The sequence below is a fragment of the Cupressus sempervirens genome, chromosome 11 (assembly GCF_028749045.1).
Source record: "Cupressus sempervirens isolate cs-2001-9-10 chromosome 11, ASM2874904v1, whole genome shotgun sequence".
In the NCBI taxonomy this organism is placed as follows: domain Eukaryota; kingdom Viridiplantae; phylum Streptophyta; class Pinopsida; order Cupressales; family Cupressaceae; genus Cupressus; species Cupressus sempervirens.
Genome location: NC_143128.1, coordinates 791,610,273 through 791,682,361, shown reverse-complemented (window position 1 = coordinate 791,682,361; position 72,089 = coordinate 791,610,273).

Genomic DNA, 72,089 nt, shown 5'->3' with positions numbered 1-72,089 from the left:
TAAGTTTATGAGGGCACAAACTCTTATGTTGATTATATGTTACTCAACACTTATTGATTACTGATGCTCGGCACATATAGGAATTTTATCTTGCTCGGCACCTATAGTGACTCGGCACATATATTGAATCAAAATCTATTAGTCACTCGATAGTTGAACTTTGTTCAGCGCTGTCTATTTTCTCAGCATCCAAATGACTCAACACTTATTGAATTTCTAGCTCAGCATATACTGCAACTTGGCAACTATATTATACTCAGCATCTACTAAGAAGATTTCTTAAGTGTGTTGACACTCAATTGTCAAAACCAATCTGAGACCAACAATCTCCCCTTTTGACATGAGTGTCAAAAACACTTAACTATACATGATTAATCTAATCTCTTTTTGAGTATAATATACATCTATTTGGCATATATACAAAACTTTCAAAAATTATTCAAAATTTTGTGAAGATACCTCAAAAATTGTAACTCCCCCTGAGTTGATGTGCCTTTGCTATAACTAAAACTTCTCATGTTGTATTTGTCTCATGTTGAATGTTGATTATAATCTATCTACTCTATTTTATCTTCCCTACTTTTGTTTTACTCCCCTTTCACACATCTTCCCTTGTAGTTTCAATTTCCTTTTCACTCAAATTTTATCTTCCTATCTCCCCCTTTGTTTTATCTCCCCCTTTTTATTATAATTATCTCATCAAAATTTTATCTCCCCCTTTTTTGATACTTATGTCAAAGGGTTCTATACATTAACTAAATACTTAGCCAAAAATAATTTATTTACCTCCATAACTATCTTGAGAGCAACATCCTAGTTGTCCAGTGTCATTTCCAGTGATTTAAGTTGGATGGTTGTCTCTACTACGAGGTGAACTAGGCCTTCCAGTGTAGAAAGATTGGGGTCTTTCTTAATCACACTTTTAGCATAGGCCAGTTCTTTCTACAAAATTTCCATGTGTGGGGTGATGGTAGATTAAATTTGTATTAACTTGGCCTTGGTATTTGCCTCATCTATTGTTAGTACAGCTAGTTCCTTATGAGTGTGATGTGTAGTTTGAAAATGCTTCTCACTCTAAGTTGGATCCTTAGGTAGTTGTATGCTTGATATCTTAAGTTTCCTCTCCAAGCCCATTATCTGTTGGCTAGTTTCTTGTGTGAAAATTGATGGATCACACAATTTTGAGTACAATGAGAATATATTCTCAAGTACTGCTTTTACCTTTTCAATATTCTTGGCTAGTTCAACTTGAGATAGTGTTATTTCACCTAATATTCTTTCATTCACCTTCATTTGAAACTTCTTTTCAGACCATTCTAACAATTTTGCATTAGTATCAAGGTCTTCATTCTGTACTTGGTCCACTATACTAGATAGTTGCTCCATGATTGGCTTGGTTTCATTAGGTACCTACAAGCTGAATGCATCTAAAAAGATTTCTTTTATTTCAATCAAAGCTTGCTTTTGTTTATACTCATTTCTAAGTATCTCTTGCTTCTTCTTCCTCTCAATTGCCTCTTGCACTTCATTGATCTAATCAATGTTCATATTTTCATAGTCATATTTGAGAATGACCATGTACTCATCTAGTGTAGGGTCTCCATAGCGAAGTACTCTTGAAACTCTTGTTGAGCTTGAGCCTGGTGTAGCTATTTGCAGTGGCATGGAAATAGTGCTTGGCTTCTGAGGCATTGTTGGAGTCCGTGTTGTAGGCAAGTTTACCAGTGTTTGTATTGCCTCTTACTCCTTTTCCTTAGGGGTCTCCTACTATGTTCTTCCTTGATCAATTATAGTGATTTTTGGGGGTGTACCTTGTTCTTGTGCTATGGAGATAGATATATCTATCTATCTTGTTGGCTCCCTTGTAGGCTCTGTCTCCTCTATCCCTTGTGTCTTTTAAACTGTGGAGTCAACCTTTTTTTATGTGTCTTGTGTAGCTTGCTCTAGGGGTTATTCACTTGTGGTTGTTGGGATATGAGAAGGTGGTTCTTGTGGATTCACCTTAACCCTTGTGATATCAGCTACAACCTTTTTTCAATTCTTCCACACTCACCAAGACTGGATTAGTACACAACTGAGCTTGTAGGGTAGTATGGTGAAGAATCTTTTTGAGATCCTCTATAGTCAATGGATTTACATTCTGACTAGAATTTTCAGAAATATATTGAATAGTTACTATATCTTCAGGTGTGGGAGTTACATGTGGAGGACTTGGTGGTGGCAATTGTGTATCTTGCACACTTTATTCTTGTTGTTGCTCCTCAGAATTTTCCATGTCATCTTTTTGCATATCCTTCTCCATTGTAACATTTTACTTTTCTTTTTCTCCTTCTTCCTCCTTATCATTGTCTTCTTCCTCTTCATTATTGTTTCTTCCCTCAAGGGATCTACTTCTCCTTCTTTCATAGTTGTGAGGCCATAAATTAGCTTCCACATTTGTAAGGACTTCTTGACAACATCTTCAATTTTATTTTGTAGAATACTAAAGGCTCTATACTTGGGTGCAAATTTTCTCCCATGATTCTTATTTGCCTTACTTATTTTCCCTTTAGTAAGTTTAGGCATTACTCAAGCCAATTTTGACTCTCTTATTTCTTTCTCCATATTGAGGCAATAATGCCATTTATTTTCTACAATAGAATATAACTCCTTAGGCATTGTATTGTCAAGTTCAAGTGGAGTGTTCTTGAACTTGGTCATCATAGTGTAGACTGATTCTTCTACTCTGTTTTATTCTTCTCTAGTCAACTTATTAAAATAAATACTTATTAAAATAGTTAAGTTTGCATTATCTCTAATTTTATCATGTAATTTTTCCAAATCAAACTTAGGGGTGTGACTTGCCACTCTAAATTGTTCATTGTCATCAGATTCTATTCTTTCTTCATCTGATTCATGGGGTGCAACACATTTTCTCCTCAGTTTCTTCTAGGTTGGACCTCCTTGTTTAGTGGCCTTCCTCTTTTCCTACTCCTTAGCCTTCTTTTATGTGGCTCTTGTGTTGGCCCTTGTGGTAAGCTTTGTTGGGCTAGGCTTTGCAACTTTCTTTGGCTTGGCAGCTAGTTTGGTGGTGGCTTTTCTTTTCTTTTTCTAAGGCATGGCAGGTGCTTCTTTGTCTTGTTCTTCCTCCTTAGCACCTTCTACCTCTTCTACATCTTCTCTCATGCCTTGAGTTAATGCAAGTGGTCCTTGATCCTGCTCTTCTTCATCTTCACCTTCCTCTTCATCATCTTCCTCACCTTTTATAGTACCTTCACCAAATCTAGCCTTAGGCTTCTTCACCAATTTGTCCTTTTTCTTCAAGGTTGAAGTAGATTTCAATTCCATATCCACCTATGATATTACAACATCATAAGTGCCAAAAGGTTGAGCACTTTTGGAAATGTCTTCTACTAGCAATGTTGTTGTTTTTTTTATGCCTCATCAATATTGATCGCATAACCAAGTGGCCTTAGCCATCTCACCCTTGGTTCTACTGCTTGGATGTATGTTAAATCAATATCTACTAAGAAACAAATGTCATTGATGTGTTGTTCAACAATTGAGACAAGTATTCTTAGTCTCTGTTTCATTGACTTCTTGAAGTCTTAAAAGTAGCTGGTCATTATAGTCTCAAAATTTGCCCCCATTTGTTCTATGTATTCATTCACCTGTATTGTTATTGACTTGTTTGTTTTCTAGCTTACCTTTCCAAAAGAAGGGAATTAATTATGTACATAAAAGAATAAACATATCAAAATTGCTCCAAATTTGCATTGGACTCCCTTGGATCTTCTTATGGCTCCCAAATTCTTCATGATTTGTTGGAGTTGCAGTTTAGCTAGATCATAAGTATGATCCTTCTTAACAATTTTGTATCCCACATCTACTATAATACAAGGTACATTTTTGAGTCGGCTTGACTAGTAAAATTTATGATATATGACTCTAATAGAAAATTCTACAAGAGGATCTTTGATTGTATCTATTCTCATCCCTCTCTTGTTCCATTTTGCACTAGTGTTCTTCTCTATGGCCTCTTTAGAATCAATCCTTAGGGTTTTAGGTTGTTCTAGGTTAGGTACCCAGTTACTCTATGTATAATTCTTTTGGATAGTTTAATGGGTCCATCCTCCAACCATAGACATCCATCATGGATTCTGCTTAGCACAATTCTTACCCATTCTATCTTAAATATAGTAGGGAACTCTAGGACATAGGTTAAGCCCTTCCTCTCAACAATTTGAAACTCTTCTTTCAATACTTCATTTTCACATAATTAATTGTCTACTTTGCTAATCTCCATATCACCAATAGCACCTATCTTGCAATTATAACATCTCCTAACATCTTGTACCATTACAACTTTGGGTAAAATCACGGGTAAAGCTCTGGTAGGGTCATTCTTATAAGCTACCTTAGTAATTGGTCTAAAATCTAGCTACTTAACTTCATTACTGACTAATTGAACCTCAAACAACTCTTTATCCTGGGGTTTCTTAGAGCTAGATTTCATTTCTTCAAACTAGGGTTTCAAAATGTAAAAATTGCTTAACTACATAGCTCGGCACCAGTATAAATACCTTGAATGGATGAAATGATGTTGAATCTTGGTTGAAAACTTCATAAAAGCTTTAATCTCTACTTGGGAACTATGTCTGCACTCTTCTTGCTCTTGCTCTTTGTTTGTGATGATGAAAAATGATCAAAAACTTCAACCTTATACCCTTCATTTCATAGCATTTAATGCTTAGTGCATATACAATTTTCCACTCATCTCTTTATACAATTTTGTTTCATTTGGCCTCCATTTATTTTCAAATCACTTGGCATATACTACAGTTTCCCTTACTCATCTTCCATTACTAACTCAGCCTCTACTAACTTTGGCAGACAACTCAGCAACTGAAGGCAACTTTCCTCACTTGGCAACAATGTGAAAATTTTGAATTTAACTTTGCATCTTTATTCATGTTGATCTATCCTTTTTAGTTTTAATTTACTCTTGGAACTAATGTATGATAAATCATTCAAATATTAGTTCCGCATATCTTATTTTTCTTAGTTGGATGAAGTGTGACCACTTGACCCTTTATGTGAAGTGATCCCTACATTTGGTGTGTTGCATCCATCTTTTCTTTTCCATGTTATATTCATTTCTCCTCTGACATGCTCAACATCTACTTTCCCTTTTCCTTTGTTAAACTCTAAGTTGGGTGCCCTTGACCTTGTTGGGCAATTTCTACTAATGTGTCCAGTCTTCAAACAACTAAAGCACAAAGTTTGGCTCAACCACCTACTATAGCTTCCACTAAAATGTGTTCTTATGCAATTTTTAGGGATGTGTACATACTCTTGACAGTAGTGACAACTCTACCTAGTTTTGTAGTCCCAATTGTAATGATTTCCATGAATTTTTGACTTTACTAGTTGATTTGATGTCCACATAGGCTTAGATCTAAATTCAAGAGCTCTATGTCCATACTTCTTGCAATTGTAGCAATGACCTTCAAATCTTGGTGTCCTAGTGGTTCTAGTCCTACAGTCATGTGCCTGATGTCCTTGCTTGTTGCACTTGTGATAGTGACCCATGTTTTTAGGATTGTCATGCTGGTTGGCATTCTTGCTCTTGCACACATTAGAGTTATGTCCCTTTTTACCACAAAAATGAAAAGTGGGTTTAGTGTTCTTACCTTTGTTGTTTCTTTCTTCTAAAGTCTTAGATGACTCTCCTTTTTTAGTGCTGATGTACTCTAGTTGTGAAGTGTCATTATTGAATCTTGGTGATTTTAGTAGCTATTCAAAGTACTTAATAGCTTCATTAGGTTTGTTGAAGCTCTCTGCAATTTCCTTCTCTCTTCTCAAGTCATTTTGCAATTTTTCATTTTGCATCTTTAGTGTGGAGATCTCAATTTCTTTGACATTCAGCTCATGATGGGCATTCATCATTTGGCTTAGGGTGTCTAGCTACATATTAGAGATTCTTGCAAGCTCAATTGACTTCTCCTCTAATCTATTGGCTATGTTTCTCTTCTCATCTTCTATCATAGCTTTTTCTTCAATAGCTCTCTTCTTATGTTCAGTCACTTCACAAAGTATCATGGCTTGTGATTCTTGCTCAATCTTGAGAGTTCTGATCTCTTTTTCTTGAGCTCTATTTTTCTCTAGCAGGTCTACAATTTCTGCATCAAATTACTTAGAATATCCATTGGAAAACACTTTTGAGGTGTCAATCTCCTTGTATTGTGTATCATTTTTAGCTATGGAAATTTCTTTTCTTCTCATTATGGATTTCCTCAATTCTTCCCTAGCTTCTTCGAGAGAATGTAGAATGAGATGTATCTCAATCTCTTGATTCTCTATAATCTTCCCAAGCTTTTAGACCTCCATTTCTAGATCTTTTCTTCAAGTTGGAAGGCTTCTCCTTAGAAGAACTTGGCTCTGACACCAATTGTTAGAATTTACAAGTGGGAAGAATACTTCTGAGATGGAGGGTGAATTAGAAGTACCAAAATTTTAAGCTATAAAACCTTTAACTAAAATTAATACATGCATCTAACATCTCTAATTAACATGAAAGTTAAAGGCATGCATGAAAATAGACAACAAAATATTTGATCACCTAGAAACCCTCCAAAATGAGAAGGTAAAACTAGGGTGGGGATGACACGCACAACTTATCACTACAACAATATGTAACTTTTCAAGGTTACAAAGTTTTTCCATTAGCAATGGTCTACCCTATGAAAGGCCTAACATGTTAAAGGCTCTAAAACCATATAAAAAGTGACCTGTCTAAAGGATTTAAAAACATTCACCTGGAATGTCACCTTGTTAGAGGATTTACAATATGGTTGTTAAACCAACCTATCTTCATAGGATTTTCATTCTCCTAATACGATGGCTAGAAAGTATAGTAGAATGTGTTGACCTGATAACTTACAATCTTCAATTGCTGATTTTAGATCCTTGTTCTATTCAATCTAATCTGATCCTTTTTTATCTGATATGATTCTATTTAAAGTACTAATACTATGTTCTTGTAACTAATGCTGCAATGTTGTCCTTCTTCTAAGGTTTTTCACCCTTTTCTCTTCCCTTCAAACTTTGCTAGCATTCTCTTCACATTCCATATACACACTGAATTATGGAATTTTGACCTCCTTAAAAAGGTTTTGTGACTTAGGGTTATGTACGAATCTATGATTGAGATTTATCCATCTTTCCCACTCAATTCTTTCTATTTTTCTGATTGGTTGAATGTTGATTTCATAAGGAATTAAAAAGATTTGATCTTATCTTTTAGATCCTTCAAGATTCATCTTTTTTTGGCTCAAAAATGGCTTACATCTGAGTTTGTAAGGGCACAAACTCTTATGTTGATTTTGTGTTACTCGGCACTTACTGATTATTGATGCTCAACACATATAGGAATTTTGTCTTGCTTGGCACCTATAGTGACTCAACACATATATTGACTCGGCATCTATTAGTCACTTGGCAGTTGAACTTTGCTCGACATTGTCTATCTACTCGGCATCTAAATGACTTGACATTTGTTGAATTTTTGGCTCGGCACATACTATAACTCAGCAACTATATTATACTCAGCATCTACTAAGAAAATTTCTTAAGTGTGTTGACACTTAATTGTCAAAACCAATCTGAGACCAACAAATTGTAATCACATCGATTCCCATTTTTCAGGCTGTATAAGGTCATTTAGTGCCTCAAATTTGACTCTGATACATTTCTAGGAAGTCTTCAAGCAACTTAAATTGGTAATAACTTTCAAATGGTGAAATATTTTGACCAGATTCCTTTTACAAAGTGCTTGAAATTTAATTGCAACCTCCCCCAAGGTCACACCCTCTCGTTCTTCATAACTATGTCTCAATTACAAAATAACCTATTTTCTATATTTGCACATTTCCCAAAGTGTCTCAAAATACTAACTCAAAAAAGTAACAATGGACATTTGACCATTTTTTTCTTGTCACATGAAACCATGTAGTCCCTCAAATTTGACTATGAAGGGTTTCTAAGAGGTCATCCAACAAATTAAAATTTCAATAACTTTCAAATGGCAGAACATTTTCACCTAATTCATTTTCTTAAGTGCTTAAAATTTTAACTATAATTGTCCCATAAAGTCGCACCCTCAAGATCTTTATAATTATAGCTTGCCAACAAAATGACTCATTTCCTACATTTACACATTTTTTGAGGTGTGCCAATATACTAGCTTCAATAAGTAAAAATAAAATTTGAGAATTGTAATCTCTATTTTTTCCAAATGGGTATCAAAAAATGCAAACACATTGTCCCTAAATTTTTGGGGTCATATGCGGTCATTTAGTGTCTCAACTCTAACTACAAAGGGTTTTTAGGAGGTTTTTTGACAATTTAAAATTGTACTAACTTTCAAATGATGAAATATTTTGACCTACTTTTTTTGCGGTGCTTAAAATTTTAATTACAAATGTTTTTTAATGTTACACCCTCTAGTTCTTCATAATTATGACTTGCCAATAAAATAACTCATTTTTGTATATGCACATTTCTTGAGATGTTCCAAAATATTAAGAAAAACAGTAAAAATAGAAATCTTAGAGTTGGTGTCTCTATTTTTCCCAAATAGGTATCCAAATATGTCTTTTAGTGTCTCAAATTTGACTTTGAAGGGGTTTTAAGAGGTCTTCGGGTAACTTAAAATTGTAATAACTTTCAAAGAGTGAAATATTTTGACCTAGGTCCTTTTGTAGAGTGCTTGAAATTTTAATTACAACATTACCCTCAAGTTTCACCTTATATTTCTTTATAATTATGGTCTGCCAATAAAATAGCCTAGTTTTTGCATTTGCACATTTCCCAAGGGGTGCCAAAATACTGACCTAGAATAGTAAAAATAGAAATTTGAGATCCGTGATCTCTCTTTTTCCCAAATGGGTATTCAAAAACTCAAATACATCATCCCCCATATTTTAGGGTCATATGTGGCCATATAGTGCCTCAAGTCTAACTTAAAAGAATTTCTAGGAAATCTTTGGGCAACTTAAAAGTGTAATAACTTTTAAATGATGAAAGATGTTGACCTATTTCCTATTATGAAGTGCTTAAAATTTTAATTACAACCTTCTTTAAAGTAACGCCCTCCAATTCTTCATTATTTTTGCTTAACAACAAAATAACTAATTTTTTACATTTGCACATTTCTCAAGGTGTACAAAAATACTGACCAAAAAAAGTAACAACGAAAATCTTAGAGTTGGAATCAATATTTTGACCTCATTATTTTTTAAGATTATTTGAAATTTTAATTACATCCTTCCCATAAATTCACACCTTCTATTTCTTCATAATTATGCCCCGTCAACAAAATAATCGATTTTTTGCATTTGCACATTTTTTGAGTGTGGCAAAAAACCAACCAATAAAAGTAAAAATAAAAATCTTAGAGTTAGAATATTTATTTTTCTCTAATGGGTATCCACAAATGGAAACATGTCATCATCCATTTTTATGAGTCGTATGGGGCATTTAGTGACTCAAATCTGACTTCAAAGGGTTTTAAGGAGTTCTTTGAGAAACTTAAAACTATAATAAATTGTAAATGGTGAAACATTTTGACCTTGTCCATTTTCTAGAGTGCTTGAAATTATTATTACAATTTTTCCTTAAACTCACAACCTCCAGTTCTTCATATTTATAGTTCAGCAACAAAATAACTCATTTTCTAGATTTGCACATTTCTTGAGGTGTACCAATATATAGACCCAAAAAAAGTAACAATGGGAATATGAGAGTTGGAATATCTAGCTTGTTTTATTGGGTATCTAGAAATACAAACACATCTCAGTTTTCTACATCATACAAGGTTGGTTATTGTTTTAAATATAATTTTGAAATGTTTATAAGAGGTCTTTGAACAACTTAAAACTACAATAACTTTCAAATGCTGAAATATTTTGACCTGATTCCTTTTCTTGAGTGGTTAAATTTGTAATTACAACCTTCCTCTAAAGTCATGCCCTTTAGTTCTTCATAATTATGGCTCACCAACAAAATAACCAATTTTCTACTTCTACACATTTTTCGACGTGTGCTAAAATACTAACCTAAAAAGGTAATAATAGAAATTTAAGAGTTAAAATCTCTAATTTCCCCTAATGGGAATCCAAAAGTGAAAATATATCATTTTCCATTTTTTGGATCATACAAGATCATTTAGTGCCTCAAATCTAATTCTAAAGGGTTTCTAGAAGGTATTTGTGCAATTCAAAACTGCAACAACTTTCAAATGAAGAAATACTTTAACCTATCCTTTTTAGGAGTGCTTTAAGTTTTAAATAAAAAATCTTCACCTATAGTCACACTTTTTAGTTCATCATAATTATGGTTCTCAAATAAAATAACTTATTTTGTTTATTTGCATGTTTCTCGAGTTATTGCAAAATAGTGACCCAAAAAGTAATGGTAGAAATGTGAGAGTTGGAATCTTTATTTTGTCAAATGGATATCCGAAAATACAAACAAATTAGTCCTCATTTATCAGGGTCATGTGAATTCATATAGTACCTCAAATTTGAATCTAAAGGATTTCTATGAGGCATTTAGACAACTCAAAACTATAATAACTTTCACACAGTGAAACATTTTGACTTAATACACTTTTTAGAGTGCTTTAAATTTCAATGGAAACCTTCCCCTAAATTTACAACCTCTAATGATTTGTAATTATGGCTCCCCAACAAAATAACCTATGTTGTACATTTACATATTTCTTGAGGTGGGCCAAAATATTGACCAAGAAAACTAATAATAGAAATTTTAAAGTTAAAGTCTCTATTATACCCAAATGGGCAGAAATGTAAAGACATCACCCACCATTTATTGGGGTCGTGTGAGGTATTTTAGTGCCTCAAATCTAACTTTGGAGGGCATTTTTAGGAGGCATTTAGGCAACTTAAAATTATAATAAATTTTCAAAAATTGAATCATTTTGAACAGATTCCTTTTTCAGAGTGCTTGAAATTTTAATTACAACCTTTCTCTAGAGTTACACCCTTCGATACTTGATAATTATGGCTCTCCAACAAAATAATCCATTTTCTACTTTTACATTTACCAATGTGTCTAAAAGTATTGATCTTGAAAAGTAATAATGAAAATTTGAGAGGTGAGATCTCCATTTTCCCAAATAGGTATCCCAAAATACAAATGTGTCACCATTTTTGTGTGGTGTATGAGATCATTTAGTGTCTTGAATCTTACTCCAAATGGTATCTAAGAGGAATTCAAACAACTTAAAAATGCAATAACTTTCAATTTGTGAAATATTCTGACCTCATTCCTTTTCTACAGTGTTTGAAAATTTAATGACATACTTCCTCGAAAGTCACATTCTCTAGTTTTTCATAATTATGGCTTGCTAATAAAATAACTCATTTTCTACATTAACATGTTTCTTGTGTGGTTAATCCTTCCTCTACCACTCTCGATCTTACTCTTAAGATTGGTAATTTTGCTTCCATGATAGGGGATATGGAGGAATAATTTTACTTGGTTCTTGTGGTTTTTTTGGTTTTTTGTTTTGCACTATTTTTGTGAGCAGGTATCTGCATGGAGTTTTTTAGCACTCTAGACAATAGCTAGATTATGACTAGCTTTCCTTTGTAGCAATTTTCTGTTAATTTTTGGTGACATTCTGTATAGATTATAATTGTAAATACTTGTACATTCTAGCTAAACATTTATTCTCCTCATATTCTTCTAACTTTGTAATTTGGAAGTCTCATTCCTAGATCGTTATAACCAAGTCTATGTAACTTCCATCTTCTTTCTTCCTTTCTTATCTCTTTTCTTCTTCTTGATGGGGTAATGATTGGAGTTTTTCTTTTTTATTCTTTTCTCTAGGAGCTTTGTATCTTAGAATTAGTTAAAAATATAAAAAATATTAAATTTATATATAAATATACTAAGTGGTTGTGCCATTATTTTTATAAAAAAACCTGTTCCCTGAGTTGTGCCAAAATACTGACTCAGAAACATAAGAATAGAAGTCTAAGAGTTATAAAATCTATTTTTTCCAAATAGTTATCTAAAAATCAACACACTTCATCCCCCATTTTTAAAGGTTGTATGAGGTCATTAAGTATCTCAAATTTCTTTGATGAGTTTTTGTGAGGTCTTTGGGCAACTTAAAACTACAATACCTTTCAAGCAATGAAATATGTTGACCTGGTTATGTTTTTGGAGTTATTGAAATTATAATTAAAACCTTTCCCTAAATTCACACCCTCCATTTATTCATAATTATGAGTAGCCAACAAAATAATATATTTGCTACATGTACACATTTCCCAAGCTATGCCAAAATACTAACCCAAAAAAAAAAAAAAAAAAATCAGAGGACTAGAGTCTTTATTTCACCCAAATAGGTATCCAAAAATGTAAATCCATCGTCCCCCATGTTTAGGGTCATGTGAGGTTTTTTAGTGCCTCAAATCTAACTTCAAAGGGTTTTAGTCTTTGGACAACTTAAAACTACAATAACTTTCAAAACATGAAATATTTTGACCTAATTCTTGTAATCACCCAAAAATGGTCCTCTAGACTATGAGGCCCCTTTCTAGAAATTTCACATAATTTATTCATCACTTATCTGTGATCAATTCATCATTTTCCTATTTATTCAATTATAACCTATGGCTTGACCACTTTATCCTAAGTTTTTATTTAATTGAAAGAACTTGCTCCCTCTTAATTAAATAAAATCCCCAAAATCTCACTTATCCCAGTTGTTAACATGAAAAGCATTATTCCTATTTTAAAAATAAAATAAAAGGCATTTTTGTCTCACATGAGGTCTAGACTTCCCAAGTTTGGTAGAATCTTTATTCTCATCCACATGCATTTTGTCTCTTAAACATCACAGTTGGTCTTGCTTAGGAAATATTCTTGTGCACATGGATCACTCAAGGCTCATTCTCCACCCTCAATTTTGCCTCTTAATCTCTACCATCCATTTTTCTTTAAAAAGGACACTTTCTCCCCACTCTTTCATTCCATTCTAGTTTATGATAACATTAGACTGAAGGTTTTCTTAAATCTTTTGGAACATTTGGAGCATTTGGAGCATTTTTGCACTCTTAGCTTAGTCTTTATTTAGCTTGCATCATGGCATACTTCATATCTTAGTTTCCTTTATACTCTAGCATAGATCATGTAGCTTAATTAGGTGGTATTGTAACACTTCATACTTGTTAGATTACTTTTTAATTTCTTTTAGCATAGCTTGCATTTGCATTGCACTTCCTTGATTATTGGATATTGTCCTTTTTGTATCCATTCTTTGAATCTTTTATTCTATGGTGCACCTTGCAAGGGATTTCTTTAGCAAGGTTTATTTTAGAGCCACCATCTCATAGCTCTTGCATTTCATAGATAGGAAGTTGTAAGTCATCATTCAAAGTGCCTAATCAATTGGATCCCTTGGATAGAATGTTACAATATTTAGAATAACTAAGAGGAAGGGGGGGTAAACCAGTTATCCTCAAGTCTAGATGTACTAAATCAACTTTTAACCATTTCAAATAACTTATTCAAACTCATAAACTCACTTAGCCAATATAGCAACTAATGTGAAATTCAACTTATTCATCCAACACTTAGTTCTCTATTTAGTATATGTCGAATAATAGAAATATAACAATAAATAACACACAAAATGAAAACAACATTCACACAAGTATAACACCAGGATTTAATGTGGAAACCTAATTTGGGAAATACCATCAAGTAACATGCTACCACTTTTTCACTCTTTTGAGCTGATCTTAGTTAAGAGCCAACCTTGTTAAAGGTTACAAAATACACTATTAGGTGTGACCCTATTAAAGGATTTAATCACCCTGTTAGAATTGGCCTTGTTAGAGGACTTTAGATAATTCCATTAGAATGCCACATTGATTAAAAGACTTATAATATGACTATTAGGTCAACCTTAATTAAAGGGTTTTACTACCATAATGGTTAGAAATTAATAGCTAGGTTTGAACTGATAAAATATAACTCACTTTGCGAATTCAAATCTCCATTCGACTCATTTTTGGTTCATTGACTAGACTTCATCATATACTCCATCTCTGATCTACTTGGAAACCCTTCAAGCAATTACTCTTGATCAACTTCTCACTTTTCTTCTACTACTTTATTCTTTATATGTTCTTCATAAGTTTGCTAATCAACAACAACATAAGACATCTCTTGTCCCTCCTTAAATAGGTAGCTTTGATCTATTGTTTCCTAAACATCATTGTAGATCTTAGTGTATCACCTAGTTTAGTAGAGTAAAATGAACACTAACTATTAAGGAAAGCATTAACAATACTAAAATGAGTAAACACTTAAGATAGGATCGATTTTTTATCACCACAAATGGAGGCAAACCAAGAATGGTAAGCTTCAAATGGTATAACACAATGATGTAATAGATATGTCCCTAATTTAAGGTATGTATGCTGACAAGTATAGCTCAAGCTTAGATGGATGGATGGAGTGAATGAGGAAAGGTTTCAACAATGGAGTCATGGAGTGATTTTGCCATTATAATGGTATTTTGGTAGTTTATGAGCTCTCAAAATAGCATTATAACTTTGCATGGAGGATGGATTAATTTTAGTGAAGGGAGAGGATTCAATTTATAGGCCAAGGGCTTGAGGGATGGAGGGTTAATATGAAAGGAGAGATGAAAGCTTTAGGGAGGGCTAGGATGCACTTAAAGGGGAACACATGGATTGTGCTTGTTTAGCACCAATCAGGGAGGTGACACTTTTCAAAGGGTGAGTGGGTGGAGAAAAGGGCATGGATGAGTCAAAAAAGGAGGCTTAAGGCTTTAAATGGCCCTCATAAGTGCTTGTAAGAGCTTTTAAGAGCATGTAAGAGCATTGAAGGCTTTGTGGTTGGGATAAAGTTTTATGATTGGGATATTTTGAGGGAGGAGACTTTGGTTTGGCTTAGGAAAGTCTTAAGCTTACTTAGGAAATGTGACAAGGTTAGGGGGGGGGATTAGGCTTGGGTTAGGATTAGTTTAAGGATGTTAGAGATGTGCAAGTGGATGGCATTCATGAGGGTGGGTGAGTTAGTGGCTAAGCTAGGTTAGTATGGGTGGATGGGGTGGATTAGGCTAAATGTAGGATTTAGGATAGTTTAGGGGCTATTAGATTTGAGGGTTTTATTTATTAAAGTGATTTTAATAAATTTGGAATTTGGAATTAGATAGGAGAATAGGATTAATTGACAAATAGTGGGTTATTTGATTTATCAATTAGGACTATAGATGATTAATTAAATTAATCAACTAGGGGATGGTAAAGGATTAAATAAATAGAAATTTAATTAATGATGCCTTTAGAGATAGCTAAATAGGATTACCGAAGCGGTGTAATCAGATTTAGGTGTCTACACTTAGGGTTTGCTCAGATCCTTTAAATTTGTCCATCATTTTGTCCTTCTACTTCTTCCTTCAAACTTATGAAAACTTCTCATTAAATCCTAATCTTAGATCACTTAACAAACTCAATTCATGCATTAAATACTCTAGTTCATCAATTCTTATCATTTTTGCATTTTGACCAATTCATAAATTCAACTATGTTGGCCTCAAATCTTGATTCTTTCTCAAACTATTAATTTTTTGACACTCGATCATCACTATGTTATTTAGCTCAGCAATCACTGGGTAGCTAGGTTTCTACTATTTTGTCTCACTCAACTTATACTTGCTCACTTGGCCTTCACTAAGCCTATTCACTTCTTTAGTTTTACTTTTTATTTTGCTCGGTCATTACTATCACTTAGCTAAATATTATTTTTCCAAACCATCTCTTAAGTTTCTTAATCTTTTGCTTCAACTTCTTCATTAACCTAGTAAAACTATCACTCAAACAATCTTAGTGTTTTACTCTCCTTCTTGTCTTTCATCAATCATTTCTTCTATACTTCAACTCATCTTTCTTCTTTGCTCAATATAATAATCAAACAATATATTACCTTGTCAAACACTAACTGATCAAGTGCCCATTGTAATTCTATCATACGTAACAACTCTACTAACTTACCTTGTTATCTCTCTTTTTCAAGTCCTCTTCATCAATTAACTAATATGGCACTCTACATTGTTAGTAAATTTCTTACCAATAAGGTTTGACATCAATGACAATATAACAATTATTCCAATTATATTCTCCAACATAGAATATCTTAGAGAAGTGTGACACTTTTTTGACACCCACCATGGGGCTCAACATCATTGTTTAGCTCCATTTTTCTTGTTTTTATCACCTTTTACAAAGTCTACTTTGAAGACACACGTGTTTAAAGCATGCAAGGTTCTTTCCAACTTGAAATGGTGTTAATGTAAATGAAAAATACAGATTTGTCAACAAGAAAGTAAAGCGAGCATGTGTAAATGAAATGCTGAAAATGAAAGATTCTGAAAATAAAGTCAATTTACTTTAGGGCATTCAAGGGTGTGTGACTTCATTTTAAGCACCAAATCCAAATGTGTTCTAGCCTAGGCATACATGTCAATTTTAAGCACTAATTCCAAATGTGTTAGCCTAAACATTCATGTCAATTTTAAACACTAAGTCCAAATTTTTTCTATGCTAAGATTGATCCACTCAAATGAAAGTGATTAAGCCATACAAGTTCATTAACTTTTGAGTCTAAGTGATAAAAATCACTTCAAATTCTCTTAGTGATGAAAATCACTATTGGTTTTGCTTTTAAGATTTTTCAAAGTTAATTCTCAAGAGCAATAAAAAATTAAGAAAAACTTGCAAGAAAATATGGTTAGGTGTTTAAAATGCTCCAATCTGCAAGAAAAAATAAACTTGATTAACTTTACAAGAAAAACACCAAAATGAAGGCTTTATTACGAGAAAAAATTATTTTAACTTTTTTTGTTATTTTTTGTATATGTAAATATGCTTAGAATGACCCAATTCTAACGAAACCACAAAAAGTCAAAATTTGATTTATACTTTTTTTTTTTTTAAAACAATCTCAGATGACAGAATGCGCAAATGACAAAACAACGTAGACGACAAAATAAAAGGTCACCAAAAAAGAACAGACAAAAAAATAGGTCACCAAAAAGTGCAAATGACAAAATAGGGTATCCCGAAAAAGTGCAGATGACAGAATAATGTCGTCAAAAAATCGTAGATGAAAATCTTGGAGGTGGAGATGACAGTTTAGTGCACCCACAACACAAACGATAATCTACGAAGTGGAGATGACAAAAACAAAATTTGAAGATGAAAAAATAGCATTTTTTTTAAAAAAATTAGGGAAAATGTGGAGATGCCAATATATACAAATGTCAATATGCACAGATGCTGATATGCAGAGACGACAGAATGCAGACGATGCTGTGGCCAACAGAGATGACAATGTGATATTTTGCAACTGAATAAGGTTTGTTTGTAAATTTTTGGAATGAAATTAGGGATGTGGGTCCCACCGAGCTTGCCAAAATGTGTGCTAGAAAATGTGACCTATTGGGAGCATGAATCAACAAACAAACATTAGTTAAAAACCTCCAATATGCATCAAAGATTCAACAAAATGAAAGACCATTAACTAACTAATGCTTGCTTGAGTTTTGCAACTCTAAGCAGCCAACAAAACCAATCTTCCATCCACCTCTACAGCTCAACAAAGGCACGCATAAGAGGCCTTGTTGGTGTGTTAAGATGGGGAGTATGTTTGGTGTGCTCTCCCAAACACAACAAAATGATGAATCTCTTGAATGAATGTGCAAATGAGAATGAGGATGCAATATGATCCTAAACTATATGAAATGAAGAATACTTCAAAAAATGGCTATGGATAAATCCATACTTAAAGCATTCAATGGTGAAAATATGAAATACAGCAAAGAAACTAACTAGATATGTAAGCTAAACTAAGATGTGAATGAAATAGAGATAAGAAAATGCATATAAACTAGACCAATAATGCAAATACAAAGCTAAACCAACTACCAAATGGTTAGTATTCACCTAGAAATCTCTATGAAAAAATCAAACTATAATGAAAACCCTAGCATGAAAACTCAAGACTCAAAATGGCATGGTAAGAATGCAATAATGGGAGATGCCAAATGCTTGAGACAAGGCCTCTATTTATAGGCTCAAGAGAGGGCTTGGTGAGGTGGCATCCATGTAGATGCCACATAAGGTGACATGTAAGCCATGCAAATGGTCAAGAATTCAAAGTTAGCTCACACGTGTGTGAAAAAACTTGAGAAGAAGAGTGGGAGACAAGAGTGCAAAGAGGAGTGTGTAGGCATGCCATCTCACACATGTGTGAGCACACTCTTAGGCTAATGAGGTGGATTAGGAAGAAGATTAAAAATTATTAGGTGGGATTAGAGAAGAAGTAGGCTTAAGAGGATGAAAATGATGGTTATAAGCTAGGCTCTAGGTTAGGCTTAAGATTAAATTAAATGAGATTTAATTTAATCATGGGTTTAGAGGAATTAATGGGATGTGAGGGTTTAAATAAATAAAATTTATTTAAAAATGGAATGATAGAGGATCATGTGTTAAATTAATTTAACACATTAAGGCTAGAAGTATTTAAATTGGATTTAAATACTTAAGAGAATGAACTCATTTAATTAATTAATTTAATTAAATAAGTAGAAGAATGTGAGAAATATAATTAATTATGATGTCACAGGCAATATTAAAATTAATTAATATAGTGTTTAGGGATGATTTTAAGTGTCTAAAGGTGTGTCTTTCACCATTAGTCAAGAAGATAGAAACTAACATTTGGATAGCTTCTTTGCAATCAAACATGAAAAAATAGAAAGGGAGAAGAAAGCCTACCAAGATGAAAAAGTAAGACTAGAACAAAGAGAGACTTGAACAAGCAAGACAAGTTCCCACTAGGACGAATGATCATACACTAATAGAATTTTGGAAAATAAATGACTACGTGACTAAATCTTTTAGTCACAAGACTAAAAGTGATCAAATTAGTAATGTTTTGTAATTTATAAGTCACTAAATAAATGACTAATTTGGTCATTGGGTAAAATCAAAAGTTTAGACAAAGACAAGTAACTAAATAAATGACTAAAAAATTGGTCACTAATAATCATTCATCCAAACAAATGACTATATGAATGATCAATTAAAAATTTATAATATTAATACATTCTAATGAGTGTTATTTATTTTTTGAATTTCACAAGTATAAATGACTATTATTTTCATATTTTTCTTTTTCTTTCGAATTTTATCATAATTCATAGAAATTAAGCCCCCCAATCCCATCAAAACCCTACCAAAGTAGGCCATTTGGCCACTTAGGTTTCTTGGTGTGTAAGGAGTACCTATTGAACTCAATAATGAATTCAAAAAGACACAAACTAATGGTAAACTCAAATATTTAGTTTGCATGTTATCTTGTCTAGTAGATACTTATTCGTATCCATTTTAATTTAGTTGAATAAATATTGAGTTTTTGGGTATTAGAGTTTATATTAGTTTTATAATACATATTTTTATATTCTTATTAGTTTTACAAACGCTAATGCATTTATTATAATTATCTTCTAAAATAATTTACTTATTGATTTTACAAATTAGAAAATAATTTTACAATCGACAATACTTCTTTATTTCAATTTATAATTTTAAAAAATATATCTTTTTTATGGTTTGTTTGGAAATTGACATGACAAAAATAAAATACTTAATTATTTTTAATGGAAATGACTTAATGATATTGTAGATAGTTAAAATTGTCTCAATGCTTACAAACAAAAAAATAATTAATTCAATAATTAATTATGTATTTTTAATCTATTTTAATTGTAAAATTTCCTCAAGCACTTTTATAATTACACACTTTTTAATTATTTAATTATTCTAATATCTTTTTAAAATTGAATATTTGTGCTTCCGTTATTCTCTTCTAATATTAATTAGGTCTAATCTACTAATTTTGTTATTTCTCTTAGATATGGAGTATGTTGATGATGGATCTTATAGTGTATCCAAATGATTAACTATTACTCAATCTAACTAAAAATATATACAAATAGATCGCATTATAGACATTTTTTATTTGAGTCTATCGAAACAAGGTTCACTATTTGTGATATTTTTTCAATTTGTTGTTGCTTCTTTTATGTACAACTCCTATATTATTAATCATCCTAAAGGGAAAAGGATGAAAGTCCAAGAGTTGTGCTTGGTAAGTTACCTTTTGAGTGTGCCATTGGACATAGTTCTACCTTTATTATCCTTGGATGCTTCTAGTGACTCAAACTCTAGTTGCCTTTTGAATCGACTTTTTGATTATTTATAACACCATTTTGTTTATGGCTTTATCTTAAGGGTTGTAAATTCATGAGTAGGTTATTTTATGAGGACATGGACATGATTTTTGGAGGAAGTACAAATGTTTAATGGACTAAAATTATGGAAGGTGGTTTTACAACCTTTGATGGATATTTTCAAATGATGTTATTGCTAAGAGGCATGTATTTAGCATGTCCACAAAAAATGTAGCAAAAAATGGTGTAGAATATGAGTCATTTCTCTTAGATTTATCATGGATGAAATTTCCTAGCAAGTGTTACAGGCTATTACAACCTTATGATGATCAAGGATTAGTTGTTTCCACTACTTACATTAATAAAATTGAAGCTCAACATTCACATTTATAGGTTATAATTCTTATTCAAATATCTGTGTACTTGTAAATTTATGGAACACAATTGTGTGAAAGGTGGAAAGAAATAGTGTATGAATGTTAGTGTTGCATAATCTTAATAACCTTTGTAAGATGTTGCACATTCTATCTGTAAGCTATAGGAAATGACATGTTTTTGTGCAAAATATCTCACATGAATTCTTGATTCTCCAAGTAAGGATTGGTGCAAGAAAGGAAGAGTATTGTTAGAAATTCTTTTAGAATAATTGAGAGAGGGGGGGTGAATCAATTATTCAAGGTCCAAATTTACAATTCAAACTTTTCATCAAGTAAAGTGTGCCCATTCAACCATTCATTCATCCAAGCTTAAAACATTCCTATTCAAAAAGTTACTGTAAATCAACATGCAAGCATAACACATAAAAAGATCAACACATAACACAATGATATATGTGGAAACCCAATTTGGAGAAAACCACCAGTAACATGCTACTCAATTCTCACTCTTCTAAAGTGATGCCCTATGAAAGGCCTATCCTATTAAAGGCTACAACACACTATTAGATGTGACTTGGTTAAAGAATTTAACCACCCTATTTGAAGTGGGCCTGGTTAGAGGACTTTAGAACATTCACTTGGAATGCCACCTTGTTAAAGGATTTACAAATGGCTATTAAACCAACCTAAGTCCATAGGATTTCCTTTTACCCTAACTAATATAATTTCTAGAGAGTAACAATAAGGGGTTTTGACCTTATTACAATGTACAACTTAACTTGCAAATTTTAGATCACTTCTCATTTCATAACATTGCCTGGCTTTCAATCTTTGTAACTTTGATAGCTTGCCCTCCTTTCAAGCTATGCCTCCTTGAGTCTCCATGCTCAATGTACCAATTCAATCATCTCTCTCTAACCACTTATTGAAGTAGATTCTCTATGCTCTATTCTTCCTTCTCCTAGATGTTTTTTCTTTAACACCCTTCAACCACTTCACAATTTGGCAATCCAACAACTCTTACTTCTTGGTCTATGACTTCTTAAATAGAAGTTCTAGAATTTCTTTTCCTACTTGATTCTTCCCTCCTTTAATTTAGGTTTGAAATGGATTAGGTAGGATTCATTAAATCTAACCCACATTTTTTTCTTCTAGAAACGTCATGAAAAATCCTCTTGAATTCACTCAAAAAGAGTTTACATAGAATTCTATGCCACCATCTCATCATCCTTATCTTCTAATTGGTTCACAAAATTCAAAATAACAACTTTTTCATCTTAGATTTGGTGAATCTTTGACATTTCCAATAATGCAGCAACTCGACACTATTGAAATTCTGGTGCTCAACACACACTGTGTTACTTGGCATCAACTACATTTTACTGATGCGCAACACCTAAAGTTCACTCGACACCTACTAAGATTTTCTAACACTTGGCCCCTTCTATATCACTTGGTACTTGAACTTCACTCAACACACACTAGATTTTCCATTTGCTCGGCTCCAACTAAGAATTTTCTCAGCTTGAACTAGCTTACTCGGCACTAACTGATGAACTTAGTTTAATCTTTGTAGTTAACTTTGTTACAACTTATACTTCTAGTGTTTCTAAGTGTATCCAACCTTTGTATCTTTGAGTATGTTATCAACACATCATTTTAACCATTGTCTTAACTGATCCTTGCACTTCATTACAACATCATAACTCAACCTTTCCCCTAGGTGCTTTTGTTACATCTTGTTGATCAAATCCTCATCATCAATCAACTACATGATAGTACTTGGATCTTATAAGCAATTTTCATTCCTACAAATAGCAAGTTTGACATCAATGACAAAACAATGATTGAAAACATTCTTTTAACAATAATATCCCTCTTTAAATCAATCTCCCTCTTTGATCTTCACCAATTATCTTTTCAATCAAATTTCCAACAATCTCCCTCTTTGGCATTGGTGGCAAACCAAACTGATCAGCCATCAAACTTGATGTAGGAGCATCTTGGGTTGCCTTGTTATCCTACTCATTTTTTTTCATTCTACAATTCCTTCATGTGTCTATCAGTCCTTTATGTGCCTAGCAGTCCTTCATGTGCCTAGTAGTTCCTTCATGTGCCTAACAGTCCTTCATGTGCCTAGCAGTCCTTCATGTGTCTAGCAATTCCTTCATGTGCCTAGTAGTCCAGTTCCTTCATGTGCCTAGCAGTCCTTCATGTGCCAAGTTACTATAGAAATTCCTTCATGTGCCAAGTTACCCAGTGTATGTTAAGTGACTATTCATATGTCGAGTTACCTAGTGTATGTCGAGTGTTTCTTCATATGCCAAGTTACCCAGTGTATGCTGAGTGTTAGTATTTGGATGCGATTTCTGCGAGCCGACTTGCAAGATTTATTTTGATGGTGATATTTATGTTAAGATCTTTTCTTGGGATGTGTCCAAACTATTGTTGGGTCGGCCTTCCTCTTATGTTATGTTCTAGAATAATCTATAAGCCATTTTGACAATTATATATAGAGTGTTTAGGCTTAGAGTTAGGCAAGTTTTAAGAAGAAGATGCAAGAGAAAAACTGAAAGTGTAAATTTCCAATTGGATTTTTGAACATGAATGTATTTGTAATTGGTTGTAACCTAGAAGGCCTTATAGTTGGGCATGTATAAAGATATTTTAATGAATAAATAAAAGTATTTCACTCTTCTTCCTTCTTTGGTTGTTATTCTTTGTGTTTGCTTCTATTGTGTTAACTCTTGCAGGGTGGTTTGGATAGTTGGGTGAGCCTTTGGCCCTAGTTATTCATCCTTTTCCTATGTCAAGACTAAACTATTTAACCAAGTTATCAAAATGTTAACTAGGTTAGAACAGTAAGTCAAATGCCAAAAAGAATGTTGGAATACACAATTTCTTCCTTTCTTTGTCTACTATCCTGATTGCTTTATGCTAACTTCTCCCTCTTAGCTGTTGTATCCTTTTTCTTTCCTTTCTTCCTTCCTACATTCTCTCCCTCTATATGCATTGCTCATATTTTTCTATTCTCTATTCTGATTAGCTTCTTCATCTTCTCCCTCAACTGTTGATTAGTTTCTACATTTTTTGCCCTCAATCTTTATTCTTTTTCATTCTTTCTCTTCTCCCTTTATTCAATTAAATGTTGTTGATTAGTTTCTTTTCACCCTCTTTGACAACAATTCCAAATACATATTATCTCAACATCTTATCATGCAAGTGTAGCATTTGCAGATTCTTTCAATTTCTCCCTCTGTCACCTTGCTTGTGACTAATTTTAAATTTTATCACTTTAATTACTTCAAGAATAATCCTAAACTAAGTATCCTCTGCATCAATGTGTAATATTTCAATAATCAATTCCTTTGATGCAAGGTAGTCTTTGTTGTTACTTAAGAAGCCTTAGCTAGGGGTATCACCTCTAACTTACCTCTAAGATACTCAAAAGCATCTTTAGGTAGTGCTTTTATGAAGATGTCAACAATTTTTTCCTTTGAAATTACATATTCCATTCACACTTGCTTGTCTTCCACCAATTCTCTTACATAGTGATACTTAATTGTAATATGCTTGGTTTTGGCATGCATTATAGGATTCTTTGATATGTTGATGGCACTTGTATTATCACAATAAAGTGTCACAGGCTCATTTATTTCTTCCTTCATACCTTGCAGCAGATGTTTGATCCATATGATATTAATTCAATTGATAGCAATTGAAACATATTTAGCTTTTACTATGGATTGTGAGGTACAGCTTTTCTTTTTACTAGTCCAAGTAATCAGTCTCCTTCCCAAGAAAAGTGCTCCTGTTAGGATAAACCACGGACAGAAATAAAAACTACATGCAAATATAACCAATAATAGAAAATAATAGAACACACAGAAATGAACACAAGGCACCAAGATTTAACGTGGTTCACCCAATCCCTGGGCTACGTCCACCAAACAGCAAGTCCGATCTTATTACAATCCAATGATTACAACTTGGTTACAATCTGTAATCCCTTACAGCTCAATACCGCCGCAAGAACCAATTTTGTATCACCACACATAAAAATACCCAACCCTAAGCCCTTTTTATACAAGTATTAAACCATTTTAGGGTTATAACATGTCAGCCATATGTCAGCCATAATATGTCGGCTACCATTTTGGCTACTTCCCAAAAAAAAAAAATTTGGGCCGATGCCCCGAACCCCACTATTTATGAAGTATGTACAGTACTTTCTTGATCAATCACCACAATCTAACAATCTCCCACTTGGGGACTGATCAGGCTCCACACTAAACAACAATCTCCCACTTGGAGACTGAACCTATAGCAATACAACTACCGCATGGGGCTCCCACTAGATCAAACCACCCTAGACTCTGTTGTTCTTTTATTCACATTTAGTCTAAAAGACCAACTGAAGCTGAAGAGGAGTTTAGCTTCTCCCTTGTTACAACCTTTGTCAACATATCTGCTAGATTTTCATTGGTATGTATCTTCTCCAGCTTTAACTATCCATCCTCCAAAACTGACCGAATGAAATGGTACCGCAACTGTATGTGTTTGGTCTTAGAATGCAGAACTAAATTCTTAGCAAGATGAATGGCACTCTGACTATCTGTGAACAAATAATTATCCTTCTGAGGATGTCCCAATTCTTCCAAGAAGAACTGAAGCCATATCATCTCTTTGGCTGCCTCTGTAGCAGCAACATACTCTACCTCTGTAGTGGAGAGAGCATTAATCTTCTGTAGCCTAGAAACCCAGCTCATGGCTGCCCCACCAATAGTAAAGACATAACCTATAGTACTCCGCCTGGTATCAATATCCCCAGCCAAATCTGAGTCAACATAGCCCTATAAATCAGTAGTAGAGCCCCCAAAGTGTAAACACTTATTGGATGTTCCTCTCAAATATCTGAGAATCCACTTGACAGCATTCCAATGCTCAAATCCTGGATGACTCATATACCTGCTAACGACTCCCACTGCATGTGCAATATCTGGCCTAGTGCATACCATAGCATACATCAAACTTCCTACAGCTGAAGCATAGGGTACCTTGGACATCTTATCCTCCTCTTCCTGTGTCTTGGGACACATCTCCTTAGTCAATTTCAAATGACTAGGTAAAGGTGTGCTAACAGCTTTAGCATTCTCCATAGAGAAACGTTGCAACACCTTCTCAACATAATCAGCTTGAGATAGCATCAATGTTCTGTTCTTCCTATCTCTGCAAATCTTCATACCAAGGATTTTTTTTGCTGCCCCCAAATCCTTCATAGCAAATGCATGTGCTAATTGGCATTTCAGCCCCTTAATATGATCCATGTTAGACCCATCTATAAGCATATCATCAACATATAAACATAAAATAGTGTAGCTATCATCATCCAACCTCTTAAAATAAACACAGTAATCTGAATGACACCTATTATATCCATGCTCATGCATAAAACTGTCAAATTTCAGATACCATTGCCGAGGTGCTTGCTTCAAACCATATAAACTTTTCTTCAATTTGCACACTAAGTTCTCCTTACCTTTGACCTCAAAACCCTGTGGCTGAGCCATATATATTTCTTCATCCAAATCACCATGAAGAAAGGCTATTTTAACATCCATCTGCTCTAAATGCAAATCTTCAGTAGCCACAAGACTTAAAATAGTACAAATAGAAGTCATTTTAACAACAGGAGAAAATATCTCATCAAAATCAATTCCCTTTTTCTGTGCAAATCCTTTTACAACTAACCTGGCCTTAAATCTTTTCTTACCTCCTTCCTCTTCTTTCAACTTGTAAACCCATTTATTCTATAAAACCTGTTTACCTGCAGGCAACTTGCACAAACCCCAGGTCTTATTTTTCAGCAAAGAGTCCATTTCATCTTTCATTGCAGACTCCCACTGAATCTTAGTATCCACCTGCACAGCTTCATCATAACTTTCAGGTTCACCAGCATCAGTAAGTAAAATAGAATACAAAGAGGGAGAAAACCTTTGTGGAGGTCTAATTGGCCTTGTTGACCATCTAACATTCACTGGTGTGTGTGGTATTTGTTGTTGCAGTTGTTGCACATCATGAGGAATGGCTGGAACATCAGCTTTTGGAGTATCATCCAGCACTACATTATCATCTTCTTTCTTCTCATGTTGCTGCAACAGATCTTTGTACAACACTTTTTCATTGAATATGACATCCCGGCTTCTTATAATTTTATGATTTTCAAAATCCCAAAGCCTATAGCCAAATTCATTAATGCCATATCCAACAAAGACACATTTCTTTGATTTAGCTTCTAGCTTGGTTCTATTTTCAGAGTCTATATGAGCAAAAGCTTCACAACTGAAGGTCTTGAGAAAAGAATAACTCACCTTCTTACCAGTCCATGCTTCCTCTAGAATACCATAGCCCAAAGGAGTAGAGGGACCTCTATTAATCAAATATACTGCAGTATTGATAGCCTCCGCCCACATGTGTAAGGGAAACCCAGCATGCAACCTCATGCTCCTTGCGCGCTCCATTATAGTCCTATTCATGCGTTCAGCCACTCCATTTTCCTGTGGAGTCCTTGGAACAGTTTTTTGTCTACGAATACCATTAGTGGAACAATAATATTCAAATTCATGACTACAATACTCACCACCATTATCAGATCTAAGACATTTTAATTTCTTACCAGTCTCATTTTCAACCAAGCATTTCCATTTCTTAAAAGTTTGAAATACATCAGATTTCTATCTAAGGAAATAAACTCATACTTTTCTAGTTGCATCATCAATAAATTTAACATAATAATGAGAGCCACCAAGGGAAGATACCTGAGCCAGTCCCCATACATCTATATGCACAAGCTCTAATTTCTCCTTTTTGTTTTCCTTCCCTGTCTTTACAAAACTCACTCTCTTTTGTTTTCCATACACACAACTTTCACAAAAATCCATATTCACACATTTTAGACCTGGTAAAAATTTCCTTGAATGAAGTACTTTCATAGCTTTCTCACTCATGTGCCCAAGTCTATTGTGCCACAACGTTGTATCAAAATCTACAGTAGCTATTTGTTCTCCCTGCTCAACTGCAGTAATTGTTCCTGAATATTCATTTTTCTCTGAAACAATCAAAGTAGAAGGAACAATATGACCTATACAAAGATATAAGGTGCCTACTTTCACACCTTTTGCTACTACAAGGGAACCTTTTGAAACCTTCCAATTTTTATCATTAAAAGTAACTACACAACCCTCATCACCGAGTTGCCCTGCTGAAATTAAATTTCTACTTAGTTTTGGAACATGTCTTACCTCATGTAGTAGCCAATGATTCCCATTTTGCAACTTAATCTTAATTTTTCCCTTTCCAACAATCTGACAGGGTTCATTATCCCCCAAATAAACAAGCCCAAAATCCCCTTAGACATAATCAATGAAATAACCTCTATGAGGTGTAGCATGAAAAGAAGCACCAGAATCTAAAACCCATGAATCATCAACACTCTCTAAAGATAGAAGCAAAGCATCCTCTTCGGATTTGTTACTTACCACATTTGCCTCTTTGTCTCCATCTGATTTATCTCCTTCATTTTTCTTTCGAGTCCAGCAATCTTTCTTTTTGTGCCCTGGTTTCCCACAGTACCAGCACTCATTTGGTCCTCTCGATTGAGACCTCCTCCCCTTTGACTTTCCTCTTGATTTCCCATGATTTCTAGAGTTACTTCCTCTTTCAGTCATTCTGCCCCTACTTTGTGCATTTAAAGAACTTCTTGATGTAGATTCACCTGAGGATTTTCTACGAGTTTCCTCACTTAAAATAACACCGATCACATCATCATATTTTAGGGTACTAGATCCAGGAACAGAATTACTCACCGCCATTACCAAGCCATTCCAGCTTTCAGGCAAAGAACACAAAATCAAGAGAGCCCTAATTTCTTCATCAAAATTGATACCCACAAAAGATAATTGACTAGTAATAGTATTAAACTCATTTAAATGATCTGCAACAGATCCACCTTCTGCCATTTTCATATTAAATAAACGCTTCATGAGAAATACCTTATTTGAAGCAGAGGGCTTTTCATACAGTATCGCTAGGGTTTTCATCAAATCTTCTGTCATCTTTGCTTTTGTAATATTAAATGCCACCGATGGTGCCAAGCATAACCAAATGCTTCTGAGTGCCTTTCTGTCCAAAAGATCCCATTCAGCCTCTGGCATAGTTCCCTGATTCTTGGCTTTTCCTTCCAACGACTTCCATAAATCCTTCTAATATAAATAGTCTTCCATTTGCATCTTCCATAACTAGAAGTTCTACCCATTAAACCTGTCAACCCTCAACTTACCCTCATCTGCCATCACTCCCACTCAACTGTGAGACTCCCACTTAACTGTGAGACTTTCCTGCAGAGGATAACTGAAAGACAACCTTGCTCTAATACCACTTGTTAGGATAAACCACGGACAGAAATAAAAACTACATGCAAATATAACCAATAACAGAAAATAATAGAACACACAGAAATGAACACAAAGCACCAAGATTTAACGTGGTTCACCCAATCCCTGGGCTACGTCCACCAAACAACAAGTCCGATCTTATTACAACCCAGTGATTACAACCTGATTACAATCCGTAATCCCTTACAGCTCAATACCGCCGCAAGAACCAATTTCATATCACCACACATAAAAATACCCAACCCTAAGCCCTTTTTATACAAGTATTAAATCGTTTTAGGGTTATAACATGTCGGCCATATGTCGGCCATAATATGTCGGCTACCATGTCGGCTACTTCCCAAAAAAAAAATTTCTATTTATTAAGTATGTACAGTACTTTCCTGATCAGTCACCACAATCTAACAGCTCCTCCATTGGTGTTTTTTCTATCATCAATATTGCCTCCCCAATCTACATTAGTGTAGGCTCTTAGCTCAAACTTTTCACTCCTCTTGTAGTACAAACCAAAGTCATCAATTCCTTTTAGATACCTCAATATTCTCTTTACTGCCATCGGATGATTTTCTCTTGGATTTGCAAAAAATTTTGCCACTATTCCAACAACTAATGCAATTTTTGGTCTACTATGTACAACATACTACAACTTTTCAATCATTGATCTATACATTGTCTGATTCACTTCAACTCACTCATCATTCTTTGATAGCTTATGGCTTGTTACCATTGGTGTGCTGACTAGTTTTGAGTCTTCTAGTCCAAATGTCTTGAGTATCTCCTTGATGTATTTTTATTGGATCAAAATATGTCATACTTCAATTGATGTACTTGCAATCCAACAAAGAATTTGATTTTTCCAAACATTGATATTTCAAACTCATGTTTCATTTGATCAGAAAAATCTTTGCATAGAACATATTTTCCTCCAAATATGATGTCATCAACAAAGATTTTAGATATCAAAATATCTTTACCTTTTTTTCCTTGATATACAAGTTGTTGTTCTCATCTATTCTTTCAAATCCTATCTTTACAAGATATTTGTCCAGTCTCTCATATCATTCTCTAGGTGCTTGCTTCAAACCATAGAGTGCTTTATGCAGTTTGCAAACCATATCCTTGTTTCTATCATCAACAAATCCCTCTAGTTGTTCTATGTAGACTTCCTCTTCTAGTATGCCATTCAGAAAAGTAGATTTCACATCCATTTGGTAGACTTTGAAACCTTTATAGGTAGCATATGCAAGTAATATTCTAACCCCTTCCATTCTTGCAATAGGGGCAAATGTTTCCCCATAATCCAGTCCTTCTTCTTGTGCATAGCCTTTGCAAACTAGTATAGGTTTATTTCAAGTTATCTCACCATTCTCATCAAGTTTTTTCCTAAAGACCCATTTGGTACCAATTACATTCTTATCAGTTGGTCTAGGAACTAGGGTCCAGGTTTTGTTCTTCTCAATCCGATCTACCTCCTCTTCCATAGCTTTATACTAGTCATCATCTTGTAGTGCATCTTTCACTATTTTGGGCTCAACCTTGCTCAACAGGCATGATTCATTTCTTAATCTATTCCTTCTCATTGCTCTGGCATCCATGTCACCAATGATTTGATCTATAGGGTGATATCTTCTTACATACTTAGCCAATCTTGGTTCTATCCTTCTTTCCATGTTTGTTTCTTCAGCTTTAGAGTCATTTTGCTCTTCTCCATCTTGTATTTCATCATTTCTTTTATGTATACTATTTTCAGAATTAGAATGTGCATTTCCTTCATTCTACAACTTAGCTTCTAAATGCAGCTCGACATTCATTGGTTGTAACTCAACTGATACTGAAATTTATTTTTGATTCTCAACTTGATTGGCAATATTATCTTCAATAGTCATTCCTTCGTAGAAGTATAAAAATGATCTATAATCTTCTAATTTCTTGGATTCATCAACTTGGACTTTTGCATGCTCATCAAAATTTACGTTTGCACTCTCCACAATCTTGTTAGTGTTAGTATTCAAACACTTATATGCTTTGCTTCTAGTGGAGTATCCAAAGAATATGCCTTCCTCACTCTTTGCATCAAACTTTCCATTTCTAGTATCTTTAAGAATATAGCATTTACAACCAAATACTTTGAAATGTTTTACATTAGGTGAGTGACCATACCATAGTTCAAAAGGTGTTGCAATTGTTCCTTTCTTGACTTGGACTCTATTTAGAGTGTAAATAGTAGTACTTATAGCTTCTCTCTAGTACTTTAGAGCAACATTTTTCTCTATCATCAAAGTTTTGACACAGTCTATTACTGATCTATTCCTTCTTTCAGCAATACCATTCTAAGGTAGAGTTCTTGGTGTTGATGTTTGTCTCTTGATTCCTTTATCATTGTAGAATATCTAAAATTCTTTTGATGTAAACTCACCTCCTCTGTCTAATCTTAGGCACTTCAGACTCTTTCCTATTTTCTTCTCAACTCTAGCTAAATACCACTTGAACATTTGAAATGCATCATATTTTTTCTTTAAGAACATGGCAGTCATCATCTTTGAATAGTCATCTACAAATAGCATTATGTATCTATCTCCTAGGTAGCTTTGCACTTCTATTGGACCATATAAGTCTATATGGACTAACTCTAGTACTTCTTTGGAAGTGTGTGTTTTGCTTTTGAAACTTGACTTAGTCATCTTTCCTAGTTGACATTGTTTGCACATTGTGTTTTTAGGTTTCTTCAATTTGGACAAAACACTGACTTTCTTATTTTTACTAATGCTAATTAGATTATCAAAGTTAATATGACATAGTCTTCTATGCCACAACCACACATCATCTAGTCTAAAAACAAGACAAGTTGCATCTTCCATATCTAGGTAAAACAAATTACTTCTGGTTTGTTCACCTTTTCCTATCAGATTTTTATCAGTGTCATAGATTTTGGCATTTTTGTTTTCAAATTCTACTTTGCAACCTACATTTCCTAATTGTGATACACTCAATCCTTCAACATAGTATGCATCATCGCATGAAATTTTCCCTATAAGTTTAATTGAACCTTTTCCTTTGATCTAACATGGAGCATCATTTCCAAATCTAACACTATTTCCATCATACTGAGTAAAGTTAATAAACTTACTTTTATCTCATGTCATGTGATGTGAGCATCCACTATCTATGTTCCACTTTTCATTCTTGTTCACACATGTTACCAATCTTGTTGCTTCATCTTCATCTAATTCATTCTTCATGGCCACATAGACTGCTTCATCATCATTCTCATAAAAATATTCTTCAACAATGTAGCATCTTTTACCTTTGTCCTTGTAATCTCTGCTATCATCTTCTCTCTTGTTCTTGTACTTGTTTCCTTCTTTGTAGTTCTTTTTCTATGTACATCTTACAGCAATATGTCCTACTTCATTGTAATTGAAACAAATGATAGGGAGCTTACCTTTGAATTTACCTTTTCCTCTATGCAATCTTCTAGCTAATAGTGCTTCTAATTGTTCCAAATCTTCCTCATATGTGTTGTTTTCACTAGATGCATGTGTTCCTTTTCTACTCTTCTTCTTTGATGTCACCTCCTTAGTGTCTTTCACTGTTAGCTTGGCCTTGAAGGCTGATTCAGGGTTCTCAAGTATATCATTGTCAAAGTTGGACAATTCAAATGCAGTGAGTCTTCCCACTATTCCTTCAAAGATTAATGTGTTTCCTTATACACACCTTAGCTCTCGGATGGCTGAAACTCTAATAGCATAGATATGGAGTGGGGTTCTCAAGTATTTACTATTGACAGTCTCTTCTTCCAACTAACCACCCAAACTTCTTATTGCACTTACCACTTCTTTCATTCTGGATTCATATTGAGCAACATTCTCACCTTCCTCGATTTTCATGTCATCAAACTTTCCTCTGAGGCTTTCTCTCTTTTCTCTTTGAACATTCTAATCTCCTCCATAGATGTCTATTAGGGCTTTCCACATTTTGAATGCAGTGTCACATCCTTTGATTTCATCAAATTCAACATAACTAAGTGCAGAGGCAATCTCCAGCATTGCTTGATTGTGCTCCTTCTTGTTGTTCAAATCATCTACAATGAGGGGTCCAGCTAGATCTACATGCTTCATTCCAATTAAGGTTTTTGCATAATCACCTATTGATCCAAGCTACAATTTTATGAGGCTTTTCCATGCAATGAAGTTGTCTTTTTTGAGCTTGGGAACTTCTCTCTTGGACATCTTGATCTTCCTACTTCTAGTACCTTGAAACTAAATCAGCAAATGGCTCTGATACCAATTGTTAGAAATGCTTTTAGAATAACTGAGGAGGGGGGGTGAATAAGTTATTCAAGGTCCAAATATCCAATTCAAACTTTTTCAACCATTCATTCATCCAAGTTTAAAACATTCATTTTCAGCAAGTTACTGTAAATCAACATGCAAGCATAACACATAAAATAGTGATTTACATAGAAACTCAACTTGGGAAAAACCACAAGTAACATGCTACTCAGTTTTCACTCTTCTAAAGTGATTTTCTATGAAAGGCCTACCCTGTTAAAGGCTACAACACACTGTTAAATGTGACCTGGTTAAAGGATTTAACCACCCTGTTAGAAGTGGGCTTGGTTAGAGGACTTTAGAACATTCACTTGCAATGCCACCCTGTTAAAGGATTTGCAAATGGTTATTAAACCAACCTAAGTCCATAAGATTTCCTTTTACCCTAACTGATACAATTGCTAGAGAGTAACAATAAGAGGTTTTGACCTGATTATAGTGTACAACTTAACTTGTAGATTTTAGATCACTTCTCAGCTCATAACATTGCCTAGCTTTCAATTTCTACAACTCTTATAGCTTTCCCTCCTTTCAAGCTTTACCTCCTTGAGTTTCCATGCTCAATGTACCAATTTAATCATCTCTCTCTAACCACTTATCAAAGAAGAGTCGTTGTGCTCTATTCTTCCTTCTCCTAGATGTCTTCTCCTTGACACCCTTCAACCACTTTGCAATTTGGAAATCTAGAAACTCTTGCTTATCAGTTTGTGACTTCTTAAATAGAAGTTCTGGAATTTATTTTCCCACTTGATTCTTCCCTCCTTTAATTTAAGTTTGAAATGGATTAGGTAAGATTCATTGAATGTAACCCACTTTTTTTCTTCTAGAAACATCATGAAGAATCCTCTTGAATTCGCTCAAAAATGATTTACATAGAATTTTGTGCCACTAGCTCATCATCCTTATCCTCCAACTAGTTCACAAAATTCAAGGTAACAACTCTATCGGCTTAGATTTGGCAAATTTTTGACATTTCCAATAATGCAGCAGCTTGGCACTATTGAAATTCTAGTGCTCAGCACACATTATGTTACTTGGCATCAACTACATTTTACTGATGCTCAAGACCTAAAGTTCACTAGGCACTTACTAAGATTTTCTGACACTCAACTCCTTCTATATCACTTGGCACTTGAACTTAACTCAGCACACACTAGATTTTGAATTTTCTCATCTCCAACTAAGAATTTTCTTGGCTTGAACTAGCTTACTTGGCACTGACTGATGAACTTAGTTTAAGGTTTGTAGTCAACCTTGTTACAACTTATACTTCTAGTGTTTCTAAGTATAGCCAGTATTTGTATCTTTGAGTATGTTATCAATGCATCATTTTAACTATTTTCTTAATTGATCCTTTCACTTCATTACAACATCATAACTCAACCTTTCCCTTAGGTGCTTTTGTTACATCTTGTTGATCAAATCCTCTTCATCAATCAACTAAGTGATAGTGCTTGGATCTTATAAGCAATTTTCATTCTTACAAATAGCAAGTTTGACATCAATGACAAAACAATGATTGAAAACATTCTTTTAACAACAATCTCCCTCTTTCAATCAATCTCCCTCTTTGATCTTCACCAATGATCTTTTCAATTAGATTTCCAACAAAGTAGATACCATATAATTCTATCAAATTTTGAGGTCACTTGGAATAAAATTATGAGATGCATTTACATCTTACATTATTGAGCTATTTGTGTGAGATATTTAGGTCCTTTTTAAAATAAATGACACTCTCTAAGCTTGATTCTGGGGGATTAACATGTTAGATTATTAGATTATTTTGGTGAGATATTCAAGTATTCTTAAAAAGAATCAACACCTTACATTATTGGTTAGTTTTTTGTGAGATTTGTTCTTTTTAGAATTATTTTGATCACAAAAAAAATTGCACTCCATATTGCTAAATTATTTGAGTGAATTTTGAAGATTCCTAAAATTAATTTACATCCTAGATTATTAAGTTATTTTAGTGAAATATTGATTTTATTTAAAATTCCATTTCCATCACCCAACCCTCCCAACCTTCTCTTCAACTATTTCGTGACTATATCTCTTTATCAATATAGTTGATAATTTGATATTAAATCTACCAATTCCATAAGGAATAAGATATTATATAAAACAAAAAAGATCTTTGTTTTTTTTTTAAGTTTTTGTAAGTTGTATGAAAGGGCTCACAGATAATTGTAAGCCCCCTAGTGTCAGCTTAGGACTTTCTCACTCTTGATTTTACCTATTATGCAGAAGTTGAGGCATATCAAAAATACCCTACACCAAAGCCATCATAAAGATTTTGGAATAAATCAAGAAAAATAACTTACAAGTATCATTCCTCCTCTTGTTTGTTTTCCAACATCTGTAGAAAGCTATTGTGGATTTCACATGCATTTTTGCAAAAATTTTACCTTTCCTAGAAATATTATACATTCCTACTTAGGGAACAGCCCTTTTACCTAATTGGATAGGATTTTAGATTTGGCTTGTAGTGTTGGATACTAGTTTTATTAGTATTTATATTTTTTGTGCTTCTTACTTTGTGGGGTTTGACATGGGACCAAGCCTTGTGAGCCCTATGTACCCTCAATGATGGTGTTTATAGTTTTTCTCTCTTTCTTTTCTATTTTGACACAATATTCCCCTCTATGGACTATAATCATCAAATTAGCAGCCAACCCCAGAAGTTACAATGTAACTTTACTAGTCTGATATTAGTTTAGACTATCTAGGTTTCAAAATTAGGACCCTCTTATTAGTAGTTGCATGACCTTATATTGGTTAGAGTGTCAATTTTTCATCCTTATGTTACATTAGTTATTATCCTCAATGGATCATCCTTTAAAGAAGGATCCAAATATCAAGATCTTGATGTTGCTACTCAAATAAACCATCATAGTTAAAGAATCTAGAAATCCATAATCTACCTCACAAATAGATTATAGATTTTGTAACATTCTTTATGAGACTTAAAGAAGAAGATTATTAAGAAGTCAATAGAAAGCAACCTAGGTTAGAATCTCTTCTAAAAAGAGATAAGATACATCTCTACCTTTGAGATTGAAAAAAAGTGTGAGGATAGGGAAAAAAATGTTAAAAACCAAAACTTGTCTCTGTCAAGGATAAAAAAGGCTATAAACTTAAAAAGGGCTAAAGAAATTACCCCTTTAGAATCCCAATTCCTAAAAATGAAAAATAAAATTCATTCTATTGACTAAATTAAGAAGCAAGGAACCCCCTAATAGGAACAAGATTGTCAGGAACACATTATGAATTATGAACTCAAAAAGCATCATATTAGTGACTAACCAATCAAACCGATTTGAAATAAGCCATGTCTAAGGAAAGAAGAAAATTTCTCTACTGAAAGTTGCCTCATAACTAGATTATGCAGTCCAATGTAATTATAGTCAATATTACACCATTAACAGCTAGGCCCTGTCCAAACAAAATCTTACGAGAAAACACAACATTGAACAAGGTCATAAAAGATATCAAAACATGTAGTTGATACTACAGAAGATGTCATAAGTTGTTGGTCAATATTTTTCATTTTTTGTTAAATAGCGTACTTATGGATATCATTTCTTGAGTTGTTTTGTTTAATCTACATAGGAAAGGCCTTAAAGTCTTACTCATTGACTCATAATCAATTTGAGTACTTGATATCTCTTAGTGCATGAAAAGACAAAAAAAAAAGGTGTATTTTTTGCTGCACTTTTTTAAAAGACAAAAATTATCCACAAGTATTTTAGGAAAATGAAATTTTTTTGTTAAAGCCCATTAAGTTGTGCATAGCTTTAATACTACAAGTAGTATAGTAAATATGGGTCAATATATATCAATTCAATATCATGTAGTCAATTCCTAAAAAAATATCACATGACACGTATGTTTGATTCATTCTAGGTATAGCTTATTGAGTTGTCCAAATTTCCCTTTGACAACCAAGCAAGCAAGTATTAATGCTTGAAATAAATTCATTTAGAAATGCATCAATGGTAAACCATAGATCAATGTGTTGAAATGGTCAGCTTGTGTATTTTGCAGTGTTCTACTAAGTTCCCTTTCTCACAGAGATTCTTTATTTACAAATACTCAATAAAATCCTATGAATGATGTTTATATAACAACATAACTTAGGTAAAGAGTTGGAAAAAATTTCCATTGAATCATAGGAAATTAACAATTAGGACTTCTTGATTCCAAAATCAAAAAGTAGTTAACTTGAGCATATATATAGTTCATTGGTCAAAAAATCACCAAGTAGTATTACTCAAGAATTAATTTGTAGAAAGGAGAATCACTCATTAGTTCCCTAACTAATTTAGTGAGTTTGCAGATCTAATGATTTTTTATTTTTTGTTTTGTATTTTCTAAGTTGTGAAGTCCAAGCCAAAATTGGGGTCAAATAGTTTTGGTCACCATTGTTTCTCTAATTATTTTAGATTTTCCTTTTAAGTTTGCCAAGCTTTTTCCAAGTTCTAAAAGTTTAAGCTAGAATTTTAGAAGGGCCAACAGGACACAACCCTAGTATTTGGAGGTAGTTGTTGCTGCAAATTGGAAGAAGCTTGGAATTTCCTACATCACTTAGGTAAAGGGCAACAACAAAGGTTCATTATTAGGCAAGAAATCATTGTGAAGGATAGAGATCATCTAGGCAAGGCCATCCCACTCAATGGTATTGATAGCTTGCTTGGAAAGGCAAGCATCAATTTTGAGGCCACAATCCCTAGCATTGTTCACCTTTGTAGTGTTAATAAGGAGGTTCTCATCTCCACAAACCTCATTTGCCACTATGTCTGAGGACCAAAAATCTACAAGTTTCATGATGGTGAGCCCCACATACTCTAGAGTGGGAACAAATGGTGTCATCCTAAACCCTATTAAACATTTCATCGATAACCCTAATCTTAAGTCTACCATCAATATAAATACATTGATAAGATATATATAAAATCATGATCATAGAAGAAGCATCTCCTAAATAATACTAAGAACTAGAACCATAGAGAATCATCCACATTATAAGAACAAATATAATTCTAAGAACCTCACAAAAAGACATAAAAATTAATTAGTCTCTATCATAGCTACATAAATTCAATAAATTCCTGAGGCCTAAGGGTCAAACCACATGTCAAAATATGTAGCACTAAATTTTTATAAAAACATAGTCAAGATGAACATCTTTAGTTTGGTAAATAACCTAACTTTTGTGATTTTTAAAAAAAATTTCACTAATAGTGTTATTACAGTTGGATCAACAGAACAAATATTGTTGATTTGAACATAAATTTAAAAATCAAGTGATGTCAAATATGAGGTTAACAAATTGGTTACTACATAGGCAACAAATCTTGTATTTTTTATTATAGGACTCATCGAACTTGCATCATTATGTTGTAAATGAAATCAAAAATTATTTTGATAACAATGAAAAAAGATTGGAAGTCCATTTTTTGGCCCAATACATACCTCTTTAGTAAGTAGAATTATAAATATTATATAATGTTCAATTGTAGGTAAATGTTTGTGGGCGTGGTTTTAATCTTTCTTGTATAGATTAGAAGATGTTCTTCCTTCGTAGACTTGCTATCTAGAATAGTGATTAAATAGGCTTTGTATGAAGGAAGTTGGATTAAATAAATGAAATACCTTGATATTTATAATGTCCTTTCATTTTTTCTCATACCTTTTTTAAACTTAATATTTCAAGTTTGGAGATCACTTTTAAAGTATTAAAGTATCTATTTTTACTCACTAGAGATTCAATAAATCCATGAGAAATGGTTTTCCTTTTCTTATTAGAGGGAATATCCCACTTTTTTAATTTAAATAATTAGAAAAATTATAAAATCTATATAGATATTGTATATTTCATGAGAAATAGGTCTCAGCCTAAAAATAAGCTCTCTACATATGCTTGAATACAATAAATAAGAAGCAACTAGAAAAGTTTTGACATTTTATTATCAAAGCAGGATTACAAGTCTTCATTGTCTCAAATGGTCCATCCTCAAAATTCAAAGAATAATTAATCTACATTAGAAGAAAAATATTCAACAAAAGCACAAGATATTGACATAAATGTTAAAAACTTTTAATCACAATCAAAAGACTAATCTCTAAATTAACAATAGCTTGTTGAAGTGGAATAATTTCTAAATTAATACAATATGGGTTAGCTATTTTTTTTTTGTAAAGTTATCCAAATGTACTTATGGTTGGATTATATACCATTTTTAAATATATTAGGCTCTTGGTTGCAAACAATAGACTCTACACGAACATGCCACCCCATCCAAAGAGCAACAATACATCCTATTACATACTAGTTGCACTAATAGACAAAATGAGACATGGGATACATAGATTTTCTCTCCAAAACTTTTTTTTTTCTTCAATCTCAATGAAATTATGTGTGATCTAGACATGAAGGATGGGAAGACTCTAAAAGAAAAATAAGTTGGTGGAAGCTAAAAGATGCTTGATGCCTTGCCTACTTAATTTCCCTAAATAGAGAAGATGTAGTAAACTGAGACCATCTTGATTCTTTGGTTTATCAATGTGTCTGTGGATTATTTGTTTCCCTTTAGATCATTTTTAGATGTTCACCCTAAACTTTTGAAAAAGAAAGGCATCATTAATATTTTCAAAGAAGATATATGTCAATAATATATGGGACACTATTCTATCAATCTTATGCATGGAAAAATTCTTAAGATGTTCTTACTTCCAAGAGATGTAAACACTATCATCTTGAAGCTAATCATTAGCACTTGGTTGAAAATAATACTCTATAATTGTACCCCCAAAATAAATAAATAACTAACTCAAAATACTTAAAGTAAAAGTTAGAATTATTACCAAATTGATAAAGAAAAATATGATTAAGAATGATCTAGATAATCATAATTGATAAAATTATAGAAAAGAACCACCTCAAACAAAACACATTTAATTCCACTAGTTTATTATATTATAGTATAATTAATATTATTCATCTAAAAACTATATTCATCTCTATTGTTTTAGTACACAAATTTAATTGCTCCATCTCAATTCTACATCTTCACCTTGAAGATTTACTACAACCTTTTACTTACACCATGAGGTTGAGCTTGTTGGTTGGATTGAAAATCATACATCTTGCTGAGGCATTCATACATGACACAGTAATAGACAATAGTATCCTTACCTTCCTTCATAAGCATGGTTTCCTCTTTATCGTAAAATAAGTTAATTTTCGGTGAATCCTTTCTAGCCAAATAACATGATGAATAGTACCGTCTCTTATTTGGAATCTCATCTAATTGGGGTGAGAGGCAATATATATGATATGTTACCTCAGTGACATCACATATCCACATAGAGTTAGTATTGATCTCAATGTCACAAACCTTGTAAAGACTGTCATCTTTGCTTGATGAACGATGGTTACACTTCTCACATGGTAGACATTGACTATTAATATTCTCAACTTCTTTTATAGAAATTGGAAATTTTCCACTCAAAGAAAATTTAAAACCCTTCATTATGTCATTCAATTCCACTTTCCTATTTTCAAAAACCTTCACACACACTCTATATCCCACAATCTTAGAGGTTGTAATAAACTCCCTTTTTATGTCACCCACGAGAGGAACTTTCCCACATTTGATCCTCTTATGGCTATACATTTCCTTAGATTCATCTCCTTGGTCTATTAAGATTCCATCAGTGGTTAGCTTTTCCATGTTATCAAGCTTACAACTTTGGATAGCACCTAGCTGAAGCACAACCACCCCTTTTTCATAAAAACTTTGAGAAATTTGTGAGAGTTAATCTATTATAAGAAAAAGATAAATAAGGGCATGAAGATTTAGAAGGGTGTCTTCCATTTCAATAAGAAAGAAGGTGCAAGCTTTGGGGTGAATTTTTTAGGGTAGCTTGGAATTGTTTTTGTTTAGAAAAATCCATCAAATTGTTGTCTTTGTATAAAGTGAGTCATTCTATAGGGGAAAAACTAAAAATTCTTATATAAATATGCAATGTATGTGTTTTTCAAAAGGAGGTGTATGTTGTATACTCGATGTATCACACTTGGGGTAGATCTCATAAGTGTGGAACTCAAGGTATGTAAGTGGCATACCTAAAGTAATTCTTCTATAAATTGGTTCCTCATGGGAACAATAAATCCAATCTTATAATTAAAGAGCCAACAAAGCAAGACTACCATAGTAAATATGCAATAACACCCATCCTTAATCTTATAGACAATATTCTTTAAATTTTTTGGCTCACAAAGCTAGCTAAGGAAAGTGCATTGAGGAAAGTGAACATGGATCTACAATCTTTGTTAGTAAGGCCACCTTCAATTTCTAAAGGATAAGAAGAATCATATTATTAAGATAAGAGGTCCATTTTTATTTATTTCTTTTTTGATTGATAGTTTCCAAACAAATTATTCACCTAACTATCTAAGACTGAGTTATGCACATAAACATTAATGGTAGAATATTTTTTAGTTGTAGACTTCTCTTCTCCACTACTATTATGTATTCCAACATTATAGTTTAATTATATCCATTTATTGTCTATTGCATTTAGAGCACATGAAGAGTGTGAGAAAGCTTATTCAATTCTTTTCCTTGCCTTATTCAATTCTTTAAGCTTATCCAAAACCAATTCTTGTGTACTCTTCCTCATCATATTATTCAAACTATTTTTTAATAACATCATCAATAATTTTAAGTATCTTTATTCTTGCCAAAAATGGGCTCTATTTTGGCCTCTTCATCTTTAGTCATGGCATTGGTTACCATCCCATGTACCCATCTTTTCCCATGCTATAGAATTATGTTGTGTTCTTTTTGGATATACAATAATTAGATTTACATTAGCCAATTCAAATGTGGTGAACCTTTTGTTTCTTTTCTTGTGTCTAATTTTATTCCAGCCCAACATGTTGTAGTTAATGCTCTTGATAAATTAATAAATATGAACAATTGAAAAATTGCATTGTTGCACATGGTGTTGTTGTTCCACTTGTTGGACTTTTGTTTGGAAGGCATTATCACCTTCATTAGGTAGTGTTAAAAGCCTTGACAAGGTTGGGTGGATTTGGACCTAATTGTAATCTTAATATAATCCAATCTAGGGTAGTTGAAAATATACTTGAGATTTTTCCAGAGGCACCAGACTCTCTTTGTGTCATGATGGAGGGACTCCTTTGGATATTGACAAACAAAAGAAACATTGAAAAATCCATATCTATTGCTAAAGTAGTAGATCCTATTTTTTCTTTAATGTGTCCCGAGCTTGGTGCAAATGGTGCTTTTTATATTTTAAATTTCTTCCTACTTTTTTTATGTAGGGGATTTTTTGTATGATTAATGTGGAAACATATTGTTTCATATCTCAGGGAAGAAAGATATTATATCATCTTTGTCTAACTTAGGATTTAGCAGAATGCTCAATTAAGAGGCTAGTGAAACCTTTCTCTCCCTCTTCCTTACTTCACATTTCCCCCCACATGCTAAATCTAAAGGGACATATCCTTGCTCTAGTCAGCCTTAGACTTCGGGATGATCATTGTTAAAGGCAAGGGAGAATGATTAGTCTAGATATGGAGAGAGAATGGATTTAAAAAGCTAGTGAAGCTTTGCAGAAAGTTTTAATATAAACTTTTGAGGTTATCCAGATTCTAGATAAATTGTAGCTCTATTAGTTAGTTTCAAGCTTCTTGCATTCCAAATAATCTGGTAGCTTCTCTTTTCCTACTAGAGCAGATCATCTACACCATCTCTACCAATATTTTTTTGAATGGGTGCCATATGCTCTATCAGTTTTGTCTATTAAATGAACATATCATCGAGGGAATTTTAATTCATTATCTAGAATTTCTATTTGAGTACTTTAAATTTTTGTTAGGCAATAACTCTTAGAGATTTTACATCCTTTTTATTAGACTTGATGATTCCAAGTAATAGATTGTGGATCATAATCCAAATCAGCTTTGACAAGAATAAGGTCTTCATTTTAAAACTTGGTGAATCTCCCCAAAATAGATATGTGTGTGTGTGTGTGTGTGTGTGTGTGTGTGTGTGTGTGTGTGTGTGTGTGTGTGTGCGTGCGAGAGAGAGAGAGAGAGAGAGAGAGAGAGAGAGAGAGAGAGAGAGAGAGAGAGAGAATCAAATAAACTTTTAAAACTTGTTTTCATTTGCCCATTGCAATTTTCACTTTTATTTCCACTCTTTCTCCATTTTTTCATTTTTTCTTCAAGGATTTGAATGTTCATGCAAAAGGTCAGACATGGTTGGGTTAGCGATGGTTTTGTTCATGTGAAATGTTGATAGAAAATATTGGCTTTCATTTTAGCATTTCAGTATAGCAACAACTGCTCAAGTAGTGGACTTGTAGGTTTAGATCTCATAATAATGATATTTGTAGGTTCAGATAAAATAAAAATGATATTTGTTAATAGTTGAGTAATAAGCTTAACTTATCACTAGAACTAATATATGACTAACACAGTTTCAAGCACATGCATTTCAATTATTGAGCTATTTAAATTTTCCCATAAGAACCATATTTAAGAGTTTGATTCTAGAAATGTCTCTTCTTTATACATGTATAGTATTTATTAACAAAAGGATAGTTGTTACAACTTTGAAAATTTTTTGCATTATTCTTTAAAGGGTACTAGCTCAATGGAATAGCACCTACTTTACAAGTAGGAGGATGGTAGTTTGATTCCATCATGTCCTAATATGATTAAACTCGTGATTAAATAAACTACCAAATATGCTTCTGAATAAACTACCAAACATACTACCAAATAAACTACCCAATAAAAATTGAATCAAGTACCAAATCATATACCAAATATACCACCAAATAAACTACCAAATACACTACCCAATAAACTGCTGAATAAAATACCAAATCAACTACCAAATATACTAGCAAATATATCACCAAATATAGTACCAAATTTACCAAATTTACCAAAATTTACCAAATAAACTACCAAAAAACAATAACACTCGACCAAGTCAATGATCAAATGAATGACCAGCAATAAGTTTAGTCATAAATTTGGTTGCTAGATTAATGACCAGCAATAAACTACCACTGGTCACATGATCAAAATTGGTCATATATCTACAATTTTTAGTAGTTTATTTAGTGATACATTATTGTTTTTGTACTAGTGATTTGTATGAGGAAAATAATGCTCACAATGCTAATGCTCATGGCTTCGGAAATCGTCACACAAATACATTTGGAGACCAAAATGCTAACACCACTTATAGCAATCCCTTTGCAAACTTTGGGAACAATGGCAACAAGACCCCTCCTAGGAATCCAAGGTCTCGTTTTGAGGGTAAATGTCCCCACCTAGACATTCCCAGCATGGACAACCTTCACAGCACAGGAGTGAGGTAGATAATGAGATTTTTAGCAAGGACCTCATAATATTCCAACAAGATGATTACCTTCAAAGACTTATGCTTAAGGCTCTAGAGAAAAATAGGGATCAATATTTCACATACATGACTTCTAGAGGATGGAAGCTACCCCATGACTTTGATGTTCAAAGGATCATTCAAAAGAGAGAACCTACCAAAAATAAGATCTTGAGGAAACAAGTCCAAGACTTACAAGATGAATTTGCATGCATAAAAATGGAAAAGGAAAATCCTAAGTCTTTGTTCATTGAATCTATATATGTGCTTCCTTTTGACAAGAGTATTTACATGATTCATTTTCCAACAGATGTGGAGATCCCTAAATATGATAAATACAATGGAAATGGTGATAGACATGATCACATTAGGCAATTATATGCTCTTAGTGTGGATTTCATGCATGATGACACATACCTAGTGAGACTCTTTCCAAGAAGCTTGAATGGGAAAGCCATGGAGTGGCTCACAAAGATTACCCCTCCTTTTAAATCCTTTGGTGAGCTTGTGAAAAGAATCATACATAATTATTCTTACAACATACAATATCATGTTACTATACTATATTTATACAACATGAAAAAAAAATGAGAGCCTTTTGTCACTTATTTGCAAAGATGGAGAAAATTGCATGCTAGTTACCCTTGACAAATCCCTATAAATGAGAAAATTGGCATCTTCATTAGCACTTTTGTACTTAAGCTATGTTATGATCTTAGAGAACAAGTGTTTCTCACTTTAAATGACATGATTGAGAGTGTGTACTATATAGAGGATGTTGACACTAAGAAATGGGGGATAGTCTTGAACAAGGATAAAATTAATGGCAATGAAAATGGAAAAGACAAAGGTAAACCTTGGAAAAAAAATATGTTGTTAATGATGGGGTACACGATGTTCCTAAAACAAAAGAGCCATATTCAACTTGGCTAATGCTATTCTAGCTACTAAACAAGAAGAGGTTTCAAAGACCAATGATTCCAACAAGCCTTAGTTTACACAACCATCTAAGACTAAGCATCATATCACTCCTTTGGTTGATTCCTATGAGGTGATCCTAAGAAAAATTGCATGCTAATAAGATCATTAAGCTACCAGACAATTCAAGACCCTTTGATCATATTGTTAAACCTCCTTGGTGGAGAGAATATCATTGTTGAAACTATGATAGGAATAAAGGTCACAATAATGACAATGATCTCAAGCTTAAAGACATTATACAAGATCTTATTAAGGAAGGTTGGTATCGATGTGCTACTTAAAAATTATGGTCATAAAGCTTTCAATGAACCCCTCCCTAAGTGTTAACAAGGGGAAACATCAAATTCAAAAAAGAAAAACCATGACACTAAGATCAATTATACCTTCACCAACACTAACAATATCATTCACATGTTGAAACCCATTAACGAGAGCATTTACATGATGATACCCAAGTATTATGAGGAGCCCGACTATAACACAGAAGATGAAATGCCTAAGGTTATCTTAAGAGTTTCTGTTTCCACCTCTTCTTCTTATGTTGAAAGACCAAATACCATTACTAGGAGTCAACCCAAGGTTTTCCTTAAAGTTGTGAATCCTTCCAAGAATTTGAATCCTAAACAAGTGGGGTCTTCCTCATTTAAGAAAATATCTACTACTACCAAGTCCACTTATGATCTTGTGGATAAATCACAATGAGACCCCACACATATTTCCATCTTTGAGTTTCTAAAGGTATTCCCTTTACATAAGAAGATCTTAGATGAAGTGCTACAAATAGCTAGTATCCCTACTGGCATTGATGAAAAGAAGTTCTAAGCTATGGTCAACCACATTTCCACTCTACATCACATAACATTCTCTGAAGAAGATGATAAATCCCTTAGCCATCCACATAACCTTGCACTCCATATTTAAGTTCAAATCTATTGTACCCAAGTTAGGTGTGTGTTGATAGACAATGGTGTGGAGCTAAATATCATTTCTTTTAATGTTGTGCAATAGTTGGGTCTCTCTGAGTTTATCATTATCCCTAGAAGGAAGATTACTATCAAATATTATAATTAAGTTGAGTTCTCTTCCAAAGGATTAATTATGCTACCTATTTGAGTGGATCCTATAGAGAAATATGTGTTGTTTCAAGTTCTTAATATCTCACTTGCATATAACATTTTTCTAGAAAATTCTTGGATACATCACATGCAGGTTGTTCCATCTACTTATCACCAATGTATCAAGTTCCCTTTCAATGGTAGGAAAGTTTCTATTCCTATGGACAATGTTATGTCAATCAACATGCCTTTTATTTTTAAATTCTTGGTAGTGAATAATAGGTATACTAATGAGGATAGAATCACACTTGTTGATTGTGAGAAAAGGGTTAAGATGATGAACATTGGTATGGGGAAATACACTCTTGACTCCATTATTGCACTTCTAGTTTCTCCTCATTCCTATGGAAAACCATCTCAAAACATGAAACCTTCATCTTTAGCTATGACTATTTATGGCACTTTTTTCCACTCTTCAATCCCCTCATAAGATGAAAAGGAAGATCAAGCTATTAGGGATTGAATTTATAAGGAAGAAGATACATTCAATTACGTCATGCTCACAACTCATATTTCTCTTAAGACATATGGAAAAGGATATGAGTTCCATAGAAAAATGGGTTATTCAGGTTGTGGATCTTTGACTAATAGTAAATATGCTCTTACTGAACCCATGAGTCACATTAAGGGATGAAAAAGCCAAGACATTACTAGTTTGGGTTATATGTTGATGATATTCCACCTATCTATGATCAAGAACCTTCCACTACTAGTGCTTTAGAAGCTAAGATAACCCATTGCTACCACTACTCTTGAAGATGAAGATTTTGTACCTTCTATCTCCATTATTTGGGGTGAAGATGAATTGAATAATGATTATAGTTCTCAAGCTTCCACTTCTAGATAGCTAAAATTTGATGAGTCGAATGTAGATGATCCAAATAGAGACAAAATCAAAAGGAACATTTCTTTCCTTATAACATGTGATCAAAGCACTGACTCTAATAAATATGAGTGGGATTCTCTTTCAATTGTATCTTGTGAGTTTGAGGTAGATGTTATACATGCCTAGACTAACCAAACTAACATAGTTGGTGGGTCATTTTTAGGGTTTGATGAATTGGATTTTCAACTTTCTTTAATAGACCATGTTGATTCTCCTAGGGCTTACCTCTAATTGAGTACCTTTGAATAATTCCTTATCGACTCTAACTCTCTTGTCACTAGAGATAATTCTCTTCACATGAACAACCTAGAATACTCTACCTCGCTATCACTCATGCATCCCAATCTCATTGATTTGTCTATACAAATTCAACCATTTGAGCTACTATCCTTTGAAAATGACTATGAGATCACTTGCTACCTTAATGTTATTGAACCCATAGTTTCTTCCACCAGGGAACTAGCTATCCATATGATGGAAGCATATATCAAGTAACTTAGTCACAAAACAAAAATAAAAATGAAAAAGAGGTGCTCTGATGACAAAGACCACTTTTTAATAGTATTACAAAGTGAAAACCTCTTTGAGGTGCCCAAGGATGAGGTACTTGGTAGTCTACCTAGCTATTTTTAAGACATATCGTCAATATTGATTAAGCCCATGCAGCATATCAATCTTGGCACAAAAGAGCATCCAAAAATTACACCTAATATAAATCTTTGTCAGGTGAAGAAAAGGAATAGTTCACTCAATTTTTCTATGAGAAGAAAATCAACTTCACTTGGACCTATGCATACATGCTCATTCTTGATAGTGATCTTATCATGCATCATCTTTCTATAGCTCTTGGTTTCAAGATCATTAAGAAAAAATTGAGAAAAATGCATTTTCATCTTTCCCTCTTAGTAAGAGTTGAATTAGAAAAGCAATTGAATGACAAATTCATAAGAGATATATACTACACAGAATGGATCTCAAACATTGCACCTATTTCAAAATGTGACAAATCCATTTGAGTATGTACTAAATTTTGAGACTTGAATAAATCTTTCCTTAAGGATGATTTTCCACTCCCTAATATTGATATGATAGTGGACATGACTATGGACCATGGATGTACTCCTTAATGAATGGGTTCTCAGGATATAACCAAATAAAGATAGCTCCTACAAACCAAGAAAATACCACTTTCACCTATGCATGGGGTACCTTTTTCTAAATGTCATGTCATTAGGGCTTTAATATGTTGGTTCTACATATCAAAGGGCTATGGCAACAATTTTTCATGACAGGATGCATAAAAATATGGAGGACTATGTAGATGACACTTTGGCTAAGTCTAAGAAAAAGAAACACTCACTTGGATGACTTGAACTTGATATTTGACCATATAGAAAAATTTCATCTTAGGCTCAATCCTAAAAATTGTGTCTTTGGTGTCACTTCTAGTAAACTAATAGGCTACATCATATCTGTTAAGGGCATTGAGGTTGATCTTGAAAAGGTAAAAGAAATTATGGAAATTTCACCACCTTGTAATATTACTCATTAAGAAGTTTTCAAGGATTTCTTCAATCCATAAGGAGGTTCATTTCTCATTTGGTTGATAGATCATAATCCTTCAATAAAAACTTGCATATGGGATCTACATGTGTTTGCAAAGTAAAGTGTGACAAGGGTCTTAATCAAATCAAATAATATTTGGCAAAACCTCCTATTATTATGCCTCCTATTTTGGGAAAGCCCTTAATTTTGTATATCTCAGCTATAACTACTTTCTTAAGGACATTACCAGCATAGCACGATGAAAATGGAAAGGAGCAAACTATTTATTATATGCTAGCTCATACTAGACACTTGGTTTCCAAAATTAATCCTCTTAAGTACCTCCTAAGTAAGGTTGTACTGACCAATAAACTTACAACATGGATGATTATTCTTTCTAAATTTGACATTCAGTACATTGAATGCAAAGTCATAAAAGGACAAGTTATTGCAGACCAACTTGTTGATTTCTTGCTTCCAAATAATGCTTCTATCAAAATAGATTTTCAAGATTCATCTATCATGTATGTTATTGAAAGGACTTGGAAAATTTTCTTGGATAGATCCCATACTCAAAATGGTGTTGGTGTTGGAATTTTTTTTATTACACCTCATGCCTACAGTATTCCTACATCCTACAAGTTATTGTTCCCTTACACAAATAATATAGCAGAATCTATGGAGACTCCCTACTTGTTATCAACCAAATCAATAATGATTACCAAATCAAGGATGGAAAGTTGATTCCATACAAGAAATTTATTGATTCTTTGAGGAATTATTCACTTTTGTTACCTTTCAACAAGTTTCTTGAGCTAAAAATAAAGTTTTTGATAATATGGCCACCTTGGCATCTATTCTATAATTTTAAGAACATAAGTCTCATTTTGAATTATTAGTGGAAGAGATACATTACCCCATCTATGATTCCTCAAATAACCAAGTCATTTTTATAGGTGTTGGTCATGACCCCTCTTGCTAAATCACTATTTATTCTTACTTGTGTGACCAAATCATACCTGATAATCTAACCCACAATGAGAAATGTCAACTCATTCATTAATGCCTCTCACTATACCCTCATCTCTGGTGACTTATATAGGAAGGGTCTAGACATAATGCTACTTAGGTTCTTATAGAAGGATGAGTTTGAATGAGTACTAGCTGAAATCCATGATAACATTTGTGGGTCTCACTCTAGTAGCCTTGCACCTACTTGAAAGCTACTCGAGGTTGGTTACTATTGGCATACTATGCAAGATAATTTCATGTAGTATGCTAAGTCATGCAAGAAGTGTCAACTCCATGGTAACTTGATTCATGCTCCTAGACATGAGTTGATTCCCTCTATCACACATTGGCCTTTTCAGCAGTGGGCCTTTGACTTAGTTGGAAATATACATCCTAGTTCTTCTAGGGGATACAAGTTTATTATTATAGCTACTGAGTACTTCACTAAATGGGTTGAAGTTGTCCCTCTCTCTACTACTACAAGGAAGCATGTTTCTCTCTTCATCCTAAATCACATCATCTATTGCTATGGCATTCCCTCCTCTATAGTCACTAATAATGGGGGACAATTTAAGAATAGGAACCTTAGGTAGCTTCACAAGAAATTCAAGATTAAACAACACTGGTCCTCTATTAACTATCCTCAAGGTAATGGTTAGATTGAAGCTTTGAATAAGACATTACTCAAAATATTGCATATAACTCTACATAAGTCTGGAAGATATTGGCATCTTTCAAGTAATCGTGTGCTATGGGCTTATAGGAATAGCATACGTAAACCTACTGGGGCAACACCTTTTTCTCTAGTTTATGGTTCTGAGGTTGTTCTACCATTAAAGGTTGATATTACTTCCTTGTGAGTCTCCTTGAAAGGGTTGATTATTCATGAGGATTATAGAGATATGAGAATTCAAGAGCTTGAACTCCTAGATGAATTCCTCAAGGCTAATTTTTACCACCTGAGAGAATATCAAAAATGGATGTCCATTAGCTACAACAAGAAGGTTCATCCTTATAAGTTTCAAGTTGGTGACCTTGTCCTTAGAGAGAATCCAAAGAATCAACAAAATAGAAAGTAGAAGGACAAGTTTGAACCTAAATAGTTGGGTCCCTACATTGGTATTGTTGCTTTTGGATCATGTTCTTATCATCTCTCTACACCCAAGGGACAATAGCTCTCTGAACCCATCAACATACTACATCTAAAAATGTTCTATGTTTAGTGCTCTCACTGCTCAGATCTTGTACATACTTAATGATCCTAAGAAAATATCCAAAAAAACATATATGATGCTAAAAAAATTCTAAAAAGCAAAAAATGTCCTAAACAAATGATCAACTTAGTAAAAGACTAGCAATAAGCACTTTGATGTATCACCAAAAATTTCAAATATCTCAAAAATATAAAACAAATCATTAAAAGTCCTAAAACAAATCATGCCAAGTGTTGAAAACTTGGTAATAGGTGCTACTTGGGACCCTTGCAGGGTTGTATATCAGTATCATTATTTGCATTCCAAACCATTCATCTCATATTTATTTGCCTTGCCTAGTTTGAAACTAACTATTGTCTACATCTAGAAGGCACAAACTATCTATGCCTATCAAGGTTTCTTAGTTGTGTTAGGTTTCTTTGGCATCTCTTAAATAGTATCTATCAACACTTTCCCTTTGAAATTGAGTATTTATCAACACTTTCCCTTTCATATCGAGTATTTATCAACACTTCCCTTTGACATCGAGTATTTCTCAACACTTATTGGATACTTAATCTAGTCTAGGATACTGTGATATTCATCACTGGAAAATTTAGGTCCTAGGAAGATGGTCATGTAACTATCATACACACATTTAAACTATAAACTAGTTGAGACTTGTTGATTTTATTTTTCTATGTGTCTATGATGATTTCTTTGCTGAGGTTCCATCCCTAATTGTCTCTCAAGGATGTCTTGAACTAAAAGTCTAGGAGCATGGAGCATGTTTCTTTTATTATGCCTATAAGTGTACTTTATGAATTTTAGGTGTATTGAGCATCTTGCTTGACCCCTTGACACTTAGGATATTTAAAGTTACATCCTTGTTTGTTAATTTTATTTTCTCCCACAAGACAGTACTTATGGCCATCTTGATATTTTGTGTCTCGATGCGAGCGTAATCTTTCTACATTAAACCTAGGGAATCTAATTGCACTATTATTTTGATATTTATGTTGTTGATGAATAGGTTAGGTTCCCACATACCTATCCAATATAGATAATATTCATATCCTCGTAGTTATGCTAGTGAATATTGTATGATATTTTTATGTCCCTAATAAGGCTTGATGATAATAATAAAATATGACCAACTTATATAACCCTTTCACTTGCACCTTTTTTTATACTAGCTTGGATTTAGGTTTCATTTTATCTTATCTTTGCAATTTTTATGTTGAGAGAGTCTCCTTTATCTTTCATGGATGTGTCAATCAACTATGTTCATATCCTTGGTTTTTCTCAACCATGTCTTCATCTCCTTTTGATCCTATCATCTCATCACTTCCCTTTCTTTTCTTGTCATCACAAGGGGTTAATCTCATCTTCACATCTCTCTACCCTTTTGGGCCCCTTGTATACTCTTTTAACACTTTTTGAGCTAATTATTAAACTCCTCAAATTTGTGTAAAAATTACACCCTTTCCTAATTTTGACATCCTAGATCCATTTTGGGATCGAAATCAAAATTTGAATTCATCTTGATGGTGAAATTTGTATTTTAAAAATTATGCCTTCTTTTGCACAATTGGTTGACCTTTTGAGGCTTAATCTTCAAATCTTTCTGAGGAAATTTTTATTTCTACTCTCTTCCACTCTTCTTATTCATTTCATTTTACCTTTCTTCCTATTTTGATCTAATTCTTATGCTTAGTCTTTCTGGTCAAACTTAGTCAAATTAGGGCATATCTTCATTTCTTAGTGATTACTCTTTGGTTTCAATCATTTATCTATCATATTTGACTTTGGTTTATCTCTATTTGATCAAATCTACCTCATTTCAATTTTGATTTTGAGGGGGCAAGAATACTCTATCAGTGCTTTCTACTATATATATTTTTCAACAACATGTGCTTGACCTTTCCATTTGTTCTTGCTCTATCTATCTTTCTCAAGAGCATATGCTTGAACTTTCCATTTGGCCTTGGTATACCTATCTCTTTAAGGCATATGCTTGACCTTTCCATTTTCTCTAGATCTATCAATCTCCTAATGTTCACACTTGTTGCTTATCGACTATGCATTCAGGATTAATTATTTCTATGTGCTTTGTTCTTTAGAGTCAGGTCTTTATCTTAACTACTAGATTGGCTTCTTCATTCTTTGACTTAATCTGTTCCCAGATTGATCATGCAATAGTCAAAGAGGGGAAAATGTAATCACACAAAAATGTTCCTCTAGACTATGAGCCCCTTTCTAGCAGTTTTGCATAATTTATTCATCGCTTATCTTTTATCAAATCATCATTTTCCTATTTATTTGTTTATAGTCTATGGTTGGTCACTTTATCCTAAGTTTTTATTTCATTGAAAAAAATTCTCCCTTTTAATTAAATAAAGTCCCCAAAATCTCACTTATCCTAAGTGTGCACATGAAAAGCATTATTCCTATTTTAAAAATAAAATAAAAGGTATTTTTGTCTCACACGAGGTGCACAATTTCCAAGGTGGGTAGAATATTTATTCTCATCCACACATCTTTGGTCTCTTAAACATCACCATTGATCTTTCTTAGGTGAGATTCTTGTGCACATGGATCACTCAAGGCTCGTTCTCGACCCTTGATTTTTCCTCTTAATCTCTATCGCCCATTTGTCTTTAAAAATGTGGTTTTCTCCTCACTCTCTCATTCCATTCTTGTTTATTAAAATTATGCTGCAATTTTTCTTACAGCTTTTGGAACACTTGGAGCACTCAGAGCATTTTAAGCATTTTTACATTCTTATCTTAGTCATAGATGAGTTTCCTTTATACTCTAAGATAGATTACATAGGTTAACTAGTTGGTATTGTAATTCTTCATGCTTGTTATATTACTCTTGCATTTTATTTAGAATAGCCTTCATTTGCATTGCACTTCATTGATTCTTGGATATTGGCATTTTTACCTCTATTCTTTGAATTTTCCATTCTATGGTGCACCTTGCAAGGGTTTGCTTTAGCTAGCTTCACTTGAGAACCACTATCTCATAGCTCTTGCATTTCATAGATAAGAATCTCTAAAACATCATTCAAGGTCCCTAATCTATTGTATCCCTTGGATAGGATATCTAAGAGAAATGTGATACATTTTATGCACACAGTTCCTTTTTTGGATTGCTTTAAATTACAATCATAACCTTCCCATAAATTTATTCCCTCTAGTTCTTCATAATTATATCTCACCCAAAAAAACCTATTTTCTACATTTACACATTTCTTGAGGTGTGCCAAACTATTGACACAAAAAAGTAATTATAAAAATTTGAGAGTTGGAGGGTATCTAAGAAGACTCAGACAACTTAAAATTGTAATATTGTTCAAGCCATGAAATATTTTGATCTAATTCCTTTTCTAGAGTGCTTAAATTACAACCTTACCCTAAATTCACACCCTCAATTTATTCATAATTGTGGTTTGCCAAAAAAAAACCATTTTCTACATTTGCATATTTCCTAAGGTGTGCCACAATACTAACCTAGAAAAGTAATAATGTATGAGAGTTGGAAACTCTATTTTTCTCAAATGGGTAGTCATAAATGCAAACACATTATCCCCTAGTTGTAAATGTTGTACAAGGTTATTTAGTGCCTCAAATTTGACTTTAAAGGGTTTTTATGAGGTCTTTGAGCAGTTTCAAATTGCAATAAATTTTAAAAAGTGAAGCATTTTGACCTGATTCCTTTTTTGCAGTGCTTGAAATTTTAATTAAAACCTTCTCCTAAAGTTTTACCCTCTATTTCTTTGTAATTTTAGGTAGATGGCAAAATAACCCATTTTTTATGGTTGTACAAGGTCATTTAGTGCCTCAAATTTGACTCTAAAGGTTTTATAGCAGATCTTTAAACAACTTAAAACTATAATTGATTTCAAACAATGAAATATTTTGACTTGATTCATTCTCTAGAGTGCTTGAATTTTTAATTAAAACCTTCTTCTTAAGTCACAACCTCTAGTATTTTAAAATTATGGTTCACTAATAAAATATTTCATTTTCTTCATTTGCACATTTTTCAAGGTGTGACAAAATACTAACCAAGAAAAATAACAATGAAAATCTAAGAGTTGGAATCTAAATTTTGTCCAAATGGGTATCTAGAAATACAAACATATTGTCCCACATTTTTCATAGTCATACTTAATGCCTCAAATTTGACTCTGAAAGGTTTCCGAGAGCTCTTCAGGAAAATTAAAATTGTAATAACTTTTAAATGGTAAAACATATTGATCTGAATCTCTTTCTATGGTGCTTGAAATTTGAATTGCAGCCTTCTCCTAAAGTCACACCCTCTAGTTCTTCATGATTATGGCTCACCTACAAAATAACTCATTTTCTATATTTGCAAATTTCTTGAGGTGTGCCAAAATATTGACATTTTGAAAATAAGAGAGTTGGAATCTCAGTTTTGCACAAATGTGTATCTAGAAATGCAAACACATCATCCCTCAATTTATGGGGTCGTACAAGGTTGTTTAGTGCCTTGAATCTAACTTTGAATAGTTTTAGAGGTCTTCAGGCAAATTAATACTATAATAACTTTCAAATGGTGAAATTTTTAACCTGATACCTTTTTGAAGTGCTTCAACTTTCCATTAGAACCTTCCTATGAAGTCACGCCCTCTAGTTTTTCATAATTATGAATTGTCAATAAAATAATTAATTTTCCATATTTGCACATTTTTTGAGGTGTGCCAAAATGTTGCACCTACTAAATAACCATGAAAATATGAGAATAAAAATCTCTATTTTGAAAAAATAGTATCTAGAAATGAAAACATATTATCCTCCATTTTTTGTGAGCGTACGAGGTCATTTAGTGCCTCAAAACTCGCTCTGAAGGGTTTCAAGGAGGCCTTCAAACAACTTAAAACTCAATAACTTTCAAATAGTGAAACATTTTGACCTTGTTCCTTTTCTAGAGTATTTGAAATTTTAATTAGAACCTTTCCCTAAAGTCACAACCTCTAGTTCTTCTTAATTATAGCTTTCCAACAAAATAATCTATTTTCTATATTTGTACATTTATTGAGGTGTGCTAAAATACTGACTCGCAGAAGTAACAATAAAAATATAAGAGTTGGAATCTCTATTTTACTCAAATAGGCATCTATAAATGCAAAAAAATTCCCTCCCATTTTTATAAGTAGTAGGAGGTCATTTTCTACCTCAAATCTTACTCTAAAGGGTTTCTACTATGTCTTTAAGAAACTTTAAACCATAATAGTTTTAAATAGTGAAATATTTTGACCTGGTTCCTTTTCTAAAGTTCATGGAATTTCAACTACAACATTCTCCTAAAGTCACACCCTCCACTTCTTTATGATTATGGTTCACCAACAAAATAACCCATTTTCTACATTTGTACATTTTGCAATGTGTGTAAAATATTGACCTAGAAAAGTAATGATAGAAATTTGAGAGTTGGAATCACACTTTTTCCCAAATGAGTATCCATAAATGAAAACACCTCATCCCCCATTTTTTGGATTGTATGAGGTTTTTTAGTGCCTCAAATATGATTCCGAAGGGTTTTTAGGAGGTGTTTGGGCAACTTAAAACTACAATAACTTCCAAATGGGGAAATATTTTAACCTGGTTCCTTTTTTGTATTGCTTGAAATTTCAATTACAAAATTTTCATAAATTTATACCTTCTATTTCTTCATAATTATGGCTCATCAATAAAATAACTCATTTTTATGTGTGCATACTTCGTAAGGTGTGTCAAAATACTAAGAAGAATGTAACAATAAGAAATTTGAGAGTTGGAATCTCTAATTTGTCTAAATGAGTATCCAAAAATGCAAACATAGCATCTCCAATTTGTTAGGGTCATAAAAAGTCATTAGTCCCTCAAATTTGACTCTAAAGGGTTTTTTAAAGGTCTCTAATTAACTTAAAACTGCAATAATTATTAAACTGTGAAATATTTTGACATGATTCCTTTTCTAGATTTCTTGAAATTTCAATTAAATTTTTCCCCTAAAATAGTTATTCATAATTATAGCCGACCAACATATTAACTAATTTATTTTATTTGCACATATCTTAAGGTGTACCAAAATAGTGACCTAGAGAAGTAATAATAGATTCCTGAGTGTTGGAGTTACAATTTTGCCTAAATGGGTATCCAAAATACAAATAGGTTGTGCCCCATTTTTTGGGATGTACGATCTTGTTTCGTGTCTCAAATCTTTCTGTGAAGGGTTTCTAAGATGTCTTTGACCAACTTAAAACTACAATAAATTTTAAATAGTGAAGTATTTTGACATGATTCCCTTTTTCAACTACTTAAAATTCCAATAACAAGTTTCTCCTAAAGCCACACCCTCCATTTCTTCATACTTAGGACTCGCCAACAAAATATCGTATTTTTTTGCATTTGCTAGTTCATGAGGTATGCCAAAATACTGATCCAAAAAAATAACAATGAAAATATGAAAGGTTGAATTCATATTTAACTTAAATGGGCATCCAAAAATGCATATACATTCTCCCCCATTTTTTGTGGTTGTACAAAGCCATTTATGGCCTTAAATCTAAATTCAAAGGGTTTCTAGGAGGTCTTCAGATAACTTAAAGCTATGATAACTTTTAAATGATGAAATATTTTGAATTGATTCATTTCACAAAGTGTTTGAAATTTTAATTATGGTCTTCCTCTAAAGTCACACTCTCCAGTTCTTCATAATTATGGCTCAACAACAAAATAGCCTATTTTTTACATTTACACATTTTTCTAAGGTGTGCCCATAAACTGACCTAGAAAAGTAACAATGGAGAACTAAGAGTTAGAATCTCTATTTTACCCAAATGGACAAACAAAAAATATAAGCACATCATTTTTCCATTTTTTAGGATCATACGATGTCATTTAGTGCCTCAAATATGACTTTAAAGGGTTTCAAGGAGGACTTCAGACAACTTCAAACTATAATAACTTTCAAATGGTGAAATATTTTGACCTAATTCCTTTTTAGAAGTATTTAAAATTTCAATTATAACCTTCCCCTAAGGTCACACCATCTACTTCTTCATAATTATGGTTTGCCAAAAAATAACCCATTATTAATATTTGTACATTTCTCAAGATGTGCCAAAATACTAACTCGAAAAAGTAACATTATAAGTTTGAGAGTTAGAATCTTTATTATATCCAAATGGGTATGCATAAATTTAAACACATCGTCACCCATTTTTCAAGGTCATACGAGGTCATTAGTGCCTCAAATATGACTCAAGCATTTATGGGAGGTCTTCAAACAACTTAAAACTGCAATAAATTTCAAATGATGAAATATTTTGTCTTGATTCCTATTTTGAAGTGCTTAAATTTCAATTATAACCTTCCCCTAAAGTCAAACCCTTAAATTTTTCATACTTCTTGCTTGCTAACTCAATTTTAACATTTGCATGTTTCTTGAGGCTAACCAAATATTGACCAAGACCATTTAGTGGCTCAAATTAGACTTTGAAGGGTTTCTATAAGGTTTTAAAGAAACTTGAAATTGTAATAACTTTGAAATGGTGAAACATTTTGACTGGTTTATTTTTCTAAAGTTCTTGAAATTTCAATTACAACCTTCTTCTAAATTCACACACTCTAGTTCTTCATATTTATGGCTTGCCAACAAACTAGCTCACTTTCTACATTTGCATGTTTTCTAAGGTGTGCCAAAATACTAATTCAAAAAAGTAGCAATCAAAACATAAGAGTTGGAATTTTGTCCATATGGGTATCTAAAAATGTAAATACAGTGTCCCCCATTTTTGGGGTTGTATGAAGTTGTTTGGTACCTCAAATCTAACTATGAAGAGTTTTTAGGAGGTCTTTAAGCATCTTAAAACTACAATAACTTTGAAACTATTAGTAAATAGATTTGTCCTTTGAAAAGAAATAAAATATATGGCTCAAAATGCCCAAATAGAAGAACAAAAAGATTATAATAGTTGGATGAGTTATCATTGATTGATAATTATCCTCTAAATTGAGAGGTACATCTCCCTCTTCTAAAGATTTAAAATGAATTAAATGATAGGTTATGTCTTTTACTTGAAGATGTGAAGGTTTGCTAACATTACCCATCAACATGGAATGAATGCGATTACAAGGTTTTAAGAACTAGACAAAGAAAGAAAGTATACAAAATAGCCACACAACCATTTACTGAATCCTTTCACATAAAGAGGGAAATGAAAGAGTTTAAATGTTTCATTTCTACAAGCTATGAGCAGCAGGACTTCATTTGAAATAGGAAAGAAAAAGACCATGATCTATTTCATCCTGAAAAATAAGTATCCAGAACTCAAAATTTGGTATATAAATATATTTCCTTTTATTCCAAAGATATAACAAAAAAACAATAGTATTATTCCATCTTTGCTATTACAATCAGTTTGCAGAAAATAGAACAACTCTCCCTTATTCCCTTTACAAACAAAAATGTCTTCTTCCCTACAATAGCCTCAAGACTTGTAATCTATAAAAAGAACCCTTGGTACATTGTTCTATCACTTATTTAATACCTGACCTTTCCTATAATGTATTGGTTATGATGGTAATCGATTCTTGGTAAAGTCTTCTTTTATCTTCTTTTTTATGGTTATATTCTTGACAAAATTAATTACCACTTCCACATTAAAATTGAAACCCATCGACAAAATGCTCCCTTTCCCAATCATATTAGTTTTAAAATATATGCATATATTGGGGAACTAAGTGCCTATGAATGAAGGCTAAATTTGGTGTCCATCTCATAGCAATCAATATAACTCATCATAATGTGTCAGGTATGCATATTAGGCAGGTGCCCTTCATATCTTATTACCAAGATTATATGGAGTTTCCTAAGAACTAACCAATACATGTGGATCAATTAAACCTATGGCTTCAATAACTTCATGCCTGGCCCTTTAAAGTTCTATAAACAAGTTGAATAGTGTTCATTTATTGCATGTGGAAGGCATTGGAATTCTGTCAAACATTTCACATGCACTATCTGTGCTCCCACCCATAGCATTCAGTGAAGCATTTATGTTCCTTCCTCATACCTCAGGCTTGGGCATCTTGAAATAAGTGGTTCATGTTTCCAACTTATCCTAAAATCATAACAGAGCACTAGTTATGGGCACTCGATACCCAAATTGTGCCAAAACTTCAATGGTGTCCCTTATTATCACTCGTGACTCCTTTTTATATGCCAATGACTTCTAATTGATTTCCTAGCACTGTCTATGCTTTCAACCTCAGGCATCTCCATTCTTGTATTGATTTGATAGAGGCGTGATTAAGGTTCTCTTCACCTATTTTTAGTAACCAAGATTGAATGGGCATGGATAAACACATAACATCAAATTATCGAATGATATGATCTTTGTGTGGCTCGGTCTTCTTCAAAGAAAGTGTGCACTCAGGCCTCTATATTGTATTGACAACTCATAAAATAGTTTGTAGAGCCCTCCAGATTTGTGTATTACCATGAAAAAGTGGCTTGGGTATTATGTCAAACATATTGCTTGCGCTCTTTACACCTCCAGATTGTGTGGCTTCTCTATTGTTTCGACATGTATTGTGTTTCTTTCTTATTGGCATTGTGCAAGACAATTGCATTATTTCAATGCACTCTCATTTCATCACACTTGATGCCAAGTAATTCATTTCATTGCTAATGCATCAGCTTTAGAACTGAAAGACATCAAACCTTTCACTTATTTTATTTTTTGAATGGTGAACTTCCCATACTTTTGTGATAAGAAAGCTCATGCCTTCCCAATGTTGATTGTTAATATTTTAAATGTGTGGATAGATTATGGATTATAGAATTGGTTGTGATAAGGCATCACCCAGGTCTTGGATCACTTATGTAGCCTACAAAAATAGAATATAGTCTAGAATAGTAAATAGTGTTCAAAATGCTCCTTGTGCTCTAAATTGGAACATTTAAACCCCACACATAGCTTTGGCTAGTGGTCTACATGTATAGCCACATGTTTCCTATGATAGGAACCAAATATATTATTCAAATGTAATATGGATACCCCATTCTGATTCTCACAAGAAGCATCAACAGGATCATGTCTCTTCCTCTTCTATTTCTCAATTCTCAGCTTGACCCCAATATGTCAAGGATCAGGTGTAAGATTCATGTTATGTGTTGGATAGTGCAAGAAGAAAGATCAAGATGTTAATGTTATAGCATCAATAGAAGTAAAACATTGTTTATTTGATATATTAATTTGTGTTTATCAGATAAATTGTTATTGGTGATTCTTATATATAATATTTATTATATATTATGTATTATATATCTTATGTATATAATATATATATGATATATGTAATATAATATGTATTATATATATTATGAATTATATATTATTATATAATAATATTATATTATATTATATATATGGTTAATATATTAATATTATATACATGTTAAAAATGAGTTATACATATAGTTATTTATAACATGATGATTAACTATAGAGACATATCTCTTCATGTCTCTTGAAGAGACATGTCTCCTCCTCTCATATGATACATATATGAGATCCAAATATACATTTGGAAATCATCAATTACAATGGCAATGAGAGTGCATTTGCATAAATGATCTCAATTACTTTAACATGGTATCGGAGCAAGGTTGCAAATGTAAGAAAATAAGAGATGCAGTAAAAATGCATACCTTAAGAAAGAGATTGAAACAAATGTCTAAATTGCAAAGAAGTCATTGTTAATGCAATAATGGGTCTACGTGAGTTCTCTTTCTCACTAGATATCTACGTGAATAATAGGCAAAAGTTGTGCAGCAAATAAATGCAACCTCTTCTATCACATAAATATGATTCATAGATTGTAGAAGTAGATCCACACATCTATTAATCCCCTGTCAGCCTTCAATGACAAATTGTAGACCCATTTTGTGATCACAATCTAGGAAGAAGCATCTGCATCCAACCAAAATGAACACTCATACTTGCTAAATGTAATCACCCAATTGCATATGTAAACTCATGATCATGGCTAGAGAAAACACACACCAAAGCTAGAGAATATTAGGGTTGGAAAAACCAAATAACTTAGATGACAATAGCAAGAGATATCAATGCCAAGCACAGAGGGAACTAGGCTTTTAAATAGGCCCAATGAGGACATAATACCCAAGCATATGTCACAAGGAAAACTAAATGTAAACAATAGGGTAAAATAGTGTTTGGAAATTAGATAACTAAATGCTCATATTTGCAAAGTTAAGTTGTGCTACACAACCATGGACTTGGCATCAAAATTCAAAATATCCAAGTACATATTCAAATACAATAGGTGACGTGGATTGAGAAGTCTTCAAGCAATATAGGCAAGGAAGATCAACAACAGTTGGTAGTCTAGAGCACCTGCAATACAAAGTAAAACAGATGGGGAGATATCAACGCATAACGCTTGCCCATGTGGACATCATTATAATCTGACATAGCATAGCATTGAGGCAAGAACGAAGTGAAAAGTCCTAAATACAGAAAGTATAACTTGATGCTCAATAAGAGGAAGTGGAGAGAGATAAGTCAAGAGAGTGGCATGGACAAGAGCCACCATACTATTATATGCAACACCTACGAAGGAAGAGAGAAACAGTTCTCTAAACACTAATAGTGAGTTTGCAATACAGAGTGCATGAAATAAGAATTAAGTGGGGGAAGAAATAGAAGCATTTCCACTCACCGAGCAACTACGTGGCTTCCACGTAAGGCATATAGGCATGGAGATAGGTATTAAATAATAAGAATTCACCTTGGAAAGTGCAAGGTCAATAACATAAAACAAGGTTACCCTAACGCTGAAAGTATAAGCATTGAAATCCTGCATTAAGGTATGTATAAAGGTGTGCTTTTAGGCATTTTATTATATATTATATATTTGTTACTATACCATATGAGATGCCATAGTTGAAAATATATGTTTGATAATATATAATATGTTCTATATATAATATTTTGAAATATGATTTATTTATTTATTTATTTATATACATTCATTCGAAATGATATTTGATAATTTGATAAAAAAATTGCTTAATTATATGAGAACATAAAAAGTAAAAATGAAGTACAGTTATATGATTAATTTTAATTTTATATAAATGATGAATTAATATAATTTTAAATATTTTGAATTATACATGTGCTTATCTTAATTGCATAATAGCATGGATTGTAAAAATAATATTACATTGAGGATAGAGAAAATATTATGTAATTTATATTATCATTATGGGGACTAATATATTATTCGATTGTGCAAATAAATATTTTTTAACACTTCCTTATTCATTATTTGATTATCAAATAGTTATGTTGTAGGAATCCTAACTAATGTTAAGATTCTTATGTATACTTAAAAGTTATGTGCATTGATCTTTTCCTTTGAGAATGTTATTTTAGGCAACTTTGAAAGAGAGGGAGCAAATTGATGATATGATTCAGTAAATCTTCGGTGATCTTGATCATATTGATTCAAAGGGAGTAAATCATGTTGTGATAGAGTCTTCAATGATCGATAAATTGTAGCAGTAAAGAGGACTATAATTCATTAAACTATGTGATCTTAATGGACCTACCCCTTGTGTACATGATATGAAAGTGCGAATTGGAACTTAGAAAGAAGTATTCAAATTTGATGTGATAATGTTCAATGATATATGAGTGGTAACTTTACATTGTGGGAGGAATAATAGGCAATGTTTCATTCCCACTTGAACCATCCTTAGAAAAGAAGATATTCCATGATCCTCATGGACAGATAAGTACTTGTACCTTTTACATTTTGTACATACTATAAGGGTTATTTTCTTTAATCTTTTCCTTTATGTTTGAGGATATTCTTACAGGAAAAGAAGGTTGATACTTCAAATATGCTACCAAATATTGTGCAAACTAAATCTAATGATAGTAGCTCCAAAGACCCTAATGATCAAGATGGATAAAGTGTGGCTCTTGATGCAAGTATCTTTGATGATTGAGATTATGAGATCCCTCTACATTAAGAGGGAGTATGACACTTCTCTGAAGGCAATGCTAGAGCTTAGAAGATTGATACTCAGAGGGAGTCTAGAAATCCATGTGGGTGGCTGCATGATTTTGATGGGCCTACTCCTACATATATCATGAGGGAATGATGAGTTTGTCAAGCATCCTTGGGAAAAGAGAGTTTCTAAGGAAGTAACAAGAGGACCTAACATCCTAGGATCAATATTTAGAGGGAGAAATTTTGAGGTACAATCCCTTATGTATGATATCTTCTCTATGAGGAGAAGTTCTAAAGGGAAATGTTAAATCAAAATAGTTTAAAGGTAAAACTTGATATGTTGATTTCAATTTATATCTGGTTATATAATTGTTGTTTCAGATATGTAATGAAAGGTGACAATCTTTCATTGACATATATAAATAGAAGCTAATCATTGTAAGGTGACGATCTTACATATGATAGGCCTATTATCATGGTTCTTTGGGCCGAAATCTGCCAAACACCATGATAAAAAACAAATAGAAGGTAATCTTTGTAAAGGTGAAGATCTTACAAATGATAGGCCTGTTATCTTGGGCATCTCTAGACATTGCTTAAGTGCAAGTAGAGATCATATGTGTATCGTGAACATCTCTAGACATTGCTTAAGTGCAAGTAGAGATCATGAATGTGTTATGGGCACCTCTAGACATTGCTTAAGTGCAAGTAGAGATCATGAATGTGTCATGAACATCTCTAGACATTGCTTAAGTGCAATTAGAGATCATGAAAATTTTAATCACTATGGATATCTCTAGACATTGCTTAAGTGCAAGCAGAGATCATAGGAAATACTTTATGTTGCTAAGAGATTTTAATATATATTGTGTTGATTACATAATGATTTTGATTCTAATCTAATGATGTTTTACTTCTCCCTTGCTAAAGAGGAAGTGTTAATGTTTTAGCATCAGTAGAAGTAAAACATTGTTTATTTGATATACTAATTTGTGTTTATCAGATAAATTGTTATTGGTGATTCTTATATATAATATATATTATATATGTAATATAATATATATTATATATTATGCATTATATATCTTATATATATAATATATATACGATATATGTAATATAATATGTATTATATATAATATGTATTATATATATTATGCATTATATATTATTATATTATTATATAATTATATTATATTATATTACATATATGGTTAATATATTAATATTATATATATGTTAAAGATGAGTTATACATATAGTTATTTGTAACATGATGATTAACTATAGAGACATGTCTCTTCATGTCTCTTGAAGAGACATGTCTCCTCCTCTCATATTATACATATATGAGATCCAAATCTGCATTTGGAAATCATCAATTACAATGGCAATGAGAGTACATTTGCAGAAACAATCTCAGTTGCTTTAACACAAGAATTAATTTGGATTACATAATATATCATTACCATGTTATTCATTGTGTCCACTAGCAATCTCAGTTTCAAAAACAATCTCAGTTGCTTTAACACAAGAATTAATTTGGATTACATGATACATCATTACCATGTTATTCATTGTGTCCACTAAGCGCAAGTGTGCCCCTATTAATATTTTGAGTATTTAATTTGAATTATTTCATAAATTGGTGATAATACTTTCTCTATTCTATTTGGATGACCATATGTGCTCAAGTCAAAAAAATTTACTCACTCTAGAAGAGAGAACAAAGCATGGAAAAAGAAAACATATTATGATTCATACCTCCAATCTGAATGATTATTAGTTGTGAAAAAAATTGTATTTTCCTCTCTTTCATTGTTAATCTTGACTGATATTTTCATGACAAAAGCTTTGTGCATTCAAGGTCTTTGCATTCTGCATTTGAAAGTCAACATCTTGGTCTTGGAACCTTTGAATTTGACTTCATACTGGGAATTTGACTTTCAAAGGTGGGCCCTTGATGAATCTAGAATCTATACTTGAACTTGTTTCATCTTTGTGAACTATTGAACTTTTGAATGTGAATTCACATATTTGAACTCTGAATTCAAACCATTAAACCTTGACTCTCTAAATTACAAGCTCAATTTTGAACTTTGAACTTGAACCTCTGAACTTCAAGGTTCAAAATTTGGGTTCAACATATCTCCAAGAGATTGTCTTCTTCACAGGTCATAGTCTACAAACCATCATTAGCAATAAAATCCAACCAAATATTCCTTTTATTGGGTTGATTTTGAAGTTTAAAATGTGAGTACTAAAACATGCTTACACAAACAAGGAAACATTTTGATATGATACTTTTTCCAGAGTGCTTCAAATTTCAACTACAACCTTCCCCTAAAGTCACACCCTCCAGCTCTTTATACTTATGGCTCGACAACAAAATAACTCATTTATTGCACTTGCATGTTTTATGAGATGTGCCAAAATATTGACCCAAAAAAGTAATAATAGAAATTTGGAAGTTAGAATCTCTATTTCAGCCAAATGGGTATCTAGAAACACAAACGCATTGTCCCCTATTTTTCATGGTCGTATGAATCCATTTATTGTCTCAAATATAACTCTAAAGGATTTCTAAAAGCTCTTTGGACAACTTAAAACTCCAATAACTTTTAAATGGTGAAATATTTTGAACTAATTTCTTCCATGAAGTGCTTGAAATTTTAATTATGACCTTCACCTAAAGTCACACCCTCCAGTTCTTCACAATTATAGCTTACCAACAAAATAACCTATTTTCTTCATTTTCACACTTCCTAAGGTGTGCCAAAATACTGACCTAGAAAAGTAACAATGAAAATATGAGAGTTGAAATCTCAATTTTTTCCCAACTGGGTATCCAAATTTGTATACACATCATCCAACATTTTTCAGCATTGTACAATGTCATTTAGTGCCTCAAATCTTACTCTAAAGGGTTTCAAAAAGGTCTTTAGATAACTTCAAACTATGATAACATTCAAATGATGAAATATTTTGACCTAATTCCTTTTAGAATTGCTTGATATTTCAATTACAACCTCCCCCTAAGGTCATACCCTCTAGTTATTCATAGCTATGGCTCACCAAAAAAATCATTTTTTATATTTGCACATTTCTCGAGATGTGTCAAAATATTGACTTATAATTTTTTCCCCAAATGGGGTCCAAAAATGTAAACACATCACTACTCATATTTTGGGATTGCACGAGGTTGTTAATGCCTCAAAACTGACTCGAAGACATTTCTAAGAGGTCATTGAACAACTTAAAACTATAATAACTTTCAACCAGTGAAACATTTTATCTTGATTTCCTTTTTGACATACTTGAAAATTCAATTAAAACCTTCCTTAAATCCAAACCATCTAGTTCTTCATAATTCTAGCCCTCCAACAAAGTAACTCATTTTCAACATTTGTACGTTTCTTGAGATGTGCCAAAATACTAACCCAAAAAGTAACAATGGTGATCTGAGAAGGATAATTTTTATTTTGACAAAATGGATATCCAAGAATGGAAAAACATTGTCCCTCATTTTTTAACATTGTACGAGACCATTTAGTGCCTCAAATCTAACTCTTTAGAGCTTCTAGGAAGTCTTCAAACAAATTGAAATTGCAATAACTTTCAAACAGTGAATCATTTTGACCTGATTCATTTTCCAAAGTATTTAAATTTTTTATTAAAACCTTCACCTAAAGTCACACCATTGAGTTCTTCATAATTATGGGTTGCTAACAAAGTAACCCACTTTCTATATTTGCACATTTTTTGAGGTATGCCAAAATAATGATCCAAAAAAATAATAATAGAAATCTAAGAGTTGGAGTCTCAATTTTTCCCAAATGGGTATCTAGAAATATAAAGCCATTATCCCCGATTTTTTATGGTAATGCAAGGTTGTTTAGTGCCTCAAATATGACTTTGAAGGGTATTGATCTTTAGATAACTTGAAACTAAAATAAATTTCAAACAATGAAACATATTGACCTAATCCTTTTTAATTTAGCACTTTAAATTTAAATTATAACCCTACCCTTAATTTAAACCCTCTAGGTTTTCATAATTATGGCTTGTCAACAAAAATCTCATTTTATACATTTGCACATTTTCTTATGTGTGCCAATATACTAAATCAAAAAAGTAATTATAGAAATATGAGAGTTGGAGTCTTTGTTTTGTTCAAATGGGTATTCAAAAACTCAAATACATCATCCCCCATTTTCTGAGGTCATGTGAGGTTGTCAGTGCCTCAAATCTGACTACAAAGGGTTTCTATCTTCAGGCAACTTAAAACCATAATAACTTTCAAATGGTGAAACATTTTGATCCGATTACTCTCTTAGAGTGCTTAAATTACAATTACATACCCTAAATTTATACCTTCCATTTCTTTGTAATTATATATCACCAACAAAATAACCCATTTTCTACACTTGCACATTTATTGAGGTGCACCAAAATACTCATCTAGAAAAGTAACAATGGAAATCTGAGAGTTGAAATCTCACTTTGCCCAAATGGGTATCTAGACATGCAAACATGTCACCCATTTTTGGTTTGTACAAGCTTTTTTAGTGTCTCAAATATAACTCCAAAGGGTATCTAGGAGGAATTCAAGCAACTTAAGACTATAATAGCTTTCAATTCGTGAAATATTTTGACCTAATTTCTTTTTTGGGTTGCTAGAAATTTCAATTACAACCTTCCTTCGTTTTTCTTAAATGGGTATCTAGATATGAAAACACATCATCCCCCATTTTTAAAGGTTGTATGAGGTCATTTAGTGCCCCAAATCCAACTTTGGAGGGTTTTAAAGAGGTCCTTGGACAACTTAAAATTGCAACAACTTTCGAACAATGAAACATTTTGACCTGATTCCTTTTCTAGAGTGCTTGAAATTTCAATGAAAATCTTGTCCTAAATTCACACCCTCAACTTCTTCATAATTTTAGGTTGACAACAAAGTAACCCATATTTATGGTCGTATGAGGTCATTTAGTGCCTCAAATTTGACTTCGAAGGTTTTTAGAAGGTCTTCAAACAACTTAGAACTACAATAGATTTCAAATGGTGAAATACTTTGACCTCACTATTTTTCTAGGTTGCTTAAAATTTTAATTACAACCTTCCTCTTAAGTCATGACCTCTAGTATTTCATAATTATGGGTTGCCAATAAAATTATCCATTTTCTTCATTTGCACATTTTTTGAGGTGCACTAAAATATTGACTAAGAAAGGTAATATTGAAAATCAGAGTGTTGGAATCTCAAGTTTTCCCAAATGGGTATCCATAAATAGAAACGCATTGGCCTCTATTTTGCAAGATCATACGAGGTCATTTAATGCCCTAATTCTAGCTCTTGGGGGGTTCTAGGAGGTCTTTGAGCAAATTAAAATTACAATAACTTCCAAAAAGTAAAACATTTAAACCTAATTCATTTTCTAGAGTGCTTAAAATTTTAATCACAGCCTTCCCCTAAGTCACACCTTCCAGTTCTTCATGATTATGATCATGTAGAAAATAACCCATTTTCTATATTTGCACATTTTCTAAGATGTACGAAAATATTGACCTGGAAAAGTGATAATGAAAATCTCTATTATACCCAAATGGATATCCAGAAATACAAACACATCATCCTGCATTTTTTAGGACCATATGAGACTGTATGGCACCTTAAATCTAACTCTAAAGGGTTTTAGAGGTCTTCATACAACTTTAAAATGCAATAACTTTCAAATGGTGAAATTTTTTAACTTGACTCCTTTTTCAAAGTGCTTCAAATTTTTATTATAACATTCCCCTAAAGTCACATCCTCTAGTTTTTTGTAATTATGGCTCATCAACAAAATAATATATTTTGTACATTTGCACATTTCTCAAGGTTTGCCAAAATACTGACATAAAAAAAGTAATAATAGAAATCTAAGTATTGGAGTCTCTATTTTGCCCAAATGGGTATCACAAAATATAAAGTTGTCATCCCCCATTTTTTGGAGTCATGCAAGGGTGTTTAGTTCCTCAAATTTGACATAGAAATGTTCGAACAATTTAAAACTATAATAACTTTCAAATGGTGAAATATTTTAACTCGATTCCTTTTTTGAAGTGCTTTAAATTACAATTGCAATCTTCCCCTAAATTTACACCCTCCAATTCTTCATAACTATGGCTCACCAATAAAACAACTCATTTTCTACATTTACAAATTTCCTGAGGTATGCAAAAATACTGACCCAAATTTGTAATTATAGAACTTATACAAGAGTTAGAGTCTATGTTTTGCCTAAATGGGTATCCAAAAATGCAAATACATTGTCTCCCATTTTTTGGAGTCATGTGAGATTGTTTAGTGTCACAAATCTTACTCCAAAGGCTATCTCGGACTTCAAACAACTTAGAACTGCAATAACTTTCAATTCGTAAATTTTTTTGACCTAATTCATTTTTCAGAGTGTTTTAAATTTAATGTACAACCTTTCCCTAAATTCAAACACTCTATTTATTTATGGTTATGACCCACAAATAAAATAACCCATTTTCTAAATTTGTACATTTCCTAAGGTTACCAAATATTGAGCTAAATAAGTAATAATAGAAATTTGAGATTTAAAGTCTCTACTTTCTCAAATAGGTATCCTGAAACGTAATCACATCATCCCCCATTTTTTGAAGTCATTTGATGTCATTTAGTGCCTCAAATCTAACTTTGAAGGGTTTCATTAAATCTTCAAACAACTTAAAACTACAATAAGTTTCAAATAGTGAAACATTTTGATTTGATTCCTTTGTTAGAGTTCTTCAAATTCCAATTACACAATTTCCTTCAAGTGACACCCTGTACTTCTTCAAAATTATGGCTTGCCATTAAAATAACTTTTTTTATATATTTGTACATTTCTTGAGGTGTGCCAAAATACTTATCCAAAAAAGTAACAATGAAAATATGAGAGTTAGAATCTCTATTTTACCCAAATAGGAAGCTAGAAATGGATTCACTAAAATATTTTGATTTGATTCCTTTTTCATAGTGCATGGAATTTTAATTACAACCTTGTCCTAAAGTCATACCCTCCAATTTTCAAAAATAGTGGCTCATCGATAAATAATCCATTTTCTACATTTACATGTTTCCCAATGTGTTCCAAAATATTGCCTCAAAAAAAATGGAAATCCAACTCCAAAAATGCAAACACATTGTCCCCATTTTTTGGGGTTATACAAGGTCATTTATTGCCTCGAATCTGACTCCCAAGGATTTCTAGGAGGTATTTGGGAAATTTAAGACTACAATAACTTTCAAATGGTGAAAATTTTTGACCTAATTCCTTTTCTAGAGA